The sequence below is a fragment of the Typha latifolia genome, chromosome 9, assembly GCF_019914945.1.
Source record: "Typha latifolia isolate L0001 chromosome 9, TyphaL0001v2, whole genome shotgun sequence".
NCBI lineage: Eukaryota > Viridiplantae > Streptophyta > Magnoliopsida > Poales > Typhaceae > Typha > Typha latifolia.
The window spans coordinates 4,967,709-5,039,797 of record NC_133094.1 but is presented as its reverse complement, the minus strand read 5'-3'; the positions used below and the strand labels follow the sequence as shown (position 1 = coordinate 5,039,797).

Genomic DNA, 72,089 nt, shown 5'->3' with positions numbered 1-72,089 from the left:
CATAGGTGTGTCTTCTTTGATCACTCCTTTCTTTCATATGCCTGCAACATAGGTGACTATCATATTGGAATTCTTTAACCTTTGGCATGATAAGTATATGCTTCTTGAAACTAGATGAACATTGAGACTTAACAAAGCTCATATGCCTCTAAGAGAGATTTCTCTTGATTTCTAAAGATGAGAAATGAATTTGTAACTTAAATGTTGATCTTGTGGGAGGGCTTCTTTTATAAATTGTAGAAATAATATAGTTGTGACATAAATTCTAATAGGATCTGTAAGGGAAAAAGATCTTGTAAGAATTGTAAGAAGTTGCATCTTTTATGGAAAGAAGACTGAACTATGGCTGTGATGTATACATGTTTTGATTAAGTTTTAGAAGAAAAGAATATGAGGGTAGATATTCATGTTGATGTATACAATTACTATTTTAGTAAGAGGTTTAAAAGCTCAAATTAGTTTTATGTAGGATTTACATGGTGTGATACATATGCTGATACTTATAACGTATTTTAAAAATAAGTTGATACCTTTTCTTATTTCTTTCTTTATCATCAAAGCTAATATGCAAATGTGCTGGACAAGACACTAATGGTGCGTTTGGTTGTAGGATTAGATAAGAGAGGATGAGTCATCCCTAAGCTTATCCTAAGAGATAATATGTTTCTTAAGATTACTAATCCCATATTACAATTTTAATCTATTATTTGATTTATACAATACTATATATGGGATAATTAAACAAAATTATATTATTATCCTCAATAAAGAAAATTAGTAATGCCTTACTATTTTAAATTATTGTTAATTATCTCAATCTTAAATTATATCATTAAATTATATTATGTTAATTATCAAAATTAATCATTTAAAACCAAAAGTAATACAAATAATAGAATAAGTTAATATAAAAATGTTTAATAATAAAAAAAATGTAAATTTATCTAATATGGCAATACTTTAAATAAATACAAAATATAAAATACTAAAAATAATAAAAATTATAAAAATAAGATTTGAGTAATTAAGATTGTTAGGTTGTTATTTATATATCTAAATTTATTATTTCTTATATAAGGATAATATAGGAATAAAGCTCTTATCCCTCCACTCGATATATATCATCTCATCCTCTAACGTGAGATGCTATATCCCCTTTTTGGGGGATATGATATTTGGTCCAAACTCCTAATCTCGTTTATAAATTTCATACCAAACATGAGATTATGTGAGGCCCACAGGATAACCAAGAAACAACAAAAGGATACAACAAGAGTTTTACTCTAAGCCAAGCACATGGAAGAGAAGCTCGAGATACAATCGTATCAATAGGAGAGAATGGAAAGCCTAGAAGAAAATTATCATAGAAGTAAGGTTGGTGTATTCAAACGCCCCTTTGAAAAACCTAGTAGGCTAATCGAGTCGATAAGGAGGGTGATCCTTTTATATGGCACAAGGAAAACCCTAATCTCGTCTCTTCGGTGTTTATTGAAATACCCTTGCACACTTTGATATCATTGGAATGCACTATAGATAAACTTAGTTTGAGAAATTTTGGTGTTTTGCGTAGGGGTGGCAATCGAGTAGTGTTAAGTGGGTTCGAGTCCGGTCAAATTCATTTCGACAAGAAACGACCCGATTATTAAATGAGTTGTATTTGGTAGACACGAACATAACTCATTTGATTAAATAGGTAACACCACCAAAGATTCCAGTTTCGGCCGATCCCGAGTGGGATCAGTCGAAACAGATCAAGATCGGCTATAGCCGATCCCGATCCAGGCCGAAACCAGCCGGGATCGGCTGGTTTCGGCCTGTACACCCACCTGCAGCAGCAGACAGCTGCCTGCTACTGTGACAGCTGCTGCTGACAGCAGCTAGCTGCAACAGCTGTTAGAGAGAGAGAGACACACACACACATAGCAGCTAGCTGCAGCAGCTGTCAGAGAGAGAGAGAGAGAGATAAAGAGATTAAAAAAAAAGAGGGTGAGAGAGAGAGAAAAAGGAAGAGAGAGTGAGGGAGAGGAAAAGATAAAAAAAAGAGGGTGAGAAAGAGAGAGAGAGAGAAAGATAGGGAAAAAAAAGTATGGGAGAGAATGAATATTTCAGACTAATAGTTAGAGTGATAGTAAAGAAGAGAGGGAGGAAGAGAGATTTTTATTTTTTAGGCTTTATATGTGAGTAATTATTATTTCTTATTTTCTTATAATTTTTAGAAATTTCTCAACATTTTTAATAATATTTAGAATTTTATTTAATTAAAATAGTCCAATCCGATACAGGCGGCCGATACATATCGTTTTTCTGGACGGCCAATCCCGATCCCGATACCGATACCGATTTTTGGAACCTTGAACACGACACAACCCGTGTAACCTATTTAATAAACGAGTAGTGTTAACACGACAAGATAACCTATTTAACATAACACATTAACATGTTTAATACAATACTAATAACACGACACCCTAACCTATTTAGCACAACACAATAACACAACACAAATAATATATACCCATATAAAAATCAATATTTAATGATTTACTCTACATAAATGGTCCATTATACAAACAAATAATATCTTTCAACTCAAACTTATACAACACAAAAATAACAATTCTAAGCCTTTAACCATAAATTCAATTCAAAATCCATACATCAATTCAACTACCAACAACCAACAGTTAGGGGTGGCAATCGGGTCGGGTTAAGCAGGTTCGGGTCGGGTTAAGCGGGTTCGGGTCGGGTTAAGCGGGTTCGGGTCGGGTCAGATTCGAGTCGGGTCAACATTACCTTGACACGAACACGACCCGATTAATAAACGGGTTGCATTTAGTAAACACAAACACGACACGATTAATAAACGGGTAACACGACACGAACCGCCTAACCCGTTTAATAAACGGGTCAAGTTAACACGACACGCTAACACGATCCGTCTAACCCGTATACTTAAACGGGTCGTGTTAACCCGACACGTTAACACGACCCGTCTAACCCGTTTAATATAAATCCTATATAAAATTTAATATTTACTAATTTATTATATATAAATGGTGTATTACACAAATAAAATAACATATTTTAACTCAAAATTCATACAATATCAAAATTACAATCCTAATAATTCATCATAATAAAACCCATCCAATTGAGTTTAGAACAAAATTTCAATTTTCAAAAAGTGTATCATACATTCATACAAACAAAATAATACATTTCCAACTCAAAACTTATACAATATCAAAATTACAATCCTAATAATTCATCATAACAAAACCCGATTATCATGCTTAGTAAGGATGTTGCATGCTTACAAGGCCGCTTGCAGACTTATCTTTGTTGTAGTTGTGGGTTTACCTATAAAAGTGATTGTTGTTTTACTAATAAAGGTGGTTGCATGCTTATCTTTGATGTGATATGAAAGAGTGAAAATGTATCCATTTTGGAAGAAAATTGTAGATATATAAGATGATTTGAAATAGGGTTATTATTATTACATTTGATGTGACATGAAAAAGTGAAAAATTAGTTTTGGAGAGAAATTAAAGATGTTAGTACTAGAATATTATTGTTAAATTTGTAAAAGACTAGTGCAAGTCATTTTAGGGGTAAATTTATAATTTGAGAATAATTCAAACTTAGCCTCATTTTATTTTTCTTTCTCCTCTCACCTTTTGAAAATGGCTAGAGATAAAGTACCATTTGGTTATTAAATATGATTACTGTTGCCTGGCTGGGTTCAAGGGAAATCCTTGGACCCGAACCAAATGCCACCATAGGCCCTTAAAATGGCACAAATGGTGCAACAGGAATGAATTCTCATACTACAAAAATATACTGCTGAAGGATTTGTAACTGGGATTCTCCCTTCACATTTGATGCTGCTGACTAACTGAGCTTAATCTCACTGGCAACAAATAGCTAGCACATCATGCTCTACTGTTCTTCAGGAAATTATTCACTATTTTTCTTTCTCACTCTGACATTGCTAGCAAAAGCTTACTGGTTGGTTTCTTGTAACTATTCAATTAAGAATTTCATTGTCTTACTTCCTAGTACTTGTTCCATCACTTTTTTTTTTTTCCATGTATTCTTTTCTACAAGTTCTATTTATGTCTGCATCTTTATGTTCTGAGCCTTGTACATAAGAATGTTGGATAGCTATTTGATACTAAGTCAAGATTTCAAGTACCATTTTCAGCTTTGGAGGTCTCCTAGAGTTTTGTTTCCAATAGATTTGATGTCTTCTAGTTTCCCTATAAGTTTTTGCCAGATACTCCTCAAATTAGAAATTGTAAAAAAGATTAAAAGATAAAAATCTAGAAATCATTACTCGCTGTTCTTTTTAATTTTTTATACATCAAGGTGATATTTATGTCTACTTTCATATAAAATGTTGCTGATTTTCATATTAGTATTGTTGAGATATGTCTTGAAATTAGATGAAACTAATAGGATAATCGCTTCTTTCTTGACAAGTTTTAAAAGCTATATCTAGAATTTCACAAATTTAATGATTTAGAGGGAGAGAGAAGCACCTGATGCCTTGACCCATTTTAGAATCTAATCCATGGATCTCAAATGGAGGCTCAAAGTCAATTTCTTTTGAATGAAGTTGTGTTTTTCTGATAAAAAGAGATGCAAAACATGTACATTCTTAGAGTCTTGGTTTAATTATTGAGTACTAGTCAAAATTTATCTGTTTCAACTGGGACTTATGAAACTCACGATAGAGGACAGAACGCTGAAAAAGTACCTGGGCTATCTACTTCTAATGAATTGGTCTAGTCAATGCTCATTCTTTTTGTGTAATATGTAAATGAACCGTAATATGAATTGAAGTGCTCCATACAGCTATTAACAGCGTGACACATTACTAGTTTTTCCACTTTTGGAAATCCTTGCTAATCTAATTTATACTATCATAGATTTTGAATGTTTTGAGGAGTCCCCTGAAATCCTATTATCCTAGTAAGGTTGGCCATTTGGAGAGCTATCTCCTGAGGATTGCTTAGCTTAGCTTACTGAACTAGGTTGCTTTCTAATCAGATGCAATGTTTTACTTATTAATATAGATGCATGGACTGTCTAAAGTCTAAACAAACTACTGCTACTGTTTGACTATTGAAGAAATTGAAATAAATATATATTACTTTCTGGTTTTTGTTTCTTTATCTCTATTGTACCACCTAAATTTTTATTAATTTGATTGAGACTTGACATTAGTAGGTTTGTGTGTTGAATTACTCGAGGATATACCTAAATATGATAATTTTTTGTAATGCAGGCTCTTGACACGTTCAATACGGCAGTTGTATCACCCATATACTATACAATGTTTACATCATTAACCATTTTGGCTAGCGTAATTATGTTCAAGGTAACTTCTTCTGCATAATTTATTAATTTAATCAGCCCTCATATTTTAATTTTTTATTGTGCATATCTTGCTTAAATGATTGTACTAAATTTCATTGCCATTAATTACTTGCACCTTTTTGCATGACTAGTAACTTGGGATGCAAGTTAAAGCTCCAGGAAAGCACTCATCATGATGTCTTTTTCAATACACTCTTGCTAGGTCTTTTTAGAATTGCCATTCAATTTGACGGTTTTTTCGAAAATCAAGCAGTTAAGGTTAATCTCATTCTGATGGACATATGGTCTACTACTTGGACTTGTAGCACTTCTCCAATGTCCTCTGTCTAAGCCATTTGTTCCCAAAATGGAATCTGAAGAGGAAATTATACTTTCCAAAAAAACAATGGTTATATAACTTCACATGGGCTTGTTCGTATATTGGTGTATTTAAAAAATCCTTTGTTCCCTGTACCTTTTGGGATTCATGATCAAATGAACACCATCTTCCTTAGCATAGGTGCCAAGTGTTCATAAAGCAACAGTAGAAGTTGAGAAAATGCATATAGCTGAATAATATATATGCAAGTGCATAATGAGAAGAGAATGTATGCTTACTTTTTATCCTTGTCTTACCTATTTTACTATTGAAATGTGCGGAAAACATGTCATTCCTTTTGATCAACTTCTCCTTATTGATTGAGCACATTTTCCATAGATCCATTCCTAATTCTTAGTTAAACTAAGATACTTGGTACATGTCTCTTTTGTTTCTTACAATGCTTGCTATTTCCTACTAAATGCTTTTTAACCATGGGTTACTGCATATACTGTTTCTGATATATATATATATCATCACTGTCATACTGGAAACTCCATAAGTAAAAGGGAAGGGTGGTGCACTTTTACAGCAGGAATCATTGTATACTGATAAGTGTGACAGGCAACTTACTAATTGAAGTAGTTATGAAAGTGTCTAATGAATTTTTAACTAGCAGGACTGGGATAGACAAAATCCTACACAAATTGTCACTGAGATGTGTGGCTTTGTTACAATTCTTTCTGGGACATTCCTTCTTCACAAGACCAAGGACATGTGTGATGGTATGCTCCCATTTTGCTCAAGTTCCTTCAACTATATTATTCTCTGAAATTTTGCGCTGCTTGACAGGGCTTTCCCCATCTCTTTCTGTGCGACTCCCAAAACACGCAGATGAGGATGGCTTCCCTGCTGAAGGCATTCCTCTCAGATCTCAGGAATCATTTCGGTCACCATAAAAAACGAATTATGGAACCCCTCTCCACTTAGGTGCATCCGAGTTTCTGTTGTGCCATTCATGTTATGCAGGAAAACCTACATTCTTTTATTCGGATATAAATTGTAGAGCTTTTTTTACTTAGGTTCCCAAATTTAAAAACAAAAAGGCTCAACCCTTTGTATGTGAGACGTTAGTAGAGAAGGTATAGGGACCACATCAGTCATATACTCAATCGACAGGAGATTCATTTTACCTTGCTGTAGACATGAAAGTTTTGTATATGCTGTTAAGAATTCATTGTATCACCCCATGTTTTCATATTGTAATGCTGAAAAAGAAGTCACAGAAGAGCAGAAATTTGCAAGTCCAATGCTGTTAGATGGTTTCAAGTACTTCAAGTTGAATGATTATGCCATTAAGGGATCAGATTAGATTGGATAGTTTTCTAATTACTCTTAAGGAGTTACTTGGATTCTTATTCATGAATCAATAGCTTTGAATATACCGAGATTAGAAGGATTTGAGGCAATATCTTCTTTGACAAGATTCTTTTTGAATCATTTTCATAGTCAGAAGGTATGATGCAACTTAGATCTTGTCTGCATCATCTTGCTCTTACTGGATAGTGTGATGGATTTGTACCATGTGAGGGATTGCACAAAGATCATGTGGGATTAGTTTGAAGCATATTTAATGATTGATTAAATTTCCTATTTGAAAAAGTGTTAAAATTTTGTGGATTACTTCCTAGTCCCTTCATAGCTAAGCTATGAAGTGGGTTATTATAAGTGGATAATTATAACTATTACCTATTTTCATGTAGATCTAATTTATTTTTCATGATATATTCACCCTTGGATGCCTCTTCACATAGATCTAATTATAACTATATGTTCATTTCTTTATTAAAAATTATCACATGATCGTCACGTGATTAAATTTAAGACATCTAAGGATTATTTGACCTTTATTTTAGATAAAAGAAAATGAGAAAAATTAAACGTGACTAATTTTAAAACATCTAAGGATTAGTTTACCTTTATTTTAGATTAAAAAAAAAGAGAAAACTTAAGAATAAGATGATCATTTTAATATTTTTCCTTAATGTATGGGATATATTAAATTATTGAGAGGGTTAAAACATTAACAAACTAAATAAGGAGGTCCATATGAAAATGGGCTATAATTTCAGAGGTCGAGGTGGTGTACTTAACCTTATTATGAACCGAATAATTACAATAATAATATAGTAGTAACACTGAAAACAAATTAAATATAACTTGGTGCGTGCTCTTTTCAAATAGTAATAAATAACAGGGAAATATATAAAAAGGGCCCATTCAAATATACCCCAAGTTTTGCTTTGGTTACATCTTATCATGTAGATATTTACCATTTGATCCCTGCGTTTAACTTAAAATGCATTAGAAATACTATTGAATATATATTTTTGGGTTAAGATAAAACATAATTTGAGAAAGAAATTTTAAAGTCAAATGAAGAGTATTTTAATTTTTATACTGAAAAGTTACGAAATATTCTCTATTTCATTAACTAAAGTTATGGTAAAATTAGCCAAAAATATTTTGAAGGCATTTAAAGTAAAATACAGTGGTTGAATAATAACTACCCATATAGGACAAGTGTCAACGTCCAATAATAAATATCCATATAGGACGGTGACAATGATAAGAAAAGAAAAAGACACGGTGATTTTGAAATGATGTCCTAACTAATATGACAGCAAGGTTTCATATCTAAATAATCATGAATTCAAGAACCTCTACAACAATTAGGGGGTGCAAAAGAGTACGAGCCCGACTTCAGCTTAGACCCGGTTTGAAATGAATTTCAATCAATGTCAAATGTTTAGATAGTTAAAAGGAATCATATTGTATGAGTACTCCCGCTCTTAAATTTTGAATATATATATATGGGTTTAAACTTGACAGCATCTATGGAACACCATAACTTTTTTTTGCTTCTCTCTCTCGCTAAAAGAGCCAAAAATAGAAGGAAAAAGAGTAAAATAAGTTCTTATGAAGCATTAAATTCACCCAATGTCCAGCTCAACCAAGCTCACAACATCCAACTACTACTTGCTGTCTCAGTTGAGTAAATCATCTGAATTTCCTGCAGCTGGGATACTTAGCAACCAGGATTGATCACGAAATCCTCATTTTTACAAGGTTTTATAGAAGATCCATGCAACATTGAGGACATGAAAACATCATCAAATGCACAACGCTTCTCATAAAGTATGGCTGAATTTATGGAACTGCAATTTTCAAATAAAGCTTTCTTCCAGTTGAACATCAAGAAGCAAAAAGAAGCAGACGAAAGTAATGTTGTGGTAAGGTGAACAATTAGAAAATAGCATCACTCAGAGAGGAAGAGCAAGAAAAGAATATAGATTCAGCAACTCCATTTCAAAAAGAGAGAGAAATATATCAAACTACAAAATTAGGCTCTAAATGTGAAATTAAGCACTCAAGACAGTTATGAAACACATTTTCATCATATATTAACTAATGACCAGAAACAGTACAATTTTTCAGTTATAGAATATATGTACCAAGCAGAGCCAACCCCAAATAGTTTCAAGAGAATACTCTCAAGTATACTTTCCCTTGCATATCAAGCAATAAAGTAGGATTACTGTGATCAAACTCCAAAGTCCAAACAATACTGAAATTTTTTAACTTTGCAAGGTCAAAGTTCTTTTGAAATCTTCTCAACTCTCTGGACAAATGATCCATACTAAAGTAGGGGTAACAGAAAGAATAAAAAACTAAAATAATAGTAGGAAGACCAGTTTATCAGAACATCTCAGCTGCTAAACATTTAGCCATAGAGGTTTTCAGAGAAATTTTGTGTTTATGAGGAATGGCAAATAAATCAGCAGAAATATAAGCAATATTACTGAATATAGAGGAGAGTATACAAGTGAAGGACAACCATTCTTCTACATATTAATGGAGGAAGGAACATATATGTTCCAACTACTAAATACTATGTGACACAGATTATGTTTTGTACGAAATCTATATCTTTTACCATATAAACGATCTTTCCTACCCAAGTACATTATAAAACAGGCATTATAAACTCAAAGCTACTTACATACATATAACTATAAGTGCCTAAATCTGCATATAAACACCACAATATAGTAAAGTTGCTGAATAAGCTACAGCAAGCAGAAGTAATTACCATAAAATTAGCAGCTCTTACCATGCAGGCTTTCTGTCACCTCACCCTTTATGTTGAGCCAGTGACAGTCATCGAAGTTGCACCGTGCCGAACCTTGCAGGGACTCTGCAACATCAGTAGGTTCCAAGAAGAGAGGAGTCCATGTCGGCGTTCCATCCTCATAAGAATTATGCGTAAGGCGTTGAATATTTGATCCATCAATGTTTGCAATGAATATATCCCCATATGGCTGGTAATGGTGTGGATTTGAAATAGGCTCTGCGGACACCCCTGCATAGTCTGATGTAAACACCAAGCTCTTGGAGTTGGGACTGAACCAGGGATGGTTAGTCCTCCCTCCCTCTCCACTGTGTACCACTTTCCTCAATCCAGTCCCATTTGGATGCACCATGTAGATGGCGAAGCTCCCACTGCCTGGATTGTCCCTGTCTGATGCAAAGGCAATCCACTCCCCATCAGGCGACCAATTGCACATTGTATCACTCCATGGCCCATCGGTTAGGTGTTGGAGCCCTGCGGCCTCCCCTTCGAGAGCGTCCATGATGTAAAGGTTCTTGTGCCCTGACCGCCCTGATCGAAATACCACCCACTTGCCATCGGGAGATGGAGACGGGAAGGCATTGTTCTTGCCCCCGGAGGTCAGCTTCTTGATTGAAGGTTGAGACTTGGCATCATCGTCATGGAGTGTGATTGATATTATGTCAACATTGGTGCTCTCTGTTGCAAAGTCAGGACCATGGCTAGTGTAGATGACCCCTTCCCTCTTCCAATCCCACGCGGTCGGGAAGGCGTTGCCAGAGAAGATCTCCCGACGGCCATCAGAGCCATCAGAGTTCACTACAAACACCCCTGGTAATCCAACAAAGGCTATTCTTTTTCCATCATGGGAGAAGGAAGGGAAAGACCCATCAATCCTGAACAGCGAGAAGGCCTCAGGTGCCAGGCTCTTTATGCTCTCCAACAATAATGGAGGGCTCCCACCGTTGCTTCTTCCCCTGCACCGGTGGTAGCCGACCCGGGAGGCATCCGGCGAAAAGAAGGGATTGAAATGATGAGAATTAGGCCTAACTGGCCTAGTAACCTCCACATAGGTTATTCCTCCATCTCCGACCTCAATTAACTCTATATGCCGGAATTGCGAACTTGACCTCCTCGTCGCCACCGCGATAAGTTTCGGAGCTGCAGCGGACACCGCCGGAGTGAAAGCATGGAAGCCGGGAGGCGTAATCCGATCAACGGAGACCAGGGAGACGCCAATCCCGATACTAATCTTAGCTCGGTAGATGCTCCACCACCCATCCGAGCTCTGGCGATGGAAATAGAGAGTAGACTCATCGGCCCAACAAGGCCAACCACCATGGTCGACCACCAAAGTCCTCCCCGAGCCATCTGCAGTTCGGAACACAAAAATCCCAACTTTGAGCTCCTCCACCTCTCCTGACCACCCCCTGGCCCCGGACGACGCCACGGCCGTCCAATTCCCGGAAGGGGACACCGCGGGGCTGAAATCGGAGACGCCGTAGGGGGTCAATCGCCGAGTTTGTCCGGTAGCAAGATGAGTGGAGTACACGGCAGCCCAACTCCGCCTCGGAGACGAACTAGGTTCGTGTGTCGAGACATATATGAGGTCATCCCCGGCCAGGGCAGGCTTATCCTTCATGGAAACGCGAGAAAGGTGGGAGCTTTGTCGGAGCAACGGAAACTGGAGACGGGCGGGGAGTAGAAAAGAGCCTCCTCCTTTGGCGGGTACGAAGAGGTCGAGGTAGATGTTGGAGGAGCCGTTGCGCTCGCTGACGTAGAGGAGGGCGTCCATGGAGGAAGGGGGAGAGGAGGACAGGAGGGAGGAGAGGAGGGAGGACGAGAGGGAGGGGAAGAAGCCGTTGTAGTTGACGGAGAAGCCGTCGGTGAGTTGGGTCTCGGCGACGGGTTCTTCTGGGTTTTGCGACGTGGGGAGAAAGAAGAGGTCGAAGAAGTAGCGGCTGCGGCCAAGGGTGGTGAAGGCGATGGAGCTGGCGGTGGATTCGGTGGTGGTGCCGAGTTTAGAGAAGATGGAGAAGGAGAGGAGGAGGAAGGAGAGGATGTGGGGGAGAGTTTGAGGAGCCATCTTCGTGAGTCTCCGATGGTTTCTGTTGTCACTTGCTACAGAGATACAGATAGATATATCCTTCTATCACACTTTATGTTCCAACCAGATAATTTCATTTAAGATATAATTTCTATTATTTATTATTGTTTTTTTTTTTCTAAGAAAAACTGCATTCATCAGCTTCATTCATTTAATCGTAAGAAACAACCAAAGATAGGGCTAGCTCAACCATTCATAAATACGAGGTAAGGGCTACACAAGCAAGATTGTGAGCTAGGGAATTGTTAGCTTGACTAGTAGACAAGACACTTAGTAACAAAAGCAAGTGTTGTAGATAGACTATGACACTCTCTAATCCCAGGCCAAATGATCCGTGCATGGTATAGTTGAAAGCATCCACTATTGTCTTGCAATCATGCCCAATCTGTACATGTTCATGGATGAGGCAGAGGACAACTAGGAGAGCCTAAGCCTCCCTCTCCAAGGCCGACGCACAAATCGGTAGATAAGATGTCAAGAATCCGAGGCTCAAGAGTAAAGGTAAACTCCAAGAAGGACTGTGTCCACCCCTTGATGCCAATAGGGGTGTAAATGAGCTTGAGCGGGCTCGAAATAACTTTCGAGCCTTATAATTCTGCTTAGGCTCGGCTTAGCTCAACTCGAGCCGAACTCGAGCTGAGCCTAACCCAGCCCGAGCTGAGTCTAAGCAGAGTTTGACCTTGGTTAGAGGATGATGCGATGGCAGCGTGGGTGGTGGCAACATGGATGGTGGCTTGCCGAAGGAGGAGTAGGAGATGGATGGAGGAGGAGGCGAAAGCATACCGATGGAGGATGAGGCTGAAGGAGATGGTCAATGGAGGAGGAGGAGGAAGCCGACGGAGTGGAGGAAGAAGCAGAGGCCGACGTTGAGCCCAACACTAATGGAGGAGGAGGTCACCGAAAGACACTAGAGGAGATGGCTGATAGAGGAGGAGGAGGTGGCGTCGTGGTGGCGGCTTGTCGATGGAGGCCACCGGAGAGAGAGAGGAGGTGACGACGGCTTGCCGATAGAGGCTAACGGAGTGGAGGAGGTGGCAAGGGCTTGCCGATGGAGGTCGACAGAGAGGAGGCCGAATGGGTGAGGGTGGGGTAAGGGTGGGGTAAGGGTGGGCCAGTCGCACGACGGTGAGGTTATGGGTGGTGGTCTGGTGGATAAAGGTGAGGGTGGGGTGGGTGAGGGTGGGGAGGGTGACCGTGATGGGTGAGGGTGATGAGTCAAGCTATCAAACCAGCTCCAGCTCAGGCTCAACTCAATATTAATTTCGAGTTGACTCTGACCGAGCTGAGCCTGAGCCAAGCCTGAGCCGCTCGTCAAGCTTGACAGCCCTAGATGCCAACTAGCATCCATCCAGCAGAGAGAAGAGGACTCAATCGTGTCTAGCTAGTCAATTTCAAGAGCCATTGGAAGTGAAGGTTCAATGCAAAAAAAATGATCTAATAGGGAGGGAATGCTGCGCTAGATGGATCTGACTAGAAGGTCCAGAGGTGTAGCAGATTTATAAATAACTTTTCATTTCATTCCTTCCAAAGGGACCACATTATAATGAAGGTGGAGGGAAGGACTTTGAAGCTGCAATTAGAACATAGAGTTATCAATGAATCAAATAATGACAAGATATTTGGCTGATAACCAAGACCCAAACTAAATCGCTTTGGCATATGGGTAGTCAAATAATGCATGGATTATTGATTCCTCCGGTTAGGGACAACGATGACAGAAAAGATCAATGATTAGCCATCTAGTATGCAATGAGTGACAAAGTGATGCTTGAGAGAGCCTCTTTATTAGGTAATGCCTAAGAGGGATAGTGCCAAATGAAACAAGGATTATGGGTAAGGTAACCTTAGTTTTCCAAAGGGCATGCCACATATATTTTAGCGCCACTGAAGAGATAGAAGTGGACCAAGTATCAAAACCCATAAGCATGTAGAGTGAGTGGGTAGAGAAATGCCTCGTAGGAGAAGATGAACATGGCGGTGACAACCAAAGGATGCGCTCGGCCACGTCTAGAGAGAAAATCATGGAGATGAGGCAACTGTTCTACGTACCCAAGGAGCTGAGCAAGTGGCTAACATGAGAGATACCAGGGAGTAGAGTATTCTGCGAGAGATCCATTCCCTGAAGCCAATTGTCCTGAGTGATAGATATGCGAACTCCTGAACTAATTTCCCATGTAATATACAGTTGAAGCATTTCTTTGCCTGAATTATGTTGTTTCAAGCCCATGAACAGGGTTGTTTATGATTGGCTTCCTAGAAAGAGGATTGCAGGAAGTATTAAGCTTTTGGAATATTAGTAAAAAAACTATCAAAAGAGATTAATCGCCATGCCAATTTGAGGATAAGTGACTTGTTTACTGTTGCAAATGATCTAATGCTGAGATCACTATGATCCTTAGGATGATAGAAAACATCCCACTTGCATAAACATAAAGGCCAATCCTTGCTAGGACCCCACTAAAAAGAGCTCAGCACACTATCTAGTTTCGTAAGTAGGCATTTCAAAAAGGAAATTATCGACATGTAAAAAAGCAAGAACAGGACCGACTTTACAAGGATGAGGCGGCCAACATAACTAAAAGCTTGGACTTCCACATGGCTAACTTGTCCCTAAGTTGGTAAAAAATGAAATGGAAGGCTTGTAACTTGGACTGAGGGCAAAGAAGAAGAGAGCCGAGGTATTGATACATCTACTTCATAGGCTTGACACCGAGAGCTTCCATTATTGTGGCTTTAGAGTGAGTGGGAATGTGTCGATTGAAATGAATTGGCGACTTGTCAAAGTTAAGAGCTTACCTAAAGAAGGAGCAATACTGGTCCAAGATAGTTTTTAGATGCATGGCCTCCTATAGTGAAGATTTGCCCACCAATAAAAGATTATCTGCAAGCAACGAGTGAGTAATCATAGGCGCAGAATGAGCAAGTTGCAGGTCAAATATATTTTTAGATGCTAAACCCTAGTCTAATAATATAGAAAAAAAGTTAGCACTTAAAATAAAGAGGTAAGGTGAGAGAGGGCACCCTTGACGAAGGTCACGAGATGGGATGGAGAATTCTCTTTTGCTTCCATTTATGTCCACCGTTAAGAAAGTAGTGGAGATATATTGGTAGATTTGATGTATAAAATTCAACGGGAAGTCATGCAATGCCAAACAATCACAAAGAAAAGACCACTCTATCATGTTAGATGCTCGAGAAAGATTAGCTTTTATTAGAGAAAACCCCATACAACGTTTAGAGGATTTCATGTAATTAATAATATCTTGATGTATAAAATTAGCACTTAAAATAAAGAGGTAAGGTGAGAGAGGGCACCCTTGACGAAGGTCACGAGATGGGATGGAGAATCCTCTTTTGCTTCCATTTATGTCCACCGTTAAGAAAGTAGTGGAGATACATTGGTAGATTTGATGTATAAAATTCAACGGGAAGTCATGCAATGCCAAACAATCACAAAGACAAGACCACTCTATCATGTCAAATGCTCGAGAAAGATTAGCTTTTATCAGAGAAAACCTCGTACAACGTTTAGAGGATTTCATGTAATTAATAATATCCTGAGCTTGAGATGGAATATGATTGTCTAATATTTGACGGCCAAGAATAAATACATTTTGAGTATTAGATATAATCCCACTCAAAAGTGGCTTCAGTCTATTGGCTATAATTTTTAAAGTAATCTTGTATGTAGTGTTGCATAAGCTGATGGGCTGTCCTGTAGTCACCAACACACATTGGAGCATATTTCTTTGGAACCAAGGCAATAATAGTCCTATTTAAATTTTTGTCCATAACACCAAAATAAAAGAAGCGCTAAACTAAATCACAAATATCAGCTTTAAAGATTAGCTAGTTCACTTGTAAGAAGCAAGCATTAATACATCAACTCTAGGAGGCTTGTCAAGACCAAACAACATAAGTACTTTTGTAATTTCATCATCCAATAGGGGTCGGTTGAGATCAGAAATCCACTCGGCTTGGACTTTAGTAAACCACTACCTTATGTTATGCTTGATGGAAGGCCAAGGATAGAAGGAGCCATAGAAGAGATGAAGATTTGCCAAAAGTGTTGTATAAAGGAATCCTAGATTTTTCATGGACAAGAAGTTTGCTCACCGATAACCAAAGTGAGCATGGAGATTAGGTTACATTGTTTGCAGACCGAAGCGAAAGTGTGAAAGTGATATGAACCAAGCTTCCGCTACTCGATCAGTCTTGGATGTAGGAAAACAGTCCGCGTAGTAGGAAAAATAATCTTAAAATATTCTACTATAGATAGAAAATTATGAAACTAGTGGTAGTCAATCCGTAACTTCCTGATCTATGTTTTTGGATGGTGAGGGAGGAGGGTAAGGATGATTATGGAGGAAAAGTTGTAGGGTGGTGGGGATGGAAACTATGATGGCTAGGGTGGGAGGAGAGGAGTAATGGAGTAAGGATGGGTGATGAAGGGCGATGGCAGGAGAGCTTGCGGGTGGTGTGCATAGGTTAGGGCAGAGGGAGATAAGTGAGGGAGCGGTGGAGGAAATCACAAAGGGATTGAGATAATTTGGGAGAAAATGGCAACAAGGGGCGGAGAATAGTAGGGAGGAGGTTAATACCTTGGATGGTCGTCAGCGAAGAACTAGAAGAACCAACGAGAAATCCTAAGCGACTAAGGCTCACAACAAATGATCCTCTTTCTATTATTTTCTTCAATTATCGTAAGAAATAATAATTCCAAGTTTGCGAGAGAGTGGATAAAAGTATATAAGCTTGTAATGCTGGAGGATAAGGTTCTAGTGTGTTTCTCACTATATAAAATAAAATATGTTGATAAATGATGTTGGATTTTTTTTTCTTTTTTGATGTAAAGTCATGTAGATGAAATTCATTAAGGTGCAAGGTTAAAATATTGACCTAACACCTTCATTCCCAATGCTATAAAAAATACGATGGGCTCTAGTACCTTCGACTCTCTCAAAACTCTAAGCCTGGCCCAACGTGAAACCCTAGCAAATAAGGTTGGCAATTCTAGATTGCAACCCAATCGAGATGGATCCAACTAGCAAAAAAGACGTGATGCTTTAGAATTCGAGCCGACTATTCCCACTCTGGACAAAGAAAACAAGGGACCTGAGTTTCTTGATGATGTACACCTCAAGAAAGGAAGTGAATCAAGAAATAGGGGGGAGGAAAATAGTAAACCACTCTACAAAGATATATTGGTAGATGACACTTCGAACCCTAATCCTAAATGTTCACCTCGTGTCTTTGAGACGGCAAAAGGGAGACGATTGAGGTGTTTTTAGTGTGATGAATCATCTCACTGGGCAGCGACTTATCATAATAGCATTCTCTGCTACAAGTGTAAAAAATTTGGTCATCAGGCTGTCAACTACAATTGGACGCCTGTGATAGGAAGGCAATCCTTTGGCTAGATCCCCATGGGCATTCTTGCACGCCTCTGAAGAGATGAGAAAGAATGAATGGGGAAACTGAGAGAAAGCATTTCCTAAGATGGGACTGAAAAAATGCTTTGAATGGAAGACTGAGAAAATGGGAGATACTGTACTAGATGTTTGTAGAAATGCCTCTGAGAAGCTAAATATTGATAGGAACATACCACCAAGTTTTCCTGACAAAAAGAAAAGAAAAAAAGGGATAAAAAGGAAGATATTAAAGGAAATAGAAAAGTGACTGAGGACTGATCAGTTAATTCTCCAGAACCAGAATCACAAATGGGAGACAACAATGATAATGAGAAACTGATTATCTTGGAGAAAGTGTGGATGGGAAAAAATTCTTATTAAAAAAGAAACTTGGCTAAAGATTTTAGATAGGAGAGAAACTACGGAAGGAGAAACTAAAGATATTGAAGAGGAAGGAATTCAAAACATGAATATGTAGCTAAATGACTATGAAAATTGGCAAATGACACTATACTTAGATGATAACATCCTTGATGTGGAGCCCCTGCAGTCTATTAGTTCACCAGTGGTTAGGAAATATACTCGAAGAAAGAGTAATCTGCAGCAGCCAACTAGAAGGAGTATCAGAAATATATTAAAACAAAAAGGGCAGGAGAAGTCTATACAACAGAAGATAGAGGATGTGGGCAAATCAAAATCTCTAGAGATAGTGAGCCGGAAGAGGAAACAATCAGGTAAGGACTCTTTTTTACATTGTTTGTATTTTGATAAATTTTCTGATGAAGAATTGTTATCTATTGCTTCTACCTGTGGTATTAATTTGGGTAATTCCCAAGAAGAACAAAAGGAAAACTTGAGAATGTTGAAAGCCTTTGAGAGGGAAAGAGCTGAAAAGTATGTGGATTCTTTGAGTGACGAGATGGAGGGGAATCAAAATAGTGAACAATGAAAGGCATTTTGTGAAATATCAGAGGGATGAGAATCCCTAAAAAAGCAAAGAGAGTAAAAGAAATGATTTTGCAAGAAAATTTGAATTTTATATTCAAGAAACTAAGCATGAGATGTGTAAGAAAAAGATGCTGATGAACATGGGAGGTGGTAGGATCAACTATTGCTCTTATCTACCTTCTGAGGGGGCTTCAGGTGGTATCCTCATTGGTATTAATGAGGATAAATTGTAGTTGAATGATTAGGAAAGGGAGATTCATACTATTTATGTTGACAAATAGAGATAATCAAGTTAAATAGACTTTAACTTCTGTTTATGGCCCTCAAGATTGGGAGGATAAGCAAGTTCTTTGGTCAGAGCTTAACGACCTTAAATGTTGGAATGGAGACTTCTGGCTAGTGGGGGGTGATTTTAATACCACCAAATTTGAGAGTAACAGAAAAGGAAAAAAAAATCTTGTAACAAAGAGAGAAGGGTGTTCAATGAAGTGATAAATGATTTGGAATTGATTGAGCTCAAGCTATCCAGAAGGAAATATTCTTAGTCTAATATGAGAGAGATACTAATTATGGCTTTGTTAGATAGTATCTTTGCTTCCACAGATTGGGAAGGGCTTTATCAATTGTCTGTGGTTAAAGCCCTACCTAGAATATATTCTAATTATGTTCCTTTATTGGTAGATACTAGTGCTATAGAGATCAAGTATCAATATTTTTTGCTTGGACCATCACTGATTTTGCAAGTCTGACTTTGAGACACTTGTTAAGAAATAGTGGTCTCATGAGACCATGGGTAATTTTGCCATTGAAGTGTGGACTAAAAAAATAAAAAAGATAAGGCAAAGTATGAGAGGCTGGAGTAAAAATCTCAGGAAGGCTAATCAGGCTAAAAAAAAGAAGCTTAATTCAAACAATTCATCAGCTGGACTTGATGGAAGAGAACGAAAATTTGGATAAGAAAAAACTTTAAGAAGAGAGAATGTTGTGCTTCATCTTTATCAGTTGGATAAGGAGGAAGAGTTAAAATGGCAACAAAGGTCAAGACAAATGTGGCTTACTAAAGGGGATTTGAACACCTTTTTTCATAAGGTGGCTAATTGGAGAAAAAAAAGAAATAGCATTCACTGCATTTAGATTAATGGCCAGCATACTGTGGATTAGGTTAAAATAAATGATCACATTTCTCAATATTATAAGAATCTCTTTAGTACTATGAATGATTGGAGATTGGCTATGACTGAACAGATTTAGAAATCTAATAAATTAGGAGATGACAAAGTTGATGCTTTAATTGATTCTTTTAGTGAGGAGGAGATTTACAAGGCTGTCTTTGATATGGCTGAAAACAAGGCTCGTGGGCCTAATAATTTTAGCATGAAGTTTTATCATTACTTCTAGGATACTATTAAGTAGGAGGTTGTGAATTTGTTCAATGCATTCTATAATGAGGAATGTTTTCTGCACAGATTGTATTATGCTATGATTTACTTGATCCCAAAGAAAACTGGAGCTGATAGAATTGAGGATTTTAGACCAATTAGTTTGCTAAACTGCAGCTACAAGATGATCGCCAAAGCCCTCACTAGTAGACTTTATTAGGTGATTGATGAGTTTTATCACTGACTATCAAAGTGCCTTTATTAAGGGCAGATATATTTTGTATAGTATGGTCAGTTTCATGAAGTAATTTTTGGAATTAAAAAACAGTAATTTTTGGAATTAAAAAGCAGAAGGCTGAAGGAATCATGATAAAGTTGGACTTTGAAAATGGTGAGATGGATTTTCTGGCTGATGTTCTTAAATGGAGAGGATTTGCTAAAATATGGATTTACTGGATTATGCAATCTATCACTCTGGCTCTTCTGCTATTATCTTAAATGGTAATTTGGGCAAATACTTTAAGTGTAAGAAAGATTTAAGACAAGGGGACCCATTTTTGATCTTATCTTTTTTATTTTGATTGCTGATGGGCTAAATAGGATGTTAAATAAAGCGAAAAATTAAGGCTTAATCACTGGTTTAGGAGATAATGTATGAAAGGGGGATTATCAATTTATAATATGCTGATGACATATTGCTTTTTCTTAAATCTAAGCACAAAGATGTGATGATCCTAAAGTTCTTATTTTATAGCTTTAAAACAGTCTCTGGTTTAAAAATTAATATTCAAAAAAGAGCTCTCTAATTTATTTGGGTATAGAGCCAAAGATCAGAAGTTGGCTATTTTGTTGAACTGTAAGACTGAAGAGTTACCAATTAAATATTTGAGTCTTCCTTTACATCATAGCAAATTGAGGAGGAATGACTGGATGCCTATGATTGAGAAATTGGAAAAAAGATTGGCTAGCTGGAAAGGAAAGTTTTGTCTTTCGAGGGTAGAATCACCCTTATAAATTCTGTTTTGAGTTCTATTCCTCTGTATTCCTTATCTTTTTTCAGTATGCCTATATGGGTCAGGAAGTGAATTGACAAGCTCATGAGAAACTTTTTGTGGCATAGATAAGTTGATATAAAAAAAAGGTTATGATTTAGTTAACTGGGATAAGGTGTGTAAGAAGAATACGAGGGATAGGAAAATAAACGTTCAGAATTTGAATAGCTCTCTATTGTCTAAGTGGCAGTGAAGGTTGTTAAACATAAATAACCACCTATGGGCTTCAATTGTGATGTAGAGATATTATAGGAAAATTAAGGTGAATTCCTTCAAGCTGACAAATTCTGGTAGAGTTTCTCTTTTTTGGAGAGGAGTAATTCAGAATGATACTATTTTCAAGACTGGTATTAGTGGAAGGTTCAAGATGGTAAAATGGTCAAATTTTGGAAGAATATCTGGGTAAGAGAGTGCTCTCTTGCTACTAGATTCCCTCAGTTGTTGAACATTATTTGGGATGAAGATGTAACTGTTCATGAGGTGTGGCCTGAGAAGAGCATTTGGAATTTGAAATATCGAAGGATGCTCTCTAATTATCTGATCTATGAAGAGCAATAGTTGATCAATTATATAAAGGATAATTGTGATACAGAGACTAGAGGTAAAGATAAGGTTCAGTGGAGGTTTGAGAATAATGACATATTTATAGTAAGATCTCTCTATAGATTCTTAAACAATGGTAGCTAAACTTTGGCAATTGAAGATACCTCTTAAAGTTAGAGCCTTTCTTTGGTTAGCATGTAATATAGAGTGCTGACCAGGGTCAATTTATTAAAACATGGGTGGACTTGAGGTTCTAATTGTGTTTTTTGTTCTCAGGAGGAGACAGTTAATCATCTTTTCCAGCATTGTAAGTTTAGGAAATAGCTTTGAAAAAAGATGGAGCGTCATTGGGGTATTAAGATTCATATGAAACAGATAAAAGATTGGTATCAGTCGGATGTTTCGTTTGGAAAAGATAAGAAAAAATGGTGGTATATTTGGATTAGTGCCTTGTTTGGAGCCTTTGGCTGGAAAGAAACAGTAGAATCTTCAATGATAATGCTAGAACTGATAAGACATTTTCTCACAGAGTAATGACCTTGTTCCTCTGCTGGGTAGGGATACAAGAAGAGGGGGCTAAGAAGAAGGCAAAGAAGCAACTTGAAGAGGCTCATATCGTGTTTTTGGAGGATGACTGATGCAACTGGAGCTTATTAGGCTTTATTTTCTTATTCTCAGTGTTGATGGTTAAAACTTGTTAGTTAGCTTGGTTTTGGTCTGAATTGAAGTAGCTGTTGAACAAATTTTGTTTTGGTGTAGCTTGTTGAACTACTATGGTTGTCAGTTTGTTTTCCTTTTTGTTGAACCTTATTGGTTCATAGGCTAGAACTTGGATATCTTTTATAATTGTGTTGTGGTTAATCTGGGGGAGATTAACTCTAGTTTTTAAGTTTCAATAAAACAGGGGCTGCGGCCTAGTTATCAAAATACTAAAAATAAAAATAAATAAAATAAAATAAAATATTAGCCCAATTTAAGACTAGTTAATTCCCACATGTCCAATTCGGGTTGAGTAATCTATCTTGTTGTGCTATACTACAAGTTTCTACTATTATAGCATCCCTGGATTAAGCTTAGTATACTAGCATATATAAAAATCTTTATGTTACGAACCTGCCTAATTTGATCCACAATGGTTCTGTACTCGATAAAGCTTTTAACTTCCGAAGGGATTTGCAAACAATCTAATTGACGAGTCCTCTTAAATTTTGGATATGTTGTTTTTCTTGGAGAGAGCTCTCCAATGAATCTAAGATCACAGGATTTGAATGGTTAGATCTTGAGATATCGACCAAATAGTGGCCGAAGGTCAAATAAACCTTAGCTTATTAGCCCTCCAATGGCTTGATAAGTGCTAGGTTAATTTCTTGGTGTGAAGAGGAAGAAGTTGTTATAGAAGAGAGTGTTTAGAAGCTAAAAGAGATTGATCACAAACTTGGCTAGTGGAGGAAGGGAAGTGAGAAATGGTACAAATGGCTAGAGATAAGTAGATGGAGAGATAAAGGCCAAAGCCAATTTAATTATTCAAGATAAACTCTAATTAGTGTTTCCTCAACATATTTATAGAGGCTTACCCTAAGGACTCATCAACTGAGTTAAACAACTCTAACAAATCCTAACAAAACCCACACTTTCGTCGCGGTGCGTTCAAACGTGCTTGATCGCGTTCGAACGCGGAATTTCCGTTATCTATCAATGCGAATGTATGCAGGCATTCGAACGACCGCGTTTGAACAACCCGATTCCGTTCGAATGCACAATTTGCGTTCTCTATTTTTGTGAATGTGTACATGCATTCACATCTCCATTTGAATGCAGTCCCTGCATTTGAACACACCCCAACAAAAATACTTTTATTGCTTCTAACAAACTCAACTAGATAAATAGGCTCATCACAATAAACCTAACGTCGCGCGTGGAGCCAATATAGATCGAATCGTATCACTTTATGCTCGCAATCTTGCTTAACATGCTACCCTCTTTAAGTCTTCAGGTCTTTGGACTGGCGAGCAGTTGAATGTAATCTGTAATCCTCTCTAGTTATATGTAGTTATATGTCAACGACCTATGAACCTTTTCTCAAAGAAGAAAAAATGTCAGATGATGTTAGACAATGATCTGAGAACTATAGCATAGTCTGCTTGAGATTATGGGTTTAGATCCATCCTATTGATATTGATATTTAGTAAATTCTTCATGAGATTATAGGTTTAGATCCATCTAGTATGAGTTTGTTGTGGTTTATTTCTAAATATAATTGGTCTAGTAGTCCAATTTATATATTGGGATTCAAGAATGATGGACACACAAAAAAGTAATTTTTTAAGAGTAGGAAATATTTGTTTTCTTAAAGAAGGTAAAAAAAAATAAGAAAAATAAATTTATCCCCTTATAATTAGGTTATATTCCAAAGTGCCTCATTGAATTTTTTTTGTTAACTTCTGTGTTGTTCTAGCTTATGTGAATGCTTTCATCAAAACTAACTATAAAGATAATTTTTTATTAAAAATATTAAACTTTTAATCACTTTTCCCTTTATTTTAGTTTACTTTTAATTTTTGTAATATTTTAAAATATAAAATTGAGAAAGATTGAAACAAAAGAAGCATAGGACAAAAGAAATTAACAAAAAAATTATTTCTGATTAGTTGATGCAAAACAAAACCACATGTGTATATAAGTTCGAATAATAATGAAATTAAGTAATATAAACAAAAAAAAAATCACCATACGACACTCAGAATTTGGCATGACCTGGGAATGCAAATTATATTTTCTCCCAAAAAAATAAATGAGATTATTATTATTGCTAATGTTTTTCTTTAGAATAAATATTTATGCAAAATTTCACACACATTCATGTGAGTTTTTGGAAATATCATATAATTGTTCTCTTTTTTAGAAAAGTTCATTGACAAATATTTATTAGAATATAAAAGTACAATCCAAACCATCAAGTGGAGTAGTTCATTCTTTATAATATCCTTTCCGAAAAACTAGACTCGCAAAGTGATAGGCCATGGTGTTGATAATCCTACCCATGTAGCAAACCTGATACTAAAGTGATTAGAGATCCACTTGCGACACTCTTAAACTATGGGAGAGATAGATCAGTTGAATATTTTTTTAAGCTCCAATAACAATATTCATCAAAGTGAATGAGTCACTAAAGACTCAACAGTTGTTACCACTGCCTAGATTGCTTAGAGTCTCTAAAGCGCTTAACTTAGATAAAAATGCTTCCTTGTAAAGTGCATTTTAATGAAAATTGAGATAAGTCACCTTGCCTAATAGGAGCTCATTTGGATGAGCAACAATAATGACACGTATCCCACTATCATGACTATCTCACCATGCAACATCAACCTATTCCAAGTAACCCTAGCTACCGGCCCCAACCCCAATGGAATGTTTCTGTACAGGGTGGAAAAAAAGGAGTCAGGTTCAAAAAAGTTCACCCCAAGGAGACGGTCAACATACTTTACAATTTGAATAGGAGAATGAGAAGACCCTTTGAAGATCAGGTCGTTTTGCTCCTTCCAAATGCACTAGAGAAGGCTAAAGAAGAAGCTTAGGTTATTTGACAACAAATTAGTAGCCAAGAATAGAATTCAATGATCCAACCTTTGGATTGGACGCGACAACTTTTAGCCTAAGTTTGTAGTAGAACTAGGTAGCCCTGGAAAAGCTACCGTGTTCAATGGGCTATGGCCCTAGTTGGCAACGAGTGCAGAGGGCCTCAATGACTTGAATCCTACAATGGAGAAGCTCTTTGAAAAGGAGAGCACTAACTAGAGACCTCTAACAAGAAGGCCTTAATTCTAGGCATATCCTCTTAGGCTTGGTCCCCTAAACAACCTCCCATAACCTCTTAGGCTCAGCGAAGGAGGATATGCTAAACCATCTGCCTCTCGTAAGGACGCAGAAAGCCAATTTGGCTGAGAAAGTTTCCACTAGGGCAAACTTCTAGATAAGACGATCATCTCGGTTGAGGATAGCAGGGCCTACACATGTTGAGAGAGTATGATTTGTACCACAGAGTTGAAGGCAAACCGAAATCTTTCTACTAAAACATTAAGTCCTTTTGTTTCTGCAAGACTCCATCCAAATTTGGCACTCACTCATTAGTGGTTGAACAAGGCAAAGAGTGAAGCAATCGATGCTTTGGTCATTCAATTAACTTCTTGAAGTAGCTCAAAATTGCAGGCCTCACTTTGAAAAAGATCCTTAATTCGCGCTACAATTAGCTGAAGGTTAGGGGAGTTGATGTCAGGCAAAGGGAGCCAAGGGTCATGAAGGATAGAGATTGAAGCTCTCCATTCTCCACTTCCCAGTAGACATTAGATCTAAGATAATCCTTTAAGCTTCTCATGGAGGATGAGGTCTAAGTTGATCCACGTCTTAGGCATAGAATCCTAAAAGGAGCTAACGGGAAACTATTTTGCTTTTAAATCTGTGCTTAGTCGCTCAAAGAATTTATAAGCATTATCTAGGCCAACTTCAAAACTAAGCTCTTGTTAACTAACTCATGCTGGCAAATAGTAGGCCCCCCATTGACTATGGGTCGGGTTGACATAGCAAATTCCAACTTTTGAGATAGATGTGAGGAGTGTTTCGGTTGAAGCCATATCAAAAGTTCCTCATCAAGACCTTTTTCCTCTCGAGAAGAGCCATCGGAAACAACGTAGTGCCCATGAAGAAGATCGGAATGAAGCTTAACATTGATTTTATAAGAACTAGCCGGCCAACGTGGGAAAGAATTCTTGCCTTGCAACCTACTAGTTTTTCTTGAATTTTGTCCGCAACAAAACTAAAGGCTTCAGCTTTGGACTTCGGTAAAATTAGGTCACCCAAGTAAGGAGATGAACATTGAGAGTAGCTATTATTTGAGAATTTCTAGCAATGCTAGTATATTTGCTGAAGTGCAAACCCGATTTGTCTAGATTAAGAGTTTGCCCTAAAACCTTGCAATAAAGATCAGCAACTTTCATGTTTTCAGAGTAGATCATTTGCAAATAAGAAATGAGTGATTTCTGGAGCCTCTCTAACAGGCCTTATACCGTGGATGCGCCTGAGCTTAACTTCATCCGCCATTTAGATTGATGTTCTATTCAACAGCAAAATAACTGCTGATAGAATGGGTGGTTTTGGGAGACAACTAAAATGATGAATATTTTCAGAAAATCACTTATTTGGGAATTTAGAATCCCACAAACTATTTCAAACAAATTAGGATTACTAAAACAAATGTGATGCAAAGGCTAACAATGAAGACTATATTATTAAAACAATATTTTGTCCATGCAGAGATACGAGGAAAACAATTACCAGTTTATCTAAAACCCTCGATTTTTGTTAGAGAGAATCATATCATTCACCCATTTTCTTATTATTATTATTATTATTTTTTTTTTAACTTTTCGACAGTCATTCAAATGACTGAAAGAGAAATGTATGATAGTTTCTAGAGTTTTCTTCTCTAGATATTTTGTTGTCCTCATCCAATGTCATCACTCTCTCTTCACCTACTAATATACACATCCAATCAGATGACTAGAGGCATTTGTGTCAATAAATCTATAGACATCTGAAAAGATCACTACACAGAACTAGCACCCAAGAAGCAACCATCAATTCTGAACATTGCAAATCGCCCTTCTTGCCATTGCAGTCATGCCACCAGATTAGATAGCTTTTCATCATGTATCTACATATGATCAATAGCATTTAAACAAACAACTTTTACAAGACAAACCATCTTAGTGGAACAGAACACTTCACAATCGTTTTCATGATAATAGACAATAAGAAAAAGCAAATTGTGTGATTGGATTCAAGAGCCTCTCTTGATAGGGTAGTATACATGGAAGGAATACCAAAATAAAACACTACAAACCACCTTGTATGTCATCATCCACATGGCTGCTATCTTTACCACCACTGGAACCAGATTTTGGATAAGAAAACTGGTCAGCAGCAGCTGCCTGTAGAAGCATCAGTTTCAGGTGGCTTCTGCTTGAAAATATTCTTCTGTACACCTTTTGAGCCCTCAGCTAAAAGGCTTGGTGTGTCCAAGATCTGTGTTAATACAAGTTAAAGGTCATCAGTCCGACTTCCAATAGCAATTCAGATGCTACTGCAAAGCAAGTTGATGTGTAAAATCGAGCTCTAACATTACTAAACCTTACCCTTTATATACTAGGCTTTATTTCTGAAAATAAAATAAAACAACAGCTTAGAAATCAGAAGGGAAGGTCAAAACTTATAAGCCCATTTTCCCCCTTGTATCTTGCTCTTTGTGTTTACATTTGCATAGTATGTGTGCAAATTTATGGGTATGAATGCTCATGTTTGTTAGTGGTTCAAAAGCTATGTGGTTCTTCAAAACAATCTAAGAGACCCAAGGGCAAGGATAAAATAGATCCAGACAGGAGAAAGACTAATACACCTCAATGAGATTAAAGCTGGAGTGAAGCAAAAATCAAAATAGAGTTTTGGTCTCCAGAAAGAGTTAAAATCTGGCAAAGCTACTAAAGGCACTTATGAAAATGCCTCAATTACAGTATTGCAGAGAAGTAAAAGAGACGTTTAAATATCTAACCTCTAAGCAGGAAAGACAATTATCTCAATCCTGATATTTAGATTGTTAGTTCCCATCTATTTCACTGAACAATGGGGTTAACCCTCCCCTTTGGTCGATCAAACCTGCAACCTTAGAAAAGGGTATCCCAACCTAGTCGAGTATTGCGTGCATGCAGACAAGAAGAATTGATTGCAGTAACAACTAAGATGTTATAAATACTGGAGGTGTAATTGGGCTCATTATTATGTCTTATTGCTTAGCAAATATAGAGAACATGAATAATTATAAATTTATAACACAAAAATGAACGGGTACTTAAACTGGGAGCACCTTTAAGACGAGTTCCTCAAAGCACTGCTCCACATTGACTCTTGTTTTTGCACTACACTCAAGAAACAGACATCCATATTCCCTAGCAAAGTCAACACCCTCCTTCTTTGTAACAGCTCTCTCACTTTCCTGTTAAGTGCAGTCTTATTAAGTCACATATATAGCATATGACAATGACAGAAATTCCAAAGGTTCTGAGATCAATAAAAAGGAGAAATACACCATTACTGAAAAACAAAATCTAAACTAGTGCAGAAAATAATTATGCAACATTACCTTGTCAACCTTGTTTCCGACCAGCATCTTTATGCAGTCTTGATTAGTTGAGTAAAGGTCAATTTCCTTGGCCCAGACATCAGAAAGATTAGTGAATGTGTCCCTTCGTGTAACATCATAAACTGAGATAATCCAAAACAACAGTTACCAACGAAGTTGAAAAATGAGCTAAAAAATTCGAAGACAGGAATCATGCCACATTGCCAATAAAACAAGGAAAACACGTGTAGTCCTTTTAAATGCTAATAATGTGTAGGGATATTACCTTACATGCAAGTATGCAACCAACAACATGGCTTATTTAACAACCTCTAAGGCTCTAACTTCTCATTATACTATTACCTCAACTAATACCCACCATCTTCCAATGTATTACATTTTTTATCCTAAGATATCCTACTAATTAGTAGCATTTAAAAGGAAAAGGCCCTAAAGCAATACTCATAAAACAATAATCAAGATATATAATGCTGCCTTTTTGACCTTCACAAATTCAACATCCAAATATTACAAAGGCAGGATATCTCACTGATAGGAATGGAGGTCCAGGCGCCCTATTCCAGTTTATTTATAAATGGAGGCAGCGCCAGGCAACTAGTGGAGGAGCAATGGATTCGATAGCAGAACAATCCTTTTCTGAGCCAGGCTTTCGAATGGCCATTCGGTTCACCAACTAGGCATCCAAACGACTTAATGATGCAATTTCCCAAGAGTAAAACTCTCGTAGGCATCCCGATTCATCTAGTCTCATTGGAACGAGTCATGACGATGTTGGCCGAGAGCAAACTTTTCGATGCATTCGAACGGCCTAAACAGCCACTTCATTGGTTAAGTTAATTTTATTTTCGAGTTTGATTAGATTTGGCTTGTTTTGTTTCCTTAAACGATTAGTCCAAATGAGAGACTATTTATAGGCCATTTTACTTGAGTTTGTCAGGAAATAAATGATTTTCTTCTGTTCTCTTTTCTCTCAAGTCTAGTCAGGGGCTAGGGATTGTGATTTAATTTTTTAACAATTGTTTTGTTGTGGTATTGCTTGATAGAGTTCCGTCTAGTCAAAACTTATCACTCAATAGTAAAAATCTATTTGACCTTGGCTGAATTACATAGGCCTCCAAACCTATCAAGCTGTCCAACTCTTTTGATCACAAAATAGTGAAACGTGAAACTCAGAATTCATAAGAACATATATTGTGAATAAGGGAACATTCTCAAATGTCTTAATACAAATGTACATTAGCTACAAATGCTTGAGGAGCAAATAAATAGCCCACATTCAAGAGAAAAATATGTTAGGTTTTGCTTGTACTTATATAATTGACAAATTATATTTTAAAACATAATTTATATTCATGTAATGTGTCTAAATTTTATGTATAAGCATATATATAAATTATGAAATATTTAATGAAAAATATTAAAGTGGAAGATTAATTTTGAAGTCAAAGTGTCATTGAAGTATTTAGCTAGTGTCATGAAGATTGCAATCATATAAAAAAAATACCCAAGGGCACAAAAACTATTATTCTGTATTTAGCTGTCTAGTCTGCCGTTCGAACAGGGCGTTCAAAGTGCATTCAGAAATATAGAGATAGATTTTTGGGTGTTCGAACGCACCTTGCAGCCATTCAAAGCACGTTTAAAAATACAGAGACCTATTTTTAGCCAATCGAACGCAGTTGGAATCCAAGTCAGGTCGTTCGAATGGGCACGATTGGTGTTTGAGCGCACTATAAATATTTTACAAAATCTAAAATTTTATAAGATCATATTTGATTTTATCTCTAAGAGGCATTTTTTTTATCTCTAAGAGAATCCGTTGAGAATTTTTAAAGAGATATTTATTTTATCTCTAAGAAGTATATAAAGAGGTTTAATCTAACTCTAGAAGTGCTCGCCATTTATAATATTGAGATCACCTTTTGGTGGTCATTGGAGATCACTTCTTTACTTTCGACAGATTGTGCTGAATCATTCTTATCTCAACGTATCTACATTAGATTTGGAAGAACTATATCTCGAGGGTCACTGAGATAGAAAGATTAACCTCGAGAGTCACTGAGACTTAGAAACTTATTACAGAAAATAGTGTGTTGTAAAATCTAGCGAGCAAGGTTAGTACAGATTGAGTCATGTGAATCGATGGGCGTTTTATAAGTTTTTTATTAACTGCTACAGGTTTTAGTGATTAGTTTTGATCCGAATTTGGATTCGTGATTTTTTACTCGGTTTAGGATTTTTTCACGCAAAACATTGTATGTTTGCAATTATCTTTTCACGCTTTATTTTTCATATACTATTATCGATAGCGTATAATAGATCATATCTCCTAGGGTGATTATTATATTTTTCAATTAATATTATAGCAAACCTAAGGATTCATGTGAGCTCAATTTTTTCAAAATATAGTAATCAATATTTTCTATTATTGTCATAGAATCAGAACATACGACATACAATGTGTTCTACCCATCCCAGAAAATTGCATCTCAGAAATTGCTACTTATGCTTAAAATGAAGATGTGATACAGCACATAAATTACTTTCTTGAGCTTGAACAACAAAATAATGGCAATGTTAGAAAACCAAGATGCCAAATAGAACAAATCTAGAACAATAATCTCATAATTTTGAGAAAGTTGTTTGTCAACAAAGAAAGTTTAAATTGTTTGGTTCAAAATAAATGGAAAGAAGAGGCATCCTAGAACTGCATACCCATTATAATCCCTTGCGCTCCTCTATAGTATGAGCTTGTCAAAGTTCTAAACCTCTCCTGTCCAGCTGCACCAAAGACACCTTTGTATTATCACCACTTTGCATCAATTATAACAGAAAAAAATACAGTGATATGTTTTTCATCAGCCTCCCAGTGTCTCTGTCTACATATACATACATTTTTGCATTTCTGCAGTGCAAAATAAGCACACCATTTAAAGAAAGAATCAATGAATACATAAAGCAATGCCAAAGCAAGCAATCTTTTCCAACAGTTAAAGAAAGTGCTTCTCCCTCCAATTCTGGGAGAGTGTTCTATCAAAGCAGTCCAGATCCCAACAATACAAAGGCTCTTGGGAATCCCCACATTATTACTGCTAGATGTTTAATTAGATGCAAAGTCTGCACTAAAGAGTCTGAACTAAAGATTATGACCAGTGATTCAAAGCCTATATTCTGATTTTTCATCAATCAACACTAACTAGTCTGTTTATTTGACACTGTAAAACTTATAAATAACTGTTAATGTTCATTAGACTATCATAATACACAAATATAGGCCTATAATATGTTAAAGATTCTAGTAACTTAAAAAGTGGTCTTCAATCTGATATTTACTTTCTTATGCAAGAAAGGTCTTCTCGACAAGAAAGGGTGAAAGACTTCAAAGATTTACCTGATGACTGGAGTAGGCAATATAAGCGGAAAAGCAATGAACATATAAATTGAACTCATAAGGAGGGGCTCACAACTCAAACCAATTTCATTCAGTTGTTCCCTAAAGGGTTTCCTCTCAGGTATTTACAAACCTAAACATAACAGCAATTTACATATGAAAAAATTAAGAACCGGTAACAACGTTGTGAGTAGCACCAATAGTATGCTGACAATCAAGTCATAGCATAGTGCATATGTGGTATGCGGGCGCATATGCGGACACCTGTGCGGTCTTGTAGTGCATGGTGTATTAATTATTTTATCACTAGTAAACCAATAAATAGCTAAAAGTAGCTATCTAACATATGTAGAATTATCTTCATCATAACCTAGCAACAAAACATGGGGAGAATAATTTTCTAAATTGGAGATTTTGTTTTCTTATTGATATTGAAGACCTAATGTTTAAATCAAAATTGCATGTTGCCTTTATCATTTTTGTATCAACCATGATAATCATGATTTGGAATTTCATCCACAGTTTCACTCTATAATACCTTCATATAGAGCCTCTAAAAGGCAAAAGTGACCAAGTTGAATAAATTTACCTCTCTTATGAGTTAAGTTTATTTGTTTACTCTTTTGGCCTCATCTTGCCTGCTCAAGTCATTGCCACTCCTTAGAGATTTTCTTGTCGAGAAATAGTTTTCAAATATTCTACATTTCAGAAACTCTTCTTAGTAATATGCCACATATACAATCGCTTACCTAATATACCATATGTGGTTCTGTCAACCTTAAGTCCTAACTTATAAAATGTCACCTTTTAAACATAGGAGTCACACTGTTTTTTTTTCTTTCATATGGATATCAGCTTACTGACATAGGGTGCTTGATCCAGGTATACAAATAATCATAACTCGTGTTCTAAATTATTAATATATGTATCTATTCTTTTTACCTAGCGGGTATCAACTTTAGTGTGGAAGTCTAACAAATCTCTAAAACTACAAACTATTGCATTCTTATTTCAAGAAGAATTAGCAAATATGCTTTTTCTTGTGATAAAAATAAATAAGCCTTTCTTTCGAATTTTATCATTTTAATAACTATACCACCTAAAAGAATCTTAACTGAAAAGTTGAAAATAACAATCAAAGAGTTGAACACTATTAAAATACCTGAACCTTGACATCTAATTCGTGTCTTCCCCATATGGAGTCAATCATAAGGCTACAAGAATAATCAGCCAAGCTTAAAGAACAATCTGTGCAGGTTCTCAACTTGACACTAGTTGCCTACGTAAGATGTAGGGTTTACATTGCATCTGTAGGAAATTCAGGAGCCTGTTGAAAGACTACAAGATAGTTGGCAATAAGAGAATCTTCCTACTGATTAATGGTTAATGCATCAAATATAATGAATTCAAAGGATGGTACGAATCCTTACTTTCCGATTTTCTGCTAACACCATTTAAAAGTGATGATTGATAAAAGAAAACCAATAAAACTAAACAAAATCATGTTACAAGTGAGAAGAACTGAATGGAACTGCAAGTATCACCTGTATCCCATATTGCAAGCTTCAGTTTCTTCCCTCCAATATTGACCATCTTTACCTTAAAGTCCACACCTGAACTTAAAATGGAGCGTTAGTACAAGCATCATGAGGCAGATATCATGAAGTGTTGAGATCCAGCGTAATATTTAAATTTAGCCGACGAACATAATATTACATTTAGCTGACGAAGACAATCTTGAATAGTTGCTAACTTTCAAAAAAATGCTAGCGTCACAACGGTACTATACACCAGAAACAAAGATTATGACATCTACGAATAAACATAGATTATTTGTGAATCTCCAAAAAGTTCTTCCTTCCCACTAACAAGCGTGAAAATTTAGCAACTTGATGCATACCAATCTAATAGAACGCATACATAACACTTAAAGCGAGCAAAGAAAGATAAAAAACTGTACCAATCGTAGGAGACAAATCCTCGAAGGAGTCGGACGTGAATCTTAAAAGGAGGCTACTTTTCCCGACGCCCGAATCCCCGATCATCAATAACTTGAACAAGTAATCGAACTCTGGCTGGCTCGACGACGACGAGGCCATCGAGGAACCCCACAAAGACCCTGATAAAAACACACAAAACACGAATACGATTAAAAGAAGAGCCAAATCTAGATCCCGAGTAACGCCGTTCGATTGTTATAAACGCTAGAGACAACCTTTCGCACCTGTGCGTACGAATGGGAGAAGAAGGAATCCGAGATCTAGGGTTTCGATTCGATGAAATTAGGGGATTGGGGATTGGGGATTGGGGATTGGAAGCAGCAGATCGCGCGAGATGGAGAGGAAGAGCTGCAGGAAGGAATTAATTAACCGAAGGAATATTTGTATATAACACCTCTATTTACAAATTAACCCCTGAGAGTTTGTATTTTTATTAAACAAATCCTCGGTCAATAGTTTTTTAATTTTTTAATTTTTTATAATGGGAATCATTGACTTCAGTCAACTGAACAAAAGAAAACAAATAAATTTTTGGGAGTGAGATGATTGATGACTTAAGAAGACTTGAACTTAATAATTAACACAATGCCATCAGTTTCTTCCCAATTTTTAAAATAAATAGAAAAACATGGGTCGTTTTCACAATAATATGACTCTAAAGAAATATAAAATCATAAAGTCTTTTTATGATAAAGCAGCAACAACCTGCTTATAGTGAAATCGAACTCATCAAACATAACAAAGTCTAACATAAGTTGAGACATCCTCAAACCCCCACGGTGGTCTTCCACATCCACTTAGTTCACAGACATGCCTCTATTTGTCTATATGTTACATTCTAGTATCTATAAAACAATAAATAAGTCTATGACAAAGTTGTACAATACCCTTAATAAGTTGACCAATGTACATCTTCTGGCACCTGCAAAAATTATGCCAGATCCAAAGAGTTCATTTCCAAAATGATATTAAACCTCTCATAGATGTGCAACTTGCGATGCCTCCACCGCATTCTCCAGCTCTGCTTGAATAGGAGACCCCCAACTGAACATTCTAGTTAAATTACAGCCCAAATACAACGCTCCCTGAATCTTTTTCCTTTTCCCTCCTAGCTCTGCTAGGGTTTCCTCTCTCCTAAGAGACTTCCCTACTACAAACCTGCTCTATCACCTCCCCCCCGGCAAGAAATCAGGTAGCCAACCCTTTCTCCCTCCCTTACCTACCCGCATACTCTTAGTGGAGCTGCATGTTCCCTTTCTTCACCTCTCGCAACAGCCATTTCTAGAACAACCCAAAACCCCCACATTCCTCCACCTATCAGACCAAGATTTCTCCATCTAGTGTTCCCTCTTCTTCTCCGCACCCATGGTAACTGGAGACGACAAGCTTATCCAGAAGTTGCTCTCTGAGGACAAAATGGACGACACCATAACTTTACCGGAAGACTCTATCCTGCCCTCTAGGAGGGCAGATCTATGTCTTAAAGGCAAGCTCATATTTAACAGGACCTTCAACACTATGGGACTCCCGGCTGCATTGATGAAAGCATGGTCCCCTGAAGGGAACCTTGAATTCATAGAAGCAGCCAAGAACACATTCCTCCTTGTGTTCGAACTCCAGATTAACAAGTGGAAGGTCTAGTATGGGGCTCCATGGTCTTTCAGCCATGATCTCTTTGCCCTAAGACAATTCGACGCAAATGTTCCGACAGAAGCATTGGTGCATCTACGTGGACTACTAATGGAATTGATAGGCTCTGATACCAAATTGATAGGCTCTAATACTAAATTGATAGGTTCTGATATCAAATTGATAGGCTCTGATACTAAATTGATAGTTTCTGGAACCAAAAGATCGGCTACGAAATAATTCCTTAAGATCTGAATTTATTATAGGAAGCAATCCAGACAACTGTGAGAAAATATTCGTAAGATATTCTTCAGTAGTCAGAAAATTACGAAACTAATTGGGTTGGATCCATAACTTTCTAATCTACAACTTTTGTATTTACGCCCTTCGTAGATTCGAACTGTAGTAATGATGACGTGAGTGATGGTGGTGATGACGGGTGGAGTGGATGTTAAGATTATGGATGGATATGCAGATAAGGGTGGACTGTGGAAGTGATTAAAGGAAGTAAACGAAGGGAACGAAGTGGTTGAGATCCCAAAGAAGAAGGAGAGATTAGAAGCGAGGAGAAACCTTGCCAACGGTAGATGTTGAAGGATGGTGAAAAGGGAGGAGGGAAGAGTCTAGAGAGAAGATAGGAGACAAGAAATCAAGAATCCAATAGCATCATGAAGTTGGTTGCCATCTACATATTTATAGAGGCTAGCAAACAAGTCCTAAAACAATATGAAACCCTAATTCTAGAGGATTCCCATCGATCGCGTTCGAACGCGCCCAAAAAGCCCCTTATCTGGATTTGCAAACGCGGGCGTTCACAAGCATTCACAAGGGCGTTCGAACGCGACCTATAAAAATTTTATTTTAATAAAAACAAACACATAATGTAATAAGAAAATATCCTAACTAAGTGTATTAGCTCACAACGCTTCCCCTACATTGCCTTTAAGGTGAAAAGTCGGGAAAACGCTCCAAGATATCAGTTTTCAACTCCCATGTCGCCTCATTAGATGGCTTGCCAAGCCACTCAACTAGAATCCCTATCTCCAAGCTGGTACTATATTGTCGTCGGCGTCTAGCAAGTACTCGAACTAGCTCTACGATCTTTATCTCCTCCAATAGCTTTGGTAGAACTGATCCAACGATCTCATGATCTCTAATGCGCTCCCTTAGTAATAAAACATGGAAGACAGAATCCACTCTCAACCTCTCCGGCAGCTCCAAACGATATGCAACTGGACCAATATGCTCCAACACCCGAAACGGATCAAAGTAGCGATGTACTAACTTTTGGTTTCGCATTGGACATAAGGTCACCTATCGATGCGGTTGCACCCTCACAAACACCCAACTGCCGATGTCAATCTCCTGCACCCTATGGCTAAGATCATAAACTTGCTTCATGCAGTTTTGAGCAAGTTTAAGATGAGCATGCAACCTCCTTAATGTGGTGTCTCTATCTATCATTACTAAGTCCACCTCCGTCCTATCTGCCGATGCCACTAGATCATAAGCGCGTAACGTCGGAGTTGTGCGTCCATACACCACCTCAAATGAAGTCATGCCAATGCTGCTATAGTAGGCAGTGTTATAAGACTACTCTACCCACGGTAAGAACTCCAACCATCGTCTCGACATCTCTCCAACAAAGCATCTCAAATACTGCTCAATGCCTCGATTAACCATCTCGGTTTGGCCGTCCGTCTGTGGATGGTAGGCCGAACTGAAGTTTAATCGAGTCCCCTGCAATTTGAAAAACTCAGTCCAAAAGTCGCTCATAAATACACGATCACGATCTGAGACAATCGTGTGTGGCATGCCATGTAATCGAGCAATATCTCTAACAAAATTTTCAGCCACCGTCTTGTCTGAAAACGGATATGATAATACCGAAAAGTGCGCATACTTACAAAATATATCAACCACCACAAAGATAACAGAATAACCACGTACCAGCGGAAGACCCTCTATGAAGTCCATAGAAATATCTTCCCAAACACGGTCCGGTATAGGTAAAGGTTGTAGTAATTTGGCCGGTTTCAAAGTGGTTGCTTTAGCCCTTTGACAGACTTTGCAAGCACGAACAAAACTCCTCACATCCTATCTCAAATCTGGCCACATGCAACTTTGAGATATCCTACTATAAGTCCTCAAGACACCCTCATAACCAGCCTCTAGAGTTTGGTGAAAGTGCTCCAACAATTTTTGCCGCAATTCGTCATTTGCGGACACTCAAATGCATCCGTAGTCCAGCAGCAATCCGCCTCGATTCTCTAACTCAGGATGGCGCTTCAGATCATCCATCACCTCCTGCAACAATCTCAAAATATCTGGGTCAGATGTACATGCATACCTCAGCTCGTCAAGGAATGGAAAGGTAGGAGATGAATAGGCTGCAAGCTCGGCAGTATCGCTATATTTTTCTGATCCCTTCTTGTATTGAATTTCTTAATCATACCCCAGCAATTTTGTGACCCATCGCTGCTGCGCTGGAGTGTGTATGCGCTATCCCATAAAGGCTCCACATGGCGCGATAAGGCCTCCACTTTGTCACTACATGCAGAATTGCTAACATCTCTCTCTCATAAGTTGATAATTGCTGAGATTTTTGTAATAAAGCCTTGCTAATATAGGCAATTGGATGTCCTTCTTGCATTAGTATAGCTCCTATGCCAACACTCGATGCATCACATTCAACAATAAATTTTTTGGTGAAGTCCGATAGTGCTAGAACGGGTGTCGTCGTCATTGCTGGTTTTAATTTTTCAAAGGATGAAGTGGCTTCATCCGTCCATCTAAAAGAATCCTTTTTCAACAAAGAAGTGAGAGGAGCAGCGATCTTGCCATATCCGGCGATGAATCGACAATAATAACCAGTTAGCCCCAAAAATCTTCTCAATCCGGTGGTAGTAGTAGAAATATGCCAAGCGGTCATACATGCAACCTTTTGAGGATCTGCCGCTATACCATCCGTTGAAATGATGTAGGCTAAATACTCCACCTTTGGTACTCCCCATAGGCACTTGGACTTCTTGATCTTCAATTAGTTTTGCTCCAACAAATTCAACACGTCCTCCAAATGCCGCTAATGCTCTGATTCAGTCCTACTATATACTAAAATATCGTCAAAAAATACTAAGACATACCTTCGCAAGAGAGGCCGAAATATATCATCATGAGGCCTTGGAAAGGTAGCTGGAGCATTGGTGAGACCAAAAAATATCACTCGAAACTCGTAATGCCCGTCCGGAGTTCGAAATGCAGTTTTATGCACATCCATTGGGTGAACTCTAATTTGATGATACCCGGCCCTCAAGTCAAGCTTACTAAATATAGTCACCCCTGCAAGCTTGTCCAGCAACTCCTCGATAACCGAAATGGGATACTGGTCCTTGACGGTAATAGCGTTTAATGCTCGATAGTCGACACAAAAATGCTATGTTCCGTCCTCTTTTTGCACCAATAGCACGGGGGATGAGTATGAACTATGACTTGGTTGTATGAGGTCTTACTCCAACATCTCGGCTACTATCTTTGAAATAACTTCTTTTTGCACATGTGGATATCGATATGGCCTCACGTTTGCCGGTGTAGCCCCGGGTATAATCTATATACGATGGTCCGCCGCTTTCCTCAATGGCAACTCCTACGGCTCCTCAAACAGTCCAGAAAAGTTATCTAATAAATTAGACAATTCAATGGTAGTAATTGAACTCGTTTGAGGCTCATCTTCTACTAGTCCTAACAGAAGAAGATAGGCCAAATCATACACACAAGGCAGCCCCACGAAAGGCTGCATCGCAGGAATTGGCGAAGACCGAACACCATCAAGTCGCACATCTTTGTTTCCTTATTTATATTTCATCCACATGCTCTGGAAATCAAATGTGACGGGTCCCAAACTCTGTAACCACTAAGCACCAATAACAATGTCCGCTCCTCGTAGCGCCAACGGATACAAGTCCACAATGATGTCATATCCTTGCACCCGTGTAATAACCCAAGTAGGGTAGTAAAAAAAAGAAAAAAATTCTAGGCACGACGCGACCGGCCACACTATGGCCGGCCTCGTGCCTAGCATGCACTGCATGCACAGCATGCCGTGGCAGCAATGGGGGTGCCACGCACCTCCACCGAGCCACGGCACTACACGCCGCGGAGGTGGGACCCGGCCCACTGACCACTCCGCCGCCGTTGCGTGACTGGCTCCCTCTTTCTTTCTCTCTAATATTTTTCTATTTTTTCCCCGCATTCTCCTGACCTCTTTCTCTCTCTCTCTATCTCTCTCTCTCTCTCTCTCCATCTAGTGCACCTGCAGTCATCGGTTGCTGGAAAAGCCGCCATTGGCCGTCAATCTGCTGGTGAGCCTCTCTCTCTCTCTCCCCCCTTACTCTTTGTCTTTGTCAGTTTCCTCTCGGGACACCGGAGGTTTGAGCCGCCAGCGAGAGGCCAGCCGCTAAGTAGCCACCAGCGGCCGTACCCCTCCCTTGCGGCCCAACCCCTTTTCCTTTCTTTTTTCCTTCCTTTTCTTCTTCTTTTTCTTCTTCTTCTTCTTCTTCTTCTTCCACCTCTCAGATTGCACCTTGCTGCACATGGTGCTGCGCATGCTGCTGCGCATGGTGCTGGGCTAAGCCCAACACTATGTAGATTTTTTGTATATATATATATATATATATGCATATTATTGACTACTAATTATATTTATTTATGCTATTAATTATTCAATTAGTTTCGTTAATTTAATGTATTTAATTTATATGAGTTAAATATAATTATATCATAGTTAGTAAATAATTCTAATTATATCATGTTTAGCAAAATACCTACAACATAAAATACTATTTTAATCCTAGGTAGGTAATAGTAATTATTAGGGTTATGTACGTATATTCTTACGTAATTATTTACAGTAACTTAATTCTTATTTTCTTAATTATTAAAGAGAATAATAGGCATATAATTATGTTTTTAAATACACTATTAAATAATATAATTATGGTTAATAAATAACAAAATAAATATAGAAATAAAGAGTACATAATTGCAACAAGAAATTATCTTTTAGCCAGGTTAATTTTAATGAATCAAAAGACTGACATTATTTATTATAAATAATTATGTACATGCATGTTTTGACCTTTCTCAAATTAGGTTATAGTATATATTATGTACATGCATGTTTTGGCCTCCAGCATGATTATATGACTTTATCTAGAGATGATTACAGTCGAGTATGAGTATGATGATGATAAATAGAGATGATTAGAGATGATTATACTGTTATGACTTTGTGTCGGAGTGATTTCTAGTATGAGTGTGCATGTGATAGACTAGTAGGAGTATGCATGTATTAGATACATGGTTAGAGTCTATATTGCATTAATTTTCTCTTAATTCTAATTCCACCTAAATTTCTGTTATGCATTGACTCATTATCGTACTGAATATATTCATGTGATCTGGCATTTAGAAGGAAAGCATGAAATATGATTGATAGGATAGTTGATAGAAAGCGGGAGGATACCCGAGTAGGTGCCAGGGTTAGGGGTGCCTAGAGTGATGATTATGGTCGCTGATATGCGATATCTCGTGGCCCATGTCCGATGTCAGTTGAGTCTGTGCGCATAGACAATCGGACACATGCCGTTTGCTAGGGCATATGTGGCGAGTTATCCTCATAAGGTTTCTATCAACTATGTGGGTGCTCGGTTTGGATGGATGTTGATATCCTAGCGGGTGGCGGGATATGATTATATTTGAGATACTCTTGTGGGTCGCGGAGTATGCTCTGAGCCTTCAGACATGATGTTGAGACTCGGTACCGGGTGGTGACTATGCACAGTGGTCTAGTATGATGATATTATACCGAGATGTTAGTGATGATTGTGATGTTGAGAAATGCATATGATTTTATTATCATTTGGTTACCTAATTATCGAGTGATTAATATGCATCATATATGGTTGCATTTGATGTCATAGCATCGTCATGGTCGGCATACATCATGTGTTATATTTGAGAGAGAGTTGTGATGATAGTATAACATGGAAATCTATTTACTCATTGTCGAGGATTATATACTTTTATCAGCTATGACATATTATCTACTTTTCACTTATATATTATTGAGGATACATTCATATACTCGTTTATGACATGATGCTATTGTTGATTCATATTATCTAGTAATTGATTTATTCTCTATTTGGCTTCACTAATTCGGAGTAAGATTTATTCACTGAGCCTTTAGCTTATGACTCTCTTTGTTTTCTCTTTTTAAAAACTCAAGTATACGAGTGGAGCAGGATACTCCGTGGAGGTCTTACCAGTGGGTGAAGAATAGAGTGTAGTTAGTGTTATATGCTAGATGAGTTATCTTTTCTGATGTATGAGTGGACATCCCCAAAAGTGTTTCTTTATCCTTGTTTTATATGCTAGCAGGTGACTTTGTACTTGAATAATTACGTATATACCACAGTTGTGTATATGTAGTTGTAAATAGCTCTTGATGATGTGTTGTGGCCTGTGTAGGGCCCAAGTAGGATTATCTGTATACTGTTGACAGTTAGACTTGAGTTATTCTTAGTTTAGATGTGGATAAAATTATGATGTTGCTACATGTTTATTTGATTGTCAGTAACTAACCAAATGGTCAGATGCTACGCACGTGCCATGTGGGCTCATGCCAAGCACGTGTTTAGGGTTGGGTGTTACAACCTGTATACCGACTCGGCGACACAAGCTCTCTGCCCTAAGCTTTGTGCCGTCTCTAGTAGCAACGTCAAACCCTGTAGTCGGTTCAGCATCCAAACCCAATCTCCTCACTAGCGTCTCGTCTAGAAAGTTGGGTGTACTTCTTGAATAGATAAGGATGTGCACACAATGCTTTCTAACGAGTCCATCTACTCGTAACGTTGTCGGTGCAGAAGTATCCGAATATGCATGCATCGATATTTCAGCTTGGATATCTTCCTCCATGCCCTCCTCAACGGTCTTCTCATGGGTCTCCTCTGGGCACTCTCTATCATCATCAACCTTATTATCCTCCTCAGGACCATTGATAAGCATCACACTCCCAATCGGTTTAGAACATCGATGATCGAGAGTGAAACGCTCATCACATCGAAAGCAAAGGCCATTCGCTCTTCGCTCCTCCACTTGTGCAGGTGTGAGAGTTCAAACTGGGGTCTAGTGCCTCCTCTAATGTCGGAAGAAGGTCTCAAAGGTGGTCGTGGTCTAGTAGTCGCAGCCGCTATTTTTGAAACCATAGAATTTCCGGCCGGCGTTCTAGGTGCAAACCGCCCATCTCGGTTGCCCCAATTAGTTTTCGCTGCCATCTTTAGAGCCCTATGCTTTTGTTCCATCCTCACAACCTTCTCAAAGGCCTCCTCAAGAGTAGTAGGACATAAAGCATGAACATCCGCTTCTATCTCCTCTCGCAGCATTGAAATAAATATACTCATCAATGTACGTTCAGGCCACGGTAGCTCACAACGACTACTAACTCTTTCAAACTCACCTTGGTACTCCAATATGGTAGCCCTTTGAACCATCTTGCTTAATGTGGCAGCAAAATCTTCATATGTCGCTGTCCCAAATCTGCGTGTAATCCTCCTATAAAAATCAGCCCATCTGATAAATCCACCACCACGAATTATCGATCTATACTAATGCAATGTCGTTCCTTGGAGGTGAAAGCTTGCCATCTGGACTTTTGCATCTTCTGCTGTACCTTGAGAATCAAAATATTGTTCAACTTGAAACACCCAATCCGTTGTATCACTGTCTTAAAATTTTGAGAAGCCCAAGCGTGCGGTTCTCCCCTGAATAGCGTTGTCGGATTCGCGAAAGATCCTTGGTTCAGGTCTAAACCTTTGTGCATGTCGATCATCTTCTCTAAATCCTCGAGCAGGTCCATTAGCTACTCTATAGTGATCAACCTTATCCTCATAGTGCTAATCCTCCTCATCAACGAAGCGCACTGGTGCCGCACGCCTCTCGGGTTCCACCACTATCGGTGTTGGGTTTTGTAACGAAGGTGAGGAATGATGTGAAGGCATAGGTAGGAGAGGATCATTGACACTCATATGACGCACCTGGACCTGTGGGGTATCGGTTCTATGGGATCCCACCGCTGGTCCTTCTTGAAACTCCGTTTGTCGTCGAGGAGATGACGAACCCAATCGATTCACGATATATTCCTTGAATTCATTGTGATCCTTTTGTATGTTGTCAACTCTATGGAACAATGTTTGGAACATGCCCCTTATGAACCCATGGATGTTGGTTGACTCGGTCCTGCCGTGGTCGCTTCAAAAGAATCGGCCTCACAGTTAGGATTATCGTGCATTGAGTCCTCCCTTATCGGTGTGCTCTCCATAGGTCTCCTTGTTGATGTCATCTTCCTTGTTTCAACCATTAATGAAGGTCTGAGGTTCGCCTGCTCTGATACCAATTGATAGGCTCTAATACTAAATTGATATGCTCTAATACCAATTGATAGACTATGATACCAAATTAATAGGCTCTGATACTAATTAATAGGCTATGATACCAAATTGATAGACTCTGATACCAAATTGATAGGATCTAGAACCAAAAGATCGGCTATGGAATAATTCCTTAAGATATGAATTTATTGTAGGAAGCAGTCCATACAACCATGAGAAAATATTCGTCAGATATTCTCCGGTAGTCATACAATTATGAAACTAATTGGGTTGGATCCGTAACTTCGTAATCTACAACTTTTGTATTTACGCCCTTCATAGATTTGAACTGTAGTTGGGACGAAAATATAGAATAACGTGGGTGATGGTGGTGGTGACGGGTGGAGTGGATGTTAGGGTTATGGATGGGTATGGAGATGAGGGTGGATTGTGGAAGTGATTAAGGGAAGTAGATGAAGGGAACGAAGTGGTCGAGATCCCAAAGAAGAGGGGTGGATTGACAGTCGAGGGAGATTAGAAGCGAGGAGAAACCTTGCTACGGTAGAGGTGGAATGATGGTGAAGAGGGAGGATGGGGGGAGGGAGGAGTCTAGAGAGAAGATAGGAGGCAAAAAATCAAGAATCCAATAGCAACATAAAGTTGGTTTCCATCCACATATTTATAGAGGCTAGCCAACAAGTTCTAAAATAATATGAAATCCTAATTCTAGAGGATTTTCGTCGATAGCGTTCGAACGCACTCAAAAAGCCCCTTCTCTGGATTTTTGAATGCGACACAAGCGTTAGAATGCGGGCATTCACAAGGCATTCAAACACGGGGTGTTCACAAGGCATTCACAAGCAATGTGCCAACTTTTAGTTCTAAATAGTTCATACCGAGATTTGGCAGTACGGTTGGAGTCGAACATAGACCTAATCGCCAACTTCATAGCTTCTTTTTTGGTGCTTGCGGTCATACACTTGCTTCATTCGGTTCTGTGCCACTGCTAGATGAAGCTTGAGGCTTGAGTACTTCATTCCATTCCACTAGTACCTCATCTATGTCGGTACTGTCAAGTGCGCTCGGCTGGTCATATGATCTCAGTGTTAGGGGTACGCGCCCAAAGACAACCTCAAAAGTGGTCATCCTAATAGCGACATGATGAGCCATGTTGTATGAGTACTCCGCCCAAGGTAGGTAAGCTAGCCATCTCTTCGGTTGCTCCCCGATGATGCATCGCAATATTGCTCGAAGTAGCGCTTAACGACTTCGAATTGCCCGTCAGTTTGCGGATAATATGCCAAACTCATTTTCAGTTTAGTACCTTACTATTTGAAGTACTCTTGCCAAAAGTGACTCATAAAAATCGGGTCACAGTCTTAAACTATTGACCTTAGCATTCCATGCAATTTGGCTACTAATACGATCACGGATCGGGGGTCCTGTAGAATGTCTCGAATCCAACCGTCGGTTCTTGGATATGGTGGATGATTGGTTAGATAGAGGATGGTTATGGAGGATTAAGGATGAATGGTGGAGATGGAATGGCTATGAATGGTAGATGATATATGATGGAAGGGAATAGGGAAGATATGAAAAGATATTTTAAGGAAATATTGGAAAGAATTCAAAATAGATGATGAGTGAGGTCTAATTTGGATCTAAATATAGTCGTATCTTCCAGGCTGATTTACCGATGATCTGACCGTTGGACACTTATCAAATTTGGATGGAAGATAGATCTCTGAGTTTGCTTTCCAGAATTGGGTCGTGGGATCTGGGGCGATATGTGGATTTTTAGATATCAATTTGCGTTCTCTATTTTTGAGAACCTGATGCAGGCGTTCGCAAGGTCGTTCGAACGCGACTCTTTCAACGTTCTAACATGACCTACAGGAATTTTATTTTAATAAAAATAAACAACTAATGTAATAAGAAAAGATCAAAACTAAATGTATTAGGCTTCCCCCACCTTATCCTCAAGGTGAAAGTCAGGAAAACGCTTCAAAATATTAGTCTCCAACTCCCATGTCCCCTTATCGGATGGCTTGCCAAGCCACTTGACTAGAATCTCTATCACTAGTGCCTAGCAAGTACACGAACTAGCTCTACGATCTCTATCTCCTCTAATGGCTCCGATTGAACTGATCTAACGACCTCATGATCTCCAATCCGCTCTCTCAGCAATGAAACATAGAAGACAGGATGCATTCTCGACCCCTTAGGCAGCTCCAAACGATATGCAACTAGACCAATACACTCTAACACCCGAAACGGACCAATACACTCTAACACCCAAAAGTACCGATGTGCTAACTTCTGGTTTCGCATCGGATGCAAAGTCACCTGTCAATACGGTTGCACCCTCACAAACATTCAACTACCAATGTTGAACTCCTGCTTCCTATGGCTACGATCATAACTCATGCGGTTTTGAGCAAGTTTAAGATGGGCACGCAACCTTCTCAATGTGGCGTCTCTATCCATCAAAGCTAAGTCCATCTCCGTTCGATCTGCAGATGCCACTAGGTCATAAGCGCGTAATGTCGAAGCCGTGTGTCTATACACCACCTCAAATGGAGTCATGCCAATGCTGCTATGGAAGGCGTTGTTATAAGACCACTCCGCCCATGGTAAGAACTCCAACCATCGTCTTGGCGTCTCTCTAATAAAGCACCTCAAGTATTGCTCATTGCCTCGATTGACCACCTCGGTTTGGTCGTCCGTCTGTGGATAGTAGGCTGAACTAAAGTTCAATTGAGTCCCCGCAATCTTGAAAAACACAGTCCAAAAGTCGCTCATAAATACACAATCATGATCCAAGACAATCGTGTATGGCATGCCATGTAATCGAGCAACATCTCTCAGAAAAATTTTAGCGACTGACATGAATGAAAATGGATGTGACAATACCAAAAAGTGTGCATACTTGCTCAATCTATCAATCACCACAAAGATAATAGAATAACCACATATGAGAGGAAGATCCTCTATAAAATCTATGGAAATATCTTCCTAAACACGGTCCAGTATAGGTAAAGGCTGTAGTAATCCAGCCGATTTTAATGTGGTTGCCTTAGCCTTTTGATAGACTTCGCAAGCACAAACAAAACTTCTCACATCCCACCTCAATCCTGACCACGTGCAACTCTGAGATATCCTCCTATAAGTCCTCAAGACACCCTCATGACCAGCCTCTGGAGTTTGGTGGAAGTGCTCCATCAATTTTTGCCACAATCCATCATTTGCAGGCACCCGAATACATCTGCGGTCCAGTAGCAAACTACCTCGATTCTCCAACTTAGAATGGCGCTCCGGATCATCTATCACCTCCTACAACAATCTCAAAATATTTGGATCAGATGTACATGCATACCTCAGCTTGTCAAGGGAAAAGTGAGAGAAGAATAGGCTGCAAGCTCGACGATATCGGGTTGGCGGGATAGTACATCCGTCGCTCTATTTTTTGTTCCTTTTTTGTATTGAATTTCATAATCATACCCCAACAATTTTGTGACCCATCTCTGCTATGCCGGAGTGTGTATACGCTATCCCATAAAGTATGGAAGGCTTCTTTAATCGGTTCGTATAATGAATTGTCTACCGATCAAATAAGGCCTCTACTTTGTCATCGCATGCAGAATTGTCAACATCTCTTTCTCTCTCTCATAAATCGATAATTGTTGAGATTTTTATGATAAAACTTTGCTAAGAAAGGCAATGGAACGTCCTCCTTGCATTAGTACAGCTCTTATGCCAACTCTCGACGCATCACATTCCACAATGAACTCTTTGGTGAAATCCGATAGCGCTAAAACGGGCACCATCGTCATTGTTGTTTTTAGTTTTTCAAAGGCTGTAGTTGTAGTGGCTTCATCTGTCCATCTAAAAGAGTCATTCTTCAACAAAGAAGTGAGAGGAGCTGCGATTTTGCCATACTCGACGATGAAGTGACGATAATATCTAGTCAACCCCAAAAATCCTCGCAATCCGGTGGTTGTGGTAGGAATAGGCCAAGCGGTCATGCATGCTACCTTTGGAGGATCCGACGCTATCATTCACGAGGCCTTGAAAAATAGCTAGAGCATTGATGAGACCAAAAGGCACTCGGAACTCGTAATGCTTGTCCGGAGTCCAAAATATAGTCTTGTGCACATCTGCCGGGTGAATTCTAAGTTGATGATACCCAACCCTCAAGTCAAGCTTGCTGAATATAGTTGCCCCTACAAGCTCGTCCAATAGCTCCTCTATAACTGGAATGGGATACTGGTCATTGACGGTAATAGCGTTTAGTGCTCGATAGTTGGCATAAAAATGCCATGTCCCATCCTTCTTGCGCACCAATAGCACGAACGAGGAGTAAGGGCTATGACTTTGTTGAATAAGGCATTGCTCCAACATCTCGGCTACCATCTTTAAGATAACTTTCTTTTGCAAATGTGGATACTGATATGGTCTCACATTCGCCGGTGCAGCCCTGGGCATAATCTCTATGCGATGGTCCGCCGTTCTCCTTGGTTGCAACTCCTTTGGTTCGTCAAACAGTCCAGCAAATTTGTCTAATAAATTAGACAACTCGATGGTAGTATCTAAACTTATTTGAGACTTGTCTCCTACTGGTCCTAACTGTAGAAGATAGGCCAAATCACTTGCACATGGCAGCCCCACTATCGGCTGCATCGTAGGAATCAGCGGAGATCGAACGTCATTAAGCTGCACATATTTGTTTCCTTGCTTAAATTTCATCCACATGCTCCGAAAATCAAAAGTGACGAGTCTCAAGCTTTGTAACCACTGAGTGCTATGTACAATGTCTGCTCCTCGCAACGCCAATCGATATAAGTCCACAATGATGTTGTATCCTTGTACTCGTATATCGACCTGGTGACACAAGCTCTCCGCCTTAAGCTTCGTGCCATCTCTAATAGCAACGTCAAACCTCGTGGTCAGTTCAACATCCAAGCCCAATCTTCTCACTAATCTCTCGTCTAGAAATTTGTGTGTACTCTTAGAATCGATGAGAATGTGTACACAATACTTTCTAATGAGTCCATCTACCCATAACGTCCTCAGCACGGAAGTACCCGAATATGCATGCATCGATATTTCAGCTTAGATATCTTCTTCCACGCCCTCCTCATGGATATCCTCTAAACACTCTCCATCACCAACAACCTCATCGTCCTCCTCGAGACCGTTGATGAGTATCACACTATCGATCGGTTTGGAACACCGATGACCGGGGGTGAAACATTCATCGCATCGAAAGGAAAGGCCCTTCGCTCTCAAAGATGGTCGTAGTCTAGTACTAGTAGCCGCTGTCTTTGAACCTGTAGAATTTTCAGCCGGCGTTCTAGGTGCCATCTCGGTTGCCCCAACTTGATTTTGCTGCCATCTTGAGAGCCTTATGCTTTAGCTCAATCCTCACGGCCTTCTCAAAGGCCTCCTCAAGAGTGGTAGGACAAAGAGCACGAACATCCGCTTGTATCTCATCCCGTAGTCCTGAAATGAATGTGCTTATCAATATCCGTTCAGGCCAAGGTGGCTCACAATGACTACTAACTCTTTCAAATTTAGCTTGATACTCCAGAACAGTCATCTTCTAAACCATCTTGCTTAAAGTGACAGCAAAATCTTTATATGCCGCTATCCTAAATCTGCATGTAATCTTCCTACAAAAGTTAGCCTAACTGGTAAATCCTCCACTACAAATAATCGATCGATACCAATGTAATGCCTTTCCTTGGAGGTGAAAGCTTGCCATCTGGACCTTTGTGTCCTCCGTTGTCCCTTGACAATCAAAGTATTGCTCCACTTGAAACACCCAATCCATTGGATCACCGCCTTGGAATTTTAGAAAGTCCAAGCGTGTGGTTCTTCCTCGAATAACATTATCGAGTTCGCAAAAGATCCTTAGTTCAGGTCTGAACCTTTGTGCATGTTGACCTCCATCTCTAAATCTTTGAGCAAGTCCATCATCATCTCTAAAGGGATCAACCTCATCCTCATAGTGCACTGGTGCCGCTCGCCTCTCGGGTTCCACCACCACCAATCTTAGGTTTTGTAATGGAGGTGAGGGATAATGTGTAGGCATATGTAAAAGAGGATCATTGACACTAACATGTCGCACCTGGATCTATGGGGTATCAGTTTGGTGTAGCCCCACCACTACTCCTTCTTGAGGCACCGATCTTCGTCGAGAAGATAACGAAGTCGATCTATTCATGACATATTTGTATAATCATTTTGCATTGCATCAACCCTATGCAACAATGTTTGGAACATACTCCTAAGTTCATCCGCCAAGCTCATATTCACACTCATGGACGTTGGTTAACTCGGTCTTGCCATGGTCTTACCACGGTTAGGATTATCGTGGGTTAAGTCTTCCCTTGTCGATGTGCTCTCTATTGGTCTTCTTGTTGACATTATCTTCTTTGTTTTAACCATTAATGGAGGTCTAAGGTTCACTTGGCTCTAATACCAATGATAGGTCTACGGAATGATTCCTTTAAGATCTAAATTTATTGTAGGAAGCAGTCCACGCAATCGAGAAAACATATTCACCAAATATTCTTCCGTAGTCATAAAATTATGAAACTATGTGGAATCGATCTGTAACTTCCTGATCTACGGTTTTCGTATTTATGCCCTTCATAGATTCGAACTACAACAGGAATAAAATTACGATTTAGTGCGGATGATGATGGTGGTGATGGGAGAAGTGGATGTTAGGGTTATATATGATAATAGAGATGAGGGTGTATGGTCAATGTTGTTAAGGGACAACGACGAAGGGGAAGAAGTGGTCGAGATCCCAGGGAAGAGGGAGGATTGATAGACGATGGAGATTAGAAGTTAGGAGAGACCTTGCTAACGGTAGATGTGGTAGGTTGGTGAAGAGGGAGGAGGGAGATTAGGGTAGAAAGAATAGAGAGAAGATAGGAGGCAAAAAATTAATAATCAAATAGCATAATGAATTTGGCTGTCATCTACGCCTTTATAGAGACTAGCCAACAAGCCAAAATAATAATTATTAACCTTAATTCTAGAAGATTCTCGTTGATCGCATTCGAACATGCTCGATCACGTTCAAATGCACAAAAGGCGTTCTCTGTATGTGCGAACGTGATGCAGACATTCGAACACGGCGTTTGAACACGCCTAACCATATTTGAACGTACATTTTGTGTTCTCTATTTTTGCGAACCTGATGCAGGCGTTTGCAAGGACGTTCGAACGCGACCCGTTCCATGCTCAAACGCAACCTACAGGAATTTTATTTTAATAAAAATAAATAAGTAATGTAATAAGAAAAGATCCTAACTAAATGTATCAGTAGTATGATGTAGATCTAGCGGTACTCGATAATGTAGGGTGAGAGCATTTGTGTATAATGGTTCATGATTTTTTTACACGGTGGTTTGATGATGTGAAACCGAGGGTTTAGAGGGTAGTATTGGGTATGATATTGACTCATGTGATGGACTTACGACTAAGGTCTTTAGTATTTGGTGGCGACCAATCAGTCATGTTGTTTACTAGATAATAAGTTGGCAATTCTACCATTACGATCTACTCTTATTTGTGGTTATTTGTGTGGTTGGATGTGAGTATTGATGTGACCTACGAGTGTAGCTCTATATGAGCCTAAGTTACAAATTTAATAGTCTGAAGTAATGCATATCATATAATGCAGTGTTGATACGGTCTATCAGCGGAGCTCAATGTGAGCTTGAGTTTGAGGACTTGATAATTTGAGTTGATGCATATTATGCTATTGATTGCTAATGCTTGTGCACATTAGATGATCATGATGAGTATAGGGTACTAATGTATTGATTTGATCATAGCATGCATATTTATATTTTTTAGTATTGCATTCTTATTTACACTACTTATAGACTGTAAAAGTAGATACTTGTTGGGCTTATGCTAACCATCGTTTGGTGGAAATATTTTTAGATTTGTAGATGACCCCAAGTCCGCGGAGGATCTGGCAAATAGCTGCTTATAATTCTATTGTTTAGTTATTCTTGTAAAGTAAGTTAGATAGCTTGTAGCCCTACGTGAGTATTAGGATCTAATTTTGGATATGTATTTTGGGCTTATTGTGGTTTTTGGTGTTATGGTCTTATTCTTTTGTCTATATTATTTGTAAAAATATGAGTGTTTCTTTTATATATTGTATTGAAATATTGACTAACATGTCACATGGTAACTACATGGATTGTACCCATATGAGGGGCACATATTTGGTAGCAGGTGTTACAAGATGGTATCAAAGCCTAAGTTTCACTAAATAATTCGACAAGATTTCCAAAACACTATCTATGTGAATTACATGTAGGAAAACCTAGAGATTGCGGATAACTAAATGTGATTGACATTAGCGATAGCTAGGTTTTACCTTTTGAATTCATAAAATAATTGAATAATTTGGATAATGGTGGTTGGTAAGTTCTTACAGTGGAGCTACACTATTAAATCAAATGTTTTGCTAGCTAATTATTTTTCAGCATTGTGGAAGTAGATGTGCAACTGTGTTAGAAAGAAAGAGTTTGATGTTTTGTCATTATTCTTTCATGTGTGGTGACTCACATAGAAAATGACGTAAAGCTGCATGTTGAGGTCTAATTGTAGTTAAAATGAATTAACAATGTTTTCATTTGCTAATCTTCACATGTCTTGCCATTATATCTTTTCTTGATAAGGTGTGTACTTTATTCGATTGGAGTCTATTTCATAGTAAGGAGATACAAATTACCTCAAGTAAGTGTAATAAGTGGTTGGGGTTCGATGACTAGATTTGTAGTCAAATTTATAAGTTCATATTAATAGAGTGATATTGCATTTGTTAGTTCTTATATTTGTCCATTATTATATCTTGAAGTGTTTAGTTCTTTGATTGAAGGTTCAGTGAGTACATCAATTATCAATTTATTAGAAATTATCTTGTTTGTGAGACGAATTGGTCGAAGGGAAACATTAGGTAGTGGATTGATAGTTATCACTGTCCACTGTATTTGTTTTGGCAATGCTTTCTAAATTTATTTGGTTATATTTTATTTCATTTTTTCTTTCTTTTCTTAAAAATGTATTATATTCTTACATATTAGCTTTTATAAAATCTACTGTTAAGTGAAAGCTAACCTATGATTAATTTAGACTTGTGGATGATATTAGCTCTCTTATTACTGAGTATGCGAACTCATGATTATTGTGTCAAGTGAATTTTTTGAGGTATTGCATCATGATTTTTTGTACTTTTATAATGTTAATATAGGACTTAGGAGGCTTCAAGGAAATAGAAGTGAAAATACCAATTGGTTTAGGGATAGTTTAATCATTAGTTAGTTTTGTTCTGTTTAAATAATTGAAATGTTAGAACTTTGCAAAATAAATTGAGGGAGCACGATCCAAACTTATAGTTAATGTCTTTTTTAATTAAAGTTATGTTTGTTGGCTAATAAGTATAGGGAGATTGCTTCTTGTTATTCAATTACTCTTTTGTTACTATTCTTCTCTGTATTTGAACTTGATGATTATAGAGTTATTTAATACTTGAAAGCAGCGTAACGTGGATATTATCTAATGCCATTTTTGAGTTGGCAATTGCGATAATTATTAATAGGGAAATTATTAATTAGTGATATTTGAATCTCTATTGGTGGATGATTGATGAGTAATTTGAATTGTGAGACAAATTAGTAAAATAGTCGTGGGTGAATGAAGAGGGATATTAGGAATTTGATCTTTTTCTTAGAGACTTAGTCATTTGGGAGTTATGCGGTTGCAAATGGATTTTCATTGTTGGTGGTGATAGAATTACTTTAGGAAATTCTTGTATGGTTGACTTTTGGGGGTAGACATGAACAGCTTAGTAAAGAATTAATATGGTAGATTTTTTTTTATCTTTTATGTGGATGAATGAGAGTTTAGAGATGCAAATGATGATATATGAAAGTCTTTATCTTGAGTGAATTGAAACTCTTTTAGCTAAGTGTTCATTTTATATTGTTGTCTTATTGTGGATTTTTATTGTTAGTGTGTGTGTGTGTGTGCCCTTTTTTATTAATTCGTTGGTAGTTAGTATGAAATTCTCACTCGTAAAAGTCTAAGTAAAAGATTCAAATTATTGATAACATGTTGTTAATAAATTAATATGTTGGTAGACAGATAAATGAAAACAAGCTAGGAAATGAAAATCAAGGTTTATATTGGATTACTTGGAGCTTAGAGGGAAATGTATTATCTAGCTTGACTAGGACGAGATGTTTCACAAAATAATTTTGGATGGTATTGAGTGACCGGGGTACCTTATGGTGTCTAGTTGGTTTGGTAATGCATGTGCGCATTAGATGATTATGATGAGTATAAAAAATTGATAATTTAATTTAATCATGATGTGCATATTCATATTTATTTATTATTAATCTTTGTTTAGACTACTTGTAACTGTAGAAGTACAAACTTGCACAGCTTTATGCTCACCACCGTTTGGTGAAAATATTTTTTGATTTGTAGATAACCCCGAGTTTGCTAAGGAACAGGCGAAGATTCACTTATAATTTTGTTATTTAGTTATTCTTGTAAAGTAGGCTAGATAGTTGGTAGTCCCTGTGTGGGTATTAGGATTTATTTTTGGACAAGTATTTTGGGCTTGTTGTGGTCTTTGGTGTTATGAGCATATTTGTTATTTGTATTATTTATAGAAATATAAATTTTTATCTTGTATATTGTATTGAAATATTGACCAGCATGTCACTTAGCCATGTGGGTTTTATCCATGTGAGGGGTATGTGTTTGGTGGCAGGTGTTACAAATTTTTACTGAGACCATTGCTTATCCGATCTGATAACAAAATCAATTGATTTGGTGGTCGGTTTACCTCACCGGTCTGACCACCCAGTTCGGTTTGATAATTGTGAATTAAATACAATTTGATTTAGCATCGAATTAAAATGATGCGATGTAGACCAGATCGGATCACCTTGAAAGATATTGGGCTCAATGGATTGAGTCAACTTATTTTATTTTCTTATTTGGTTTCGTTAGAGCCTCATTAGGTTAGAATTTTATTAAATTAGCTAAATTCAGTACTATACAATTTCATAAAAATATTTGCAAAATATTCTAACAACGTACGAATAATATCAAACAAGTTGGATAAGATCACCAACTAGTTGGTTTTGTTAGAGCCTCATTAGGTTAGAATTTTATTAAATTAGCTAAATTCAATACTATACAATTTCATAAAAATATTTGCAAAATATTCTAACAACGTATGAATAATATCAAACTAGTTGGATAAGATCGCCAACCTCTAGATCTACAACTTTGGTATTAATGACTTTTCTAGATTTGGAATCTATATATGGCAAAATGAAGGGTCAATTCGAGAATATAAGGAAGACTAGTTTAGTTTAATTTGTTTAGGACTTTTTAATTTAATCTCTATAAATATGGCCTTATGACTTGTATCTTAGGCATGTTTGGAATAAAAGATTAATTGACTTTTGCCCTGGCATCTCTCTCAACTAGGTCGTCGGCCTCTACATTTCCCTCCTCCCTTTTCACCAACTAGCGCTACCTCTTCAGTCGGCAAGGTCTCGTCTAGCTTTTAATTTTTCTTTAACGCCGATCTCCCTAGTCCTGTAGGGTAAGCCAATTTCTCCTATTTGTCTCTCTATCTTAACTATCTCTATCTCCCGTATGATTTTCATCTTTACTAGTTATCATTGTAGATCAATCATAGCCTTCAACTATCTATCGCATTCGCATCCGTAAACTTTCACCACCATAATTTATTGCCGAGCAACCTCCATCAACTACTCGACCTCCAATCCATCATCACCACCATATCTCACCTAAGAATTCATGCCTCCACCCACGGATTCAAAATACCATGCAGACTTGAATCTTATAGGTCTGACCCTCTGACCTTTGTTTACCTTTTTGAAGATATCTTCTGATCTATGCATCCAATTTACTTCCTTGGAAAGTTCTCTTAGAGCTACAACATCGTATCAAAATTTCACGTTGATCTAATAGTTAGATCCTCTGTAATATCTCTCAAAAGTTACATCCTTAAATCTGTCCAGAACCGCTATGAATCAAATTAAGCCGGTTCGTAACACAAATATAAAATAAAGCTTAATTCAAAAAGACAAACTATTAGAAATATCAAGTATTTAGAAAAGATATGATAGCAACAAAATTTAGAACTAAACTCTACAAAATCAGAGTACATAATAATCTACTTAAGTAAATTTTTAAGTAAATTTTCAAATATAACAAAGTATAATATAATATAGAAAATATTACTCATATTTTATATATATGTATATTATTATAATTATTTTGAGTATTAGCCTATTTGATGAAGCTTGTCTTGAAATTATTATCAAGCTTGGCTTAACTCATTTTTGAGCCGCTTGATTATTTTGATAGCCTACTAAAGTCCATACCCTGTTTCTTTTTAGACAAATCATATAGTCACCGCCACTATAGCTTTGAATTTACACAGCGAACTAAGAATGCAGTCCAAGCTCCACCAAATCCCCAAGAAGATGAACTATTCTCTCAATATCACAATGGCCTCGAATAGCTTCCCACTTTTCTTGGCATATCTGCCCTCACTTTGCAATGGCTCAGCCTTTAGTCTACACATAAGACAAGTGGCATCAAGGTCATTCGCCAATGACATCAATAAACATTCAGAGGAAACTTGCCATGAAAAGTTTCCATAAGAATAATCCTTAGAAGTTCACAGGAATTTCCAAAAAAAATTTCCCTCTCCCAACTAATTTTATCCAACCCTTGAGAAATTCGTAAAACACCTTAGAAGTGGGTTTCTTGTTCGGACTGGGCCCCAGCCCCAGCTACCCATCATTTGTTGCACCTGCAAAGACAAAGAAGGGCTAAAAATCCCAACAATTGTATCAATGTCCCAAATCTTATCTCTAATAAGACCCCCCACCATCTAAACCATGTCTATGGTAGCAAAGTTACGAAAAGTAGGATACTTAAAAAGAGGTAAAGCAGGGGTCTTCATTTAACCGAATAGAAGAGCCATTCTTAATGTAGCATCTAAGCCTAACTTTGAGGGCCTTAACAACGACATAAATAACCCTCCATGCCCAAAAAGAATTGGACCTGGCTTTTGTAGCCCAAGGGTCAAGCAAAGCATATAAGTAATTTAAAAATATTTTCCCTACTAAGGTACTCTTAGAAACCCGTAAGTCTTTGATAGACAGTCCCCTCTTAAACTTGCTCCTAAGAGTGGTTTCTTAGTTGATCAACTCTCTCTTATCAGCACTCTTCTCCAAAAGAAAGCTCCTAAATAACTTATAAATATAGTCTTAGATGGATCAAGAGACCCAAGTAGAGCCTCACAGAACTTGACAGCCTGTGGGTGCACATTCTCAAGTCCAGATACTACCTGAACTTCTCCTTCTAGGAGGCTAAAAAGCCGCAGCACTCATCTTGGTCCTGGTTAGCCATCTTAAGTCTCAGATCTCAATTCAGGAAGAATATGATATGGGAGATCGGGAAAGAAGACTATTCATACTCATTTTGATCCTTGGCTCCAGCTTCCGTCTTGCTAGCTTCACCCTTCTATCCCGACAAGCCTAACTGTGAAAAATCTAATTATCGAGAACGAGTGGAATTTGCATCTTGTCAACTCGCCCTTTTCCCCGGAGGAAATAACCCTGATCTACAAAATAAACTCTGACATTATCTTCATGGAAAAGAAGGACCGTCTCATCTGGAAGTCATTGCCTAAGTGGAATTTCACCTCCAAATCTACTTTTCGTTCTCTTTCTAACGGAAGTTGGTTGAGCTCCTTCTCCTTGTCACACACAAAAGTCTTTGAAAGCTGATATGGAGCAACAAAGCTACCCAATTAAGAGTGAAAATGTTCATTTGGAAATGCTTGGTTGGGGTCCTTTCGGTCAGACAAGCTCTTTATCGCAGAAGAATGGAAATCGACCCTACTTGTCCATTATGTTTTAGCGAACTAGAATCTTTAGAGCATGTTTTCCTCTGGTGCAACTTTGAAAGGGCGGTGTGGTTTATCAGCAAACTAGGTCTAAGATCAGGTAATGCTCCCTTCATACTTGAAGATTGGATTACTACTATTACGTTGGCGCTGAATGATTACAAAGTCACTGCTTACTATTTCAACATTCTCTAGAGCATTTAGAGGTTAAGATCAAGCTTATCTTTTGCGGCGAAAAATCTTGTCCTCGACAAGTTATCACTACAGTTGGAATCCTTTCCAACGGAGGTGAGGAAGTCTATGACCTTCATCACCTTCAATCGGACGCTGCGTGGAGGGGCTCTAATGAGGGTGGTGCGAGCTTCACCCTTTCAGATTTCCACATTTACTTTAGGAAAACTTTCTTCCTAGAAGACTATCACAGTGCTTTGCATGGTGAAGCACAAGCGCTTCACTTGTTAATCAAGGAAGCTATCACGTGTTCAAATGGGAGAACAATCTGGCTGTTTGATGACTGTCTCAATCTGGTAAACATGATTAATGGGAGGGATGAATAAAATAGACTAGGTAATTGCCCCTCTTATTAATGATTATCTTAAGTGGATTAGAGAATCTACCTCAGGATCTGTTACACAAGTAGATGTAACAATTTGGTGGCAAACAATTTAGCTTGTTTTGCTTTAACTAATCAGGTTTGTAAGGAGTGGATTAATCCATCTCCAAGTAGAGGACAACCAAAATGTTGAATTAACAAGGGCCAACCTCCTAGCCAAGGGTAGATGATCTCCTTTCCACCTTCAAAGATTTGGCTAATTCTATTAACAAGGTCTTTGCGGGAATCTGTTACATTTTGTAATTGGCAAATTGGTGATTAAACAAAGTTAGTCATATTGTATTCTTTAGTTTTACTGTATGAGCTATGACAATTTCCTATGAAGTTTGAAAGATAAATAGAGTTGGTGTGGCAATGATTGAAGTTTGGTTGAAGGTCGTTCGAAGCTTATATGAAGCCTATTTGAAGCTTGTTCGAAGTTCATTAGAAGCTTGTTCGAATAACTTCAAACGAATGTTGCTCGAGAGTTCTAGAAGATAAAGTTGAGTATTTTGTTCGAACAAACTTCAATTATTCGAAGTCATTTGAAAAAAATTTCAAACAAGATTTTCCCAAGAGCTCTAGAAAAATAATATTGAGTAGTTTGTTCGAACAAACTTTGATTGTTCGAAGTTTGTTCAAAGTTGTTCGAACAAAACTGTCCGAGAACTCCACAAAAATAATACTAAGTTGTTTGTTTGAAGTTGTTCGAAGTTGTTTGAACAAACTTTGAGCAAGCTTTGCCTGAGACCTTTACAAGTCATTCAAAGCAGATTTCAATGGGTTTGTTTGAACCTATTCGAACATGTTGGAAAATGTTGACTTTTTTTTAGTCCAGATTAGGGTTTGAGAAGCTTACTTTCTAGGGGCTATAAAAAGGAAAGTCTTGAAGAAAAGGGCACAACTCCTAGAGGGGAAGTTGGGGAGATCAATGTTTTATCTTGTTAGAGTTCTACTATATTGAAGGTTCAATTCGACATTATTTCAAGGGTTATAGAGGCAAGCTTACAACTTTAAAGGTCATCAAGGTTGGGTACTTAGCATGAAAAGCGATGTATTAAAGAGGATTCAAACAAAACATCATCAAGAGGATTATGGAAAATAACAATCGGGTTGTAAGTATTTTGTAACCGTTATTTTTATAGTGGTTGGTTTGATCTTAGAAAAGAGATATGTGAATTCTTACCCTTGGTTGATAAGGGGGTTTTCCACGTTAAAATTGTTATGTTTGATTGTGTCTTGTGTTTCATATTTTGATTATCTCTTATCATTCTAAGTGAAATAGATCTATTCTAAATGTATTTTGTGATCGTTTGGATTGATAGAGACTATAATTTGTATAATAGAGTCATCTCTCATATTTTTATTCTTAATCTTAGTGAACCTCTCAAGAACATTTATATTACTATTAAGATGAGATAATCCAATTTTTGGCATTACATATTGATATGAGTGTACACTAGTTTGAGTAATCAATTACTAGACTTCTTTTGAGTCTTTGATCCTTTATGTCTAGTAGGTTACATTGGTTTCTTTTGATCATGCTAGTTTGACCAATAAACTAGTTACATTCTTTTAATTTTTGTTTGAAAAGATAGATGGAAAGGGCTACCTATGTGGTTAAGTATGAAAGCTACCTTGACATGAGTTTACAAGAAAAATCTTATCTCATTCGAATTATCACAAAAGTGAAAAATATCATGTTATTGAAAAAAAATGAATGACAAGTGGAAAAGATTCAAGGTTAGGGCTACCTTACCTCATGAGTGTGAAAGCCACCATTGCATGAGGGATGCTTTGTGTTATAGGTTGTTTTGACTATTAGTCTTTGATCTTTAGATTTTCTTTGTGACTTTAATGTACATTTTTGGATTTTATTTGAAATAAGCTCTAATGATTGGAACTTAGGCTGTGTACATTTTTTTTTCATTTTGCTAAGTTCTTAATTGAAATCCCTCACTTTTGTTCAATATGTTGATCCTTGAGTAGTTATCATCTTTGATCAAAATGAAAACCAAATGTTAGGAGTCTCTTTATGCATCTTATATATGTCTCATGCCAATACAGAATCCAAATTTTGATGTGTTTCTCTTATTTGACTAGCTAATTGGGAAATTACTATTTATTTGAAGTCATTGTGTTATCATTATTTTGATACTTTTGGTGTGGAAGTTGTTTGAGAGGGAGAATTAGTTTGAAGGGGAGAAATGAATTTGACATTTTTTTTTTATCATAGTTTGCAGATCATTTGTCTCGTGTCTGCAATGACTTGGTTTGAGAATTTATTCTGTTACTTGATATTTCAAATATATTTTACATAACATCTTTGTGTAATGGTTTGTCAATTTGTGACAAAAAGGGGGGAGAGCTATTTAGTTGTGCACTTCATGATATTCTCTATTGCTTCTTATAGTGTGATACCAATGCTTTTCTTCCTTTGTATATGTTAGACATATTCGTAGATTATTGATACATTCTATATGTTTGACTATATTCAATTGCATGTTCTCACATGAGTATGCTTAATAGCATTGCTTTTATCACATCTTTCTTACTTACGTGCACATGGTATAGAATGTTATGTTTCAGATTCTATAGATCTTTCGAAAGAATGTCATTATGCTTAGCTCTATTAGGAAGTTGTATTATTAGAAAAACTTGTATTTAGGAAACTTTGTTTTTGTCACAAAGTTGTCAAAGGGAGAGTTTGTTAGATTTTGTAATTAGCAAATTAGTGATTAAACAAAGTTAGTCATATTGTATTATCTAGTTTTTACTATATGAGCTATGGCATAATATTCTATGAAGTTTGGAAGATAAGTGGAGCTTGTGCGGCAAAGATTGAAGCTCATTTGAAGGTCGTTCAAAGCTTATTTGAAGCCTATTTGAAGCTTGTTCAAAGTTCGCTCAAAGCTTGTTCGAACAACTTCGAACGAATCATGCTCGAGAGCTCCAGAAGATAAAGCTGAGTATTTTGTTTGAACAAACTTCGATTGTTTGAAGTTGTTCAAACAAAATTTTGAACAAAATTTTCTCGAGAGCTCCAGAAAAATAATGCTTAGTAGTTTGTTTGAACGAACTTTGATTATTCAAAGTTTGTTCGAAGTTGTTCAAACAAGACTTTCCCGAGAGCTCTAGAAAAATAATGCTGAGTTGTTTGTTCGAAGTTGTTCAAACAAACTTCGATTGTTTGAAGTTGTTTGAACAAACATCGATTGTTCGAAGTTGTCTGAACAAACTTCAAACAAAATTTGCCCGAGACCTTTACAAGTCATTCAAAGCAGTTTTCAATGGGTTTGTTCGAACTTATTCGAACATGTTGGAAAATATTCACTTTTTTAGTCTAGATTAGGATTTGAGAAACTTACTTTTGGAGGGCTAAAAGGGAAAGTCTTGAAGAAAAGGGCACAACTCCTAGAGGCTAAAAATTCTCCATGGAAATCATTCAAAGGGGGAGTTGGGGAGATCAATGTTTCATCTTGTTAGAGTTCCACTATATTGAAGGTTCAATTCGACATTCTCTTAAGGGTTATAGAGACAAGCTTACAACCTTAAAGGTCATCAAGATTGGGTACTAAGCACGGAAAGCGGTGTATTGAGGGGGAGTCAATCAAAACATCATCAGGAGGATTGTGGGAAATAACAGTTGTAAGTATTTTGTAACCATTATTTTTATAGTGCTTGGTATGATCTCATAGAAGAGATTCGTAGTTTTTTACCCTTGGTTGATAAAGAATTTTTCCACGTTAAAATTATTGTGTTTGATTGTGCCTTGTGTTTCATATTTTGATTGTCTCTTATCATTCTAAGTGAAATAGATCTATTAAGAGGTAATTTAAAATTTTTAGAATCAACCTTAATATAATTATAAGAAATTTTGCTGCCAAGGTTAAGAAAAGAGAAGGTACCTTCCCTCGTATACTAAGCTTGCTACACACCCAAGATCTAATAATTTCATCTAAGGAAAGAGGAAAATAGACAAAAATTTGTCAAAAAGGGCAATGAGCCTATAATCAATCACATACCCAAGAATGAATTTCTTCATAATAAAAGTAATATAAGTATGCTCCCATCGGGGCGAGAGAAACAATTTGAAAATAATTAAGAATAGCTCGTGTGAGTTGCGGGCCCAAAATGTCTTAGTGGGCTTCGTAAACCTAACTTGGAACCTAATGGGCCTAGGGTACTTCCCATTTGTATGCCCCAAATTATAACCTTAGTTTTATCGGGTGTAATAAGGTACATAAGACTTTCTACTTCCTTTTTTCTCTAAGGATGAGAGCAGGTTGAAGAGACCAAAACCTTATTCAATTCAGGAGATGACCCCCATGAATGGAAATAAAAAGGTTTAAAATAGAGTTGATAGCATTCTTCTCATTTCTAATGTTTGTAGATAATAGATGAAAAAAATGAATATTAGCATTGTCATCAAAATTTGGAATAGTGTGATAATCTAAATGTACATTAGTTGAGCTTGATATTATAGTCTGTAGTAGAATATGTTAGAGTTCTATCTTTGTTTTTTACATTTCTTTTGTAAGTAGGTGATTTTATATATGTTGTATTATCAATATACAAACATTTGAGCTCTTAATGATATAGTGGCATGTGTGGGCCTTGTTTGAGTTATTAATAAAATGTAATGTGTGAAAGCCGTCATTGCACCTATAGTATATTCGTTCAAAATAAAATAGAAAATCTTCCTGTCAAGATTGGGTGGATAAGTTGAAAAGTGCAGCAATTAACACTAAGTCAGTTTGACTACTGTATCGAATTATTATTTGATGGTTGTATTTATTTAAAAAGAGGTTTTATGATATTTATGCTCAGCTTGCATATGCATTCAATTATGATCAATCAAAATTAAGTTTTAATTCATGAGTGAGGCATTAGAATTGATTATAATATGCTTTTGATATCTTGGTTGATCTATATATACTTTATTTTAATTAATTGATATACTTATATCTTGGAATTTTTCTTGAATTCTTAGAAGTGCATCTTCAAATATATATTTTTGGTCGCATTCGAACGCAAGCAAGGTTCCTTGAAATACTACATCTGAACCCTAATATTTTCATCTTCCCCACCTTTCCACTCTCAAATTCATGTCCTCCACTCTCTCAAATCACCCTCAAACTCAATTTTCTTCATAAATCTATGGCTCTAGGCCTTCTCAAAGGTGATTTCTTCACTTTTGTAAGGTATGATTTGTGGTTATTCTTTTTGTGCAATAATGCTTTGATCATGATTCATTTTTTGGGGGATTTCAGATTTCCTCATGTGGAGTTTTAGTTTCATGTTCTATTGTGTGATTCATTGTTTTGGCATAAGTTCTTGATCTCAATTGGGATTTCTTAATTTATTATGAAGGAATTTTTTTGTGTGTTTTTTGGAGAGTTTCTCTTGAATATCTTTGAGAGATTTGTGTTAAATTTTCTTACTGGAAGACTACAATATATAATATGTCAGGGATTTCAATGTTGAAGTTGTTAGAAAGTTTTTTGGCAATTAATTCTTCTATCCTTAACAATTGTATGGGATTGACTGGTCGAGGGGTATCAATGTATTTGGACGCCAAGGTGCTTTATTATGAGTTTCATCTATCGTTGGTTGTTTTTGCATATCCTCTTCCTTCTATTAAAGATATCACAAGTGTTCTTTTGATGTATGGAGAAAAGTGGTAGGGAAATATAATGTTACATACCAAGCCGACTCCAGTGGTTCAGTTGTTACATCTTATTTCTCTACACAACATACTTATAAGATTGGACATACAAGTATCAACCGTGAGCAGGCTTATTTTTTCCATGCCATGCTTTCAAACAGTTCTATTGATTTAGCCTCCATTATGTATGAGAGCATTGAGTTTGCAACACTAAAAGAGACACCTCGCTACCTTTTAGTATTTTTATTACAAATTTGTGTGAGAAGAGTGGTGTCTGAGTTGACTCATCTAAGAGTTTTGTCAAGTCTCTAAAACCTTTGGATCACATTAAAGTGAAGCGGAGTCAAGCACATGACTCTCCTTACAAATCATCTCCCCTTAAACCAAGTTCTTCTTCAGCTGCTGAAGCAAGTGTTCCAATTGTTAAAGTGTCTTTGGCTTTGATGATGACACATTTGAGCTGGAGAGAAAATTTTAATTTATGCATAAGCATTTTGATAACCTCAACAATCAACTTAGTGATTTGAAATTAGAGGTGTTTGGGGTTTTTGGTGTTGCAATAGAGATACAAGCTGATCAAGGAAGAATTTGAGCTAAGAAGCTTGTCAAAGTAATATCCTCACAATCCTCAACCAGAACTTTACTTCTCCACCCGAGTAACCTTTGTCAATTTGAGCCAAAAAGGGGGAGAGTGGTCCATCTAGAGTTGTTGAGTCAAGATTAGTGGTTCGTCTAGCGTTGTTGAGTCAAGTTATCTATGGGTTTAAGAGTTTTAGTTCGCTTAATTTGCTTACCTTACATTTTCTTTTTGCTTTACTAGTTCTAGTACTCGTTCTAAATTGCTTTTCTTACATGTGTTTGCTTGTTGATAGTTGAATTCTTTAATATCATTGTGTTATAATTGCTAATCTCTTTGTAATCTTTTTATATTTGTTTCCACATGATTGGCTTTCATTTGTTCTTAGATTGGTATATGTTTTGTGCATGATTAAAATACTAAATTCATCGAACTTTTGTGAATGCTCATTTAGGTGTTATTGCAATTGATGTAACTTTAGATACTTTGTCACAAATTACTAAAGGGAGAGATTGTTAGGTTTTTAATGTTGGCAAATATATACAAAATATTTTAAGTGTCTCTACACATGTACATGCTCATATCTATAAGTTTTTATAAGATTTGGACCGAAGATTTTTGAGATTTAGAGCAAATAAACCACTACATTTATAGCACATTCGTAGCTCATTTGAAGCACCCTAGAAAGTTTGCAATGCATTCACACATATAGAGATGCATATTTAGCTGTTCAAACGCATCCTAAAAAGTTCGTAGCACGTTCACACATATAGAGAACTATATTTGGCCATTCAAACACACTTGGGACATCAAGTCGTCGCATTCGGACTCACTCGGGCTGCATTCGAACGCCCCCACATAACTTGCAAGTTTTGGAGTTATGTGAGACCAAATTTGACTTGAATTTGACCTTATCTTTATAAGGTATATAAGGGTTGAGATGCTCTAATCCTAGATAGGCCTGTTATTACTTTTAAATGAGAGTTTTTGAAGAAACAATATTTTTTCACCGACTAAGGTTCATCTATCTTCTACACATCAAAAGTTTCATCTTGAGGGTCACCAAGGTAAAAGATCAATCTCAAGGGTTACTGAGATTAGAGTTTAATTACAAAAAGTACTGAATCACAGGTTTTGGCGATTAAGACAGTTAAATAAAGTTGTGGAGATCAATGATTATTCCATAAGTCAGTCTTGTAAACTATTATAATTTATTACTGATAGGTTTGATTCGAGTTTGGATTCGTAGTTTATTTCATGTTTGGGTTTTTTCATGTAGATTCATCTTTGCTTTACTCATTGGTTTTTATTCCGTATATTTACTTAAGAAAACAGTTGGAAGTATTCCCTAGGTCTTAGATACATATGAGTGTCTAACAATTTTCATTATAATCTCTGTATGTTTTAATGTTTTTAAAGTGCATTCAAACAACCAATATGGAGATGAGAAAACTTGCTTGGGTGTTCGAATGCCCATCTGTCGTGTTGGAGCGCATAAGTCTTTTATTTGATCTATCTCCACTCCAAACAAAATTTGAGCAAACGAAAATCTATTCTTTATCAAGGTGGACTCATCCACCCAAACCCGAAATAAGTTGCAACAAGGATCAAAGTTTCAAGCTTCTGGTACTCCTTGGGTAGGTGAGGATATTGTATCCAAACCGGCCCGATATTAGAAGTCAATGAGCAGAGTCTATAATCACCTCTCTGCCGTATTCAATGGATGGTACGATCCTTAGTTTGGGCTTTTACCCTCTCAAGAACATCTTCAAGGATGAGTCTCATCATCTTGGTTGATTGTTTCTTCCATTTGACCATAGAAGCCCATGATCAGCTCCCTACTTAGAATTTTGTTAAGATCTAGGATAAGATCTCTAGGTACGCTTGCCTTGGATGAGGATGCTTAGGTTGCTCATCATTTTTCATGCTAAAAGTTTTTTTTGTATAAAAAACAATAAAAATATTATAAATTAACTTTGACAGTTAAGCCTTTGTTAGAGTTGGAGATCAAAAGCTATAGAAGATCACAAGAAAACCCCCCATCCCAGGTACAGCCATAATATATAATTCTACCATAATTAGCAAATCAATCAGCAGCATGATTAACCTCTCAAAAAAATATAAACTACTTTACAATTTTGATAATGCAAGTGAGAAATTTAATGTTAGCCACTATATCAGCCACAGACCTAGCTAGCTTAGTGACCACGTTTAAAGTGTTGATCAAAATCATAGAATCTAACTTAATGATATTGTTCTAATTTTGTTTATCCTTTGGAAATAGAAGTGCCTCTCTAATCATGACCGCCTCCACTATCAAAATCGACTTATACCATCCACACTGAGCCCCTAAAAAGATGGGAGCACAGTTAGTTTGTCAAACCATGAAGCTTGCCCCTCCAATCTCGATTGAGCTCTCAGAGGAGCCATTCTTATTGACCTTCCACCAACGTGGAGGCAGCGGATTCTAATGGGTCAAGAGTTCAAAGGAGGCAGGTTTCATTGATTCGACAAAATAGTGTTAAATATATACATGTATTAACGAAATTAGGTGATAGTAAATTTAATCTACATTTTTTCCTTTCATTAGTAAAGGCAACCTAATTTCTATATTTTCAAATCTGCCATAGAGTAGTAGCAATCAAAACCCTAACCCAGGCTTTTCTTTTGGCAAAGATATCCTCTCCCACCTTGAGCCAATTCCCTTTAGCCTACCTGTCATAGCAGAGTAGCCGACCTAGGACATGCATTTTCACATACTCCCAAAGAGTAACAACCACCGGGCAATGAGAGAACGAAGGAGTAAACATTTCATTATGGAAAGAGTAGACAGTATAGCTTCGATCCAAGGAGAAACCGAATACCCCAAAGTACATTTAAGAGGGAGTCTCCCCCAACACAATGGGATGTTAAGACTCCAATGGCTTTTCCAGCCAGAACAGCAAGTCTCCTTGCCAAGAGGCAAAGGAGATAAGTAATTTTAGAAGTAGCCTAACTTGATAGGTGAAACCTCTAAATCCACCGATCAATCCTACAATTAAAGGGGATATGCATGTTACAAATAACATGCCCATCTCATTTTCAAAGACCAAGTAAACCATATTCTCATTCCACTTATCATTAATTATAAGTTCAGACACTTTAGAGAGAGAAGAAGTGTGATTAATGTTCACATAGGTAGGCCAACGGTTTATAAAAAAGGGTGAGATCCAAGGATCCCTCTAGAAATCCGAGCCCTTACCATTATGGATAATTATGATAAGCCCACCTTTAATCTCTTGCATAGCATTGGTCAAAAGCTACCAAGCCAAAGAACAACATATCAGCTTGTTCTTGGCCCTAGGGTGAGGGGTCCCATATCTAGCTTGCATAACTTGGGTCGAGATATTATTCTCCCTATTAAGGAGCTTATGGATACTCTTAGCCAATAAGGAGATCCTAACAGAGCGAAGGTCCCGATGCCAAGACCACCATTTGACTTGGGTTGGGTCATAGTGCCCTTACCAATCAAGTGAAGGCCTTTGTTAGACTTGCCTTCCTCTCACAGAAATTTACGAGAAATTTTAGTAATCCGGTCAAAAACTGCTAAGGGAATCCATGTGGAAGACATAATATGTATAGGTGTTGAGTTTAGGACTGAACTAATTAAAGTAATTTGTCTAGCCTGATTGAGGAATTCCTCATGATCCCAAATGGGCAACTGACTCAAGGAGATCGTAGAACCCTAGTAGCTAAAAGGAGTCTCCCTGTGAGGCATATAGAGGCCATTAAAAATAGATCTACACAGATGGAGGTGGAGCGGAAACTCCTCTGAAAAATGAACTTTAGACCTAGTCTTATTCTTCCATAGATTAGTAATTCTTTCATAGTTATCAAACATATTAACTAGGGCAGTACACACCTAAGGACAAGCCTTGACGACTAAGAGCAGATTGTCAGCATACATTAAGTGGCTAATATTAACATTGTTTCCAAATTTAATGGGGCTAATATTACCGATAGAAATCTCATGCTTCATAAGACATGAATATTTTAGAAACCAAAATAAATCGATAAGGAGAGAAGGATCTCCTTGTCTAATACCTCTTTCCCCTTTAAACCACTCAGAGGGTGACCCATTTATCAAGGTCGAAAACATAGGAGAGCAAAGACAAGCATCAATCCACTTAACAAAGTTCATAGGAAAGTTCATAGCATGCAAGATAGAAGATATAGTAGTCCAATTCAATCAATCATAAGCTTTTTCTAAGTCTCTACCTTAATCATAATATAATTCTTTTTGCATTTAGAGGAGTTAATGTAATTACTTATCTCATATGCAATAGCTATATCATGAATATGTTGGCTAGCCATACAGCTTGTCTACTCAGAACTTATCAGACCTGAGAGGAGGGGCTTAATCATATCAGCTAATAATTTAGCTAGGGTATGATAATTCCCATTACAAAGAGAGATAGTCCTAAAGTCCACCACCCTGACTGGATTAGGCTTTTTCAAACTGAAAGTTAAATATGCTGCGCAGGAAGAAAGAACAAGTTTTGAAAATTAATCAAAGAATTTAAAAGGTCCAAACCAATTATATCCTAATAATTATGATAAAATTCAACTTGGAAATCAGGGCTATGGACCTTTCTAGTCAGCATGGACCACAAAGCTTTTCTCAACTCTTCAATTGTGAACAAGGTCATCATTGTAGATTGGGTTAATGCTTGGTAAGTCTGGCTAGTAATTCAGGGCTAATTGAGCCCCGACATCCCCACACCAGACCTTAGAAGTGCTAATGTTGGGCAAAAAGATCATAGTTTTACTAACAACCATCAAAATGACATGTGAAGTATTTTCAAAAAATAAAAAAAAATACAATCATACACATAGTTATCAGAATCAGATCGAACATTGACTTGGTCAGAGATTAGTTCACTGAGCTATTTATTCAACTAGTGGTTCACCAAGCTAGATTGTTAGTCTTTTATAACATAATATATGAATATATCTAAATAATTGTCAAAATAAATAAATATCTATAAAGGTAGCATAATTGTATGTATAACCCTAAAAAATATTATTTATATAGATACTCTCATGATTATTTCTAAGTTAAGTTATTAGTATAAAAGATAAAAATATATTAACTAAGAGAAATACTTAAAAACAAGAATAATGATATTTTTGTCTTTTTATATTTAAATTGTTCAAATTTTAATTATAGTTTATTCTAAGTAGTATTCACGCAAAAAATAAGCATTTTAAAAAGTATCCATGTAAAAAATTTATATTTTGAGAGATATATATGTAAATATGAACTTTAGATAGATATACAAGTAAATAAGAGACTTTTCAAGGGTATATGAAAAAACAAACTAATTAAAAATAACAGATATATTATAAACTAAATATTTTTAAAATTTTAAGACTAATATAGCATTAGGATATAGAATAGAATAATTAAATAATAAGGATAATTATTTAATTTTACAAAAATAGTTAACTCAGCTAGTTGACCAAAACTCAACAAGGTTGTACGGTTTTCTAGTTTAACCACCGGGTCAGTCGATTTCCACCGGATGGATTACTTATCCGTTATAATAAAAAAAACCATACCGATTTGGTGGTCGGTTCACCGATTCATCGATCTAGTCCGATTTTGATAATTATGATCAAACATCCTTATTATCTTAGGTAATTCATATATAAACCCCAAAATCAAGGTAAATATGAGAGTTTTTTTTATGCAATAGAAGTATTCAATTTTGAAGCCATAAAGATATTATTTAGAAGACATCTTTTAAGTAGATTCAAGACTATTTCAAATCAAACCTAATTCGAGTCCGAATCAAGCTTGAGCTTGGCTTGAATTGTATTAACCTTGAACCACATCAGGTAGTTCACAAGTAGGTTTTGTACTTATGCTTGAATCAGTTCAGATATAAGGTGAGCTCGAGCAGGCTTGACATCCTAGTATATATTACAGGGTAATTACACTTAGCCCATCTAAATTTTTATCGCTTTCTACGTACACATTCTGGAATTTATTTTACCCACAAGAACCCTTCGAGCTAAAAAAATATATTCACATAAGCCACTTAATTCAGAGGTCTATGTTGTAGAAAAATTCTTAAAAAAGAGTTTAGAAGATGTATGAGAAAAATGGTTATATTTTGGGGGGCTTAATATAATACTTAGTAGTGGTTGGAGTACTGAGAAATGAACTTATGGGTGACATTCTGATTTATGCGCAATCTATGAGGAGCAAGATATTGGGAAATTGATAAATTTATGACACTTGCCAATGCATTTTGAGGCAAAGAAAAAAAAGAGAGAAGGAAATTGGCTTCTTTTTAAATTTGTTTCATATAGAAATTCAACAACTCACTTCATGATTGCAATGAACACTGTCCATAAGAATGAATTATAAGAGGTATTTGTCCACCATTGAAAGAGAAATATCACCAATAGATATCTCTCTGTCACTCCTACAATATCTTAAGATAAGGATGATCAATCTGAATAGTTTCTTGTAGATCCAATTAATATGACGTTGTTAGTGTTTGTCGGGACTTCTGGTAGGATCTCACTATCATCAACAAATTAGATAACTGATCTCTCTCTCTCTCTCTCTCTCTCTCTCTCTCTCTCTCTCTCTCTCTCTCTCTCCCTATATATATATATATATATATATATATGTATGCATGCTGATGGAGTTCTTACCACAATTTTATTATCTATTAGCTAGAGGTTGAACATAACATCAAGCACTATTAATAAAGTTAGCCGCCAACATTATTGTGCTCAGATGCTTAAAGAGATTTATATTACATGATTGTTTCCAGGTTTTAATCGCAGCGGGATTATTTAACTTAGATATCATTGAGTTTTCACTTTTCTCTCTAATAAAAGAAAAGAAAAATTAGTCCTGCCATTTCTTACCTCGTCACATCTAAAGTACTAATCAGCTCTCTTGATAGATTCAGTTTGTTTTAATTTCTTATTTAAATAATATTTAAAATTATATTTGTGAGACAGATATAATTATAGAGCATATATTGGGCTACTTGCATTGAGAAGCCTTTAAATATTAGTAATAGTAAAGATGGGCTTTTGTGTGTACCTCCTATTTAAATTATATATAATCTATTATAAAAAAGATGTGCATCTAATTTAGAAAATAGATGCACTAGTTTTTAAGAGCTAAATTTAAATAAAAAAAATTGATACAAATGTCTCTTATATATACTTGCATTATAAATAACTGGGGGTTTAGTTATTTCAACTGGTAGTGCCCTATGACATTATCAAGAAAATGGCTACATATATATTTATA

At 37.2% G+C, this 72,089-nt stretch overlaps 3 protein-coding genes across 4 annotated transcripts in view; 1 reads left to right on the top strand and 2 right to left on the bottom strand.

The window, feature by feature from the left end:
• Positions 1-6,990, top strand: part of LOC140795512 (probable magnesium transporter NIPA4) — an 11,006-nt gene extending 4,016 nt beyond the window's left edge. The window contains exons 7-9 of the mRNA XM_073148121.1: positions 5,291-5,383; positions 6,360-6,465; positions 6,533-6,990. Coding sequence (XP_073004222.1) covers positions 5,291-5,383; positions 6,360-6,465; positions 6,533-6,639 — 306 coding nt within the window. The 3' untranslated portion in view covers positions 6,640-6,990. The remainder of the gene's footprint in view (positions 1-5,290; positions 5,384-6,359; positions 6,466-6,532) is intronic.
• Positions 6,991-9,518: 2,528 nt separating this feature from the next.
• Positions 9,519-12,021, bottom strand: LOC140795073 (uncharacterized). Its single transcript, XM_073147440.1, has one exon. It carries the CDS (start codon positions 11,935-11,937, stop codon positions 9,841-9,843), a length of 2,097 nt encoding a protein of 698 aa, XP_073003541.1. The 5' UTR covers positions 11,938-12,021; the 3' UTR covers positions 9,519-9,840.
• A 14,904-nt stretch (positions 12,022-26,925) lies between these two features.
• On the bottom strand, positions 26,926-34,223 carry LOC140795476 (ras-related protein RABC1). Of its 2 annotated transcripts, none has more exons than XM_073148041.1 (7): positions 34,096-34,223; positions 33,832-33,990; positions 33,416-33,484; positions 31,196-31,261; positions 28,481-28,602; positions 28,205-28,333; positions 26,926-27,369 (listed from the first exon to the last, which is right to left on the bottom strand). In XM_073148041.1, the coding sequence occupies exons 2-7, from the start codon at positions 33,968-33,970 to the stop codon at positions 27,262-27,264; spliced, it is 633 nt and encodes a 210-aa protein (XP_073004142.1). In that variant the 5' UTR covers positions 33,971-33,990; positions 34,096-34,223; the 3' UTR covers positions 26,926-27,261. The 2 variants fall into 2 exon arrangements, with proteins under 2 accessions (XP_073004142.1, XP_073004141.1); XM_073148040.1 differs by having other exon boundaries at positions 34,087-34,220.
• Positions 34,224-72,089: the final 37,866 nt, after the last annotated feature.

Coding starts and splice junctions, on each gene's coding strand:
- LOC140795073 (XM_073147440.1), bottom strand. CDS start 11,937: ATGGCTCCTCAAACTCTCCCCCACATCCTCTCCTTCCTCCTCCTCTCC.
- LOC140795476 (XM_073148041.1), bottom strand. CDS start 33,970: ATGGCCTCGTCGTCGTCGAGCCAGCCAGAGTTCGATTACTTGTTCAAG. Junction 33,485..33,831: donor GGATTTGTCTCCTACGATTG/GTACAGTTTTTT, acceptor TTTTAAGTTCAG/GTGTGGACTTTAAGGTAAAG. Junction 27,370..28,204: donor TTGAGGAACTCGTCTTAAAG/GTGCTCCCAGTT, acceptor GTATTAACACAG/ATCTTGGACACACCAAGCCT.